The 51,939-nt window shown below is 47.3% G+C and overlaps 1 protein-coding gene and 1 pseudogene across 1 annotated transcript; one reads left to right on the forward strand and one right to left on the reverse strand.

Moving 5' to 3' along the window:
* Positions 1-18,992: 18,992 nt before the first annotated feature.
* Positions 18,993-46,549, reverse strand: Ca5a (carbonic anhydrase 5A). Its single transcript, XM_045142522.1, has 8 exons — positions 46,541-46,549; positions 46,367-46,427; positions 45,981-46,178; positions 30,270-30,388; positions 26,127-26,222; positions 25,956-26,018; positions 20,166-20,321; positions 18,993-19,115 (listed from the first exon to the last, which is right to left on the reverse strand). The coding sequence occupies exons 1-8, from the start codon at positions 46,547-46,549 to the stop codon at positions 18,993-18,995; spliced, it is 825 nt and encodes a 274-aa protein (XP_044998457.1).
* Positions 40,361-40,486, forward strand: LOC123457829 (annotated as a pseudogene).
* Positions 46,550-51,939: the final 5,390 nt, after the last annotated feature.

Genomic DNA, 51,939 nt, shown 5'->3' on the forward strand with positions numbered 1-51,939 from the left:
TAACCTGAGATTCCAGCCACAGTCTCCCCACCCCCTCAGCTGCATGTGGTCTCAAAAGGAAAGTTAACTGAAGGAAGGACTCCATCTATGTAGCCTTCAGGAGGGTGTCACCTATGCTAGAGTGGGACAAAGGTGATGTAACTGTCTTGTCACCCATATTCCTGTACGTAAACCAAATAAACCCGCTGGCTCACCAAGTTGGATTTGCATTATAGGTTACTTGTACCCTATCTGGGGTGTGCAAACATGATTTACATCTCTGCAGAAAAAGTCACACTATGTATAGATAACAACCTGGATATTTCTTTTATTTATTTACTTATTTGACACACACACAGAGGGAAATAGGTGCCAGGGCCTCCAGCCACCATAAACAAACTTTATGTGCATGTACCACTTGTGCATCTGGCTTAGATGGGTAGTGAGGAATCAAACCTGGATCCTTAGGCTTCAAAGGCAAGTGCCTTACCCACTAAGCCATCTTTTCAGCCCTCTCTTTCTTTCTTTCTTTCTTTTTTTTTTTTTTTTTCCTGAGGTAGGGTCTCAGTCTAGCCCAGGCTGATCAGGAATTCACAATGTAGTCTCAGGTTGGCCTCAAACTCACAGTAATCCTCCTACTTCTGCCTCTTGAGTGCTGGGATTAAAGGTGTGCACCACCACACCCAGCTAACATTTCTTTTTTATGTGTGTGTCTATGTGTGTGTAGGTGCACATACCACAGTGCCAGTGTGGAGGTTAGAGAAAAACTTACAACTTTAAGGTATTTCTGCTCTACCTTCTTGAAACACGGTCTCTTGTCACAATAAATCAACTGTCAGATTACACGTAAATGTCTCTAGATGGCCCAAACCTTGGGATTTTCCTGGTTTTGCCTCCCATTCATGTAGATGCATGTGCCACTTTTCATTGGCTTTATGGCTTTATATGGGTGCTGGGGAAATGAATCTGGGGCCAAGAAGCTCTGCAAACAACCCCCCCCTTTTTTTTCTTCTTCTTTTTTTCTTTTGTGGTTTTTCGAGGCCCAGGCTAACCTGGAATTCACTGTGTAGTCTCAGGGTGGCCTTGAACTCATGGTGATTCTTGTACCTCTGCCTGAGATTTAAGGTGTGAGCCACTACAACTTAAAAAACAAAAAACAAAAAACAAAAAACAGGGCTGGAGAGATGGCTTAGCAGTTAAGCGCTTGCCTGTGAAGCCTAAGGATCCCAGTTTGAGGGTCGATTCCCCAGGACCCACGTTAGCCAGATGCACAAGGGGCGCATGCGTCTGGAGTTCGTTTGCAGTGACTGGAGGCCCTGGCGCGCCCATTCTCTCTCTCTCTGTCTGTCTCTCTCAAATAAATAAATAAACAAAAAATAAAAAAAAAAAACAAACAAGTCCTTTTAACCTCTAAACCATCTCCACAACCTAACCTGGACATTTCTATAGTGGGAAATGGGGTTTTCTATCAGAAGACTTAATCCCACTTCTGGGAGGTTTTTCTGAGCAATAAAGGTATATGCTGTAATTGGCACATGCTTCTTTACCATAGTCTGAGAAAATAATACCTGTGATTGGAAATAAGCACTGTCCAGGGGTCTTTCTTTGTAAAAGCCCCCGATCTAGATGGTAGGACAGGGTTTAAGTAACCATTAATGGAGATATCAAGCTGATTGACCACAGGTTAATCTTTGCACAAGCTAGCCCGAGGACATGGACCTTGGGTGGAGTTCCTGCACAGGAATTCATCAGCTTCTCCAAAGATTTCCTAAAATGTCAAACAACTCGTAATGTGAGCTGATGCGAACTCGTGATCTGTCTTGTGCTCAGACCCTGCCTAACTTTGACTGCTTGATACTGAATAAAAGCAGCGAGCATAGTCAGTCAGGAGAGCACTCTTCTGTTTCCCCGCGACCCTCCTTTAAATCCTATTTTACGTGTTTTGTGTTCACTTCGTATCCTCCCAGGCATCGCTGGCCGGTGACGGCACATTAAAATTCTGCCACAGAAGAGGCTGTGCTGAGGACCACCGGGGTGCTATAGCTGAGATGGGTCTGGGAAAGCTGTTGTGGAAGCAGTTTCTGTCACTCAGCAGCTGTGATTTGTCCCCGGATAAACCTTTTCCTAGGCTTCTGGGGTCGGGGGGGTGGAAATGAACTTGAAGAAGTGCAACAGCCCTGCCGGATAACCACAGACTGCTTTGTTGGGTCCAAGTTTCATTCCTTGGAGACAGTGGCCTCTTGTAGGGAGCCACCTGTGGTGGTAGGATGGGCTGGAGCTGGACTCATGGTGGGGGAACCTCACAGTCTTGAGAGCCACTCTTGTGAAGTGGGTGTGTGACCCTAGCAGCCGCTACGACCTCTTGTAGCACAGCCCCCCCACCCCCCCAATCCCCGTCCTCCGGCCTTTGAAGTAGAGACGTTATCTGCCACACACACGAGCTGACATACGGTCTGCCCCAAAGAACTCAGCAAGTCCTGGTCTCCAAGGGCCGAAACAGTATCCAGAAGTATCTGGAAATCTGCTGGGGCTTGCATGAGAAGGTAACACTATTCTGCTCAGGTGTGGGAGGGGTTGTAGGCAGCTGTTGCGTTCTTTGTTAATTCTGTTATTTCTAAGCCCTCTCCAGTGAACCTGGTTTCATTTCACCTTGAAGTCTCAACTAACAAGTCCTCAAACTTGAAAGAAAATGTAAGCAAGGAGCAGGTGCCTTTCTCTTTACGCTCTCAGCCCAGGTCTGCGATTCCTCCTGTAGAGAGCAGGGCTCTGCGCTGGGAAGCCAAGCCGTCTTATAGCACGTCTAGCTTGGAGGGACAAACTTGGATCGTTGGATCCTGGCAAAGAGGCAGTTGGTCCCCTCTCCCGTGACCACTAAGTGTCTCTGTGAACTTTTTATCAGCTCAAGTGGATTCTGCTCCATTACTTTTCTTGTTGCTGCAACTAAATACCTGACAACGGCAGCTTGAGGAAGGGTTTATTGTGGCTCGTAGTTTGAGGTTACAGTTCATTGTCGCGGCAGGGCCACGCGAAGCAGCTGCTCACAATGCGACTATGACCAGGAAGCAGAGAGCAGTGTGTGCTGGTGCTCCGCTCGCTCATTTCCTCCTTTTACTCAGTTTTGTTTTTTTTTTTTTTTTTTTGAGATAGAGTCTCACTCTAGCTCAGGCTGACCTGGAATTCACTATGGAGTCTCAGGGTGGCCTCAAACACATGGCAATCCTCTACCTCTGCCTCCCAAGTACTGGGATTAAAGGCATGCGCCACTATGCCCGTCTCTTTTACTCAAAATGTTTATTTATGTTAAAAATAGGGACTTAAAAATATATTATGGAGAGAGAGAAAGGCAGAGAGAGAGGGAGAGTGGGTGTGCCAGGGCATCCAGCCACTGCAAAGTCCAGATGCATGTAGCTTGTGCATCTGGCTTACATGGGTCCTGGAGAATTGAATGGGGATCCTTTGGCTTTGCAGGCAAGCACTTTAACTGCTAAGTTATCGCTCCAGCCCTTAATTTTTTAAAAAAATTTATTTATTTGCAAGCACGGAGGGGAAAGAGAGAATGAGAATGGGCACTCCAGCCCACCCACCCACCCCCCGCCATTGCAAAGGAACTACAGATGCATGTGCCACCTTGTGGATCTGGCCCTACATGGATCCTAGGGAATTGAATTCAGGCCAGTAAGCTTTGCAGCCAAGTACCTTTAACCATTGAGTCATCTCTTCTGTCTCCATTTTCTTTTCTTTTCCTTTTTTTTTTTTTTCCTGAGGTAGGATCTCACGGTAGCTCTAGCCCAGGCTAACCTGTAACTCTGTAGTCCCAGGCTGGCCTCATGCTCATGGCACTCCTCCTACCTCTGTCCCTCAGGTGCTAGGATTAAAGGTATGCTCCACCACACCTGGAAATTTCTCCTTTTCATATAGCCCAGGACCCCAGTCCATGGAATGATGCCACCTACATTTAGGGTGAGCCTTCCTAGCTCGGTTAACCTAACCTAGAAACTTCCTCAAAGCCATGCCCAAAGGTTTGTTCCATTTGGGCTGCTAAGTCCCATCAAGTTGACAAAATTACCTACCAGGGTCTTGGACCAACATTCCCACCAGAAGGCCCCCGTGAGTATTTTCCTAGAAGCAAGCTTGGGACAGCATGAGCAAAGGGAGCCCTGGGCAGAGGCTCCTTGTTTGCTGGGTTGTGGGCTCCCTGCAGTTTAGCAGCTATGAATGGCACACCTTTGGTTTCTGAGTTATATTCCCAGCCTTGCTTTCTTCTGCGACCCACCAAAACTTCTGAATTCTCCCTGAGTGGTGCAGAGGACCCCAGCCTTAAAAGGGCACCCCGACAGTGTGACCATGTCACCTGAGGCCTCAGTGTCTACATCTGTAATACAGACTAGGAACAGTCCTTCTTAGGATTTATATATATATATATATATATATATATATATATATATATATATATATATACACATACATATATATATATATATATATTTTTTTTTTTTTGAGGTAGGGTCTCACTCTAGCCCAGGCTGACCTGGAATTCACTATGTAGTCTCAGGGTGTCCTCGAACTCACAGTGATCCTCCTACCTCTGCCTCCCAAGTGCTTGGATTAAAGGCGTGCGCCACCATGCCCGGCCTTCTTAGGATTTTGCAGCTTCAAGGAATCATCTAAACAGAGCACCTAGGGTCACCCTCCCTAAGTCTATCAGCCTGCAGTTACCTCTCTGTCCACTCTGAGGCAGCTGCCATGAAGGACAAGATGACAGACAGATGGAAGTGGGCGGTTCCCTGCTTTCTGCTTGACATGAGTCTTCTTGCTGCTTGAATATCACCTTTCCATCATCACTCAGCAGAACACAATAACACTGTCTTTCGAGACCTCTACTCTCCTTTTGGACACTTTTTCATTTTTCCAAGGAAATAATCAATCTGGTAAAAGCTGAGCTGGGGCTGGAGAGATGGCTTAGCAGTTAAGCCCTTGCCTGTGAAGCCTAAGGACCCTGGTTCGAGTCTCGCTTCCCCAGGACCCACGTTAGCCAGATGCACAAGGGGGCGCACGCATCTGGAGTTCATTTGCAGTGGCTGGAAGCCCTGGCGCGCCAATACTCTCTATTTCTCTCTATCTGCCTCTTTCTCTGTCGCTGTCAAATAAATAAATAAAAATTTAAAATAAAATAAAAGAAGCTGAACTGCAGTTTGGGTATTGACCAAACCCCCAGGAATGACTTTGCCAGCAAACTCTGGAGCTGGGAGGGGCTGGTGTCCTGGGAAACACAGAGAAAGCAATGAGCAGAGGGCCCAGGCAGCAGCCACTGAAAACACTGTAGCTGTTGTCCCAAGAGGGACTTGAGGGGCTTGGTCAAGCATGGTCTCCTCCACATGGCTCCGAGTCCATCAGCAGCATGTGCCGGGGAAGGGGAGGAGGAGGCCAGTGGGGGCAGTTTGCCAGGAACAGGCCAGAGTTCTCACACTATGCCTTCTTACAAAAACAAGAAAATAACATAAAAGCAAAAGGAGGAAGCCTTGAACTTTAAAAGTTGGGCCGGTAATTCTGAAGACAATGGAGTGTGTGGTCTCTGCACAAAGACAGTCCCACTCCACCACCCTTGGCCACTGCTTGGGGTGCCGCTAAAGCCTACTTTTGTTTGTTTTTACTTGGTCCTGTTCTTTGAGGGCTGATGTCAATGTCTTTTCCTCTGTTTGTGCCTTTGTACGGATGTGTCCAGGTTTAGTCCTCTTCCTGGGAGTATGTCAATCAGTATCTTGCAGTTACCAGGTGTGGTGGTGCATGCCTTTAATCCCAGCACTTGGGAGGCAGAGGTAGGAGGATTGCCATGAGTTCAAGGCCACCCTGAGACTACATAGTGAATTCCAGGTCAGTCTGGGCTAGAGTGAGACCTATCTTGAAAAACCAAACCAATCAACAAACAAACAAGAAACTCAGAGTAAAAAAAAAAAAAAATTAATTTTGTGTGTGTGTGTGTGTGAATGTATATGTGTGTATGTATGTTTGTATGTATGAACACATGCACACATGTATGTGCAGGCACACATGTGCTTGTGGGGGCCAGAGGACAACCTCAGGTGTTATCCTCAGGAATGCTGTCCATGTCTTTTCTTTCTTGTTCTTTTCTTCTTTTTTTTTGGTTTTTAGAGGTAGGGTCTCACTCCAGTCCAGGCTGACCTGGAATTCACTATGGAGTCTCAGAGTGGCCTAGAACTCATAACAATCCTACTACCTCTACCTCCCATGTGCTGGGATTAAAGGTGTGTGCCACCACACCCAGCTTAATAAATTATTTAAAAATGAAAAGAAAAAAAATAGCTAACCAGGGCTAGAGGGATGGCTTAGCGGTTAAGGTGTTTGCCTGCAAAGCCAAAGGACCCAGGTTCAATTCCCCAGGACCCACGTTAGCCAGATGCACAAGGTGGAGCTTGCGTCTGGAGTTTGTTTGCAGTGGCTGGAGGCCCTGGCACACCTGTTCTCAATCTCTCTGTCTCCCTCTTTCTCTCTGTCAAATAAATACATAAATAATTTAAAACAGCTAACCAAATTCCAGCATTCAGAGGTAGAGGCAGAGGTAGGTGGATTGCCATAAGTTCAAAGCCACCCTGAGACTACATAGTGAATTTCAGGTCAGCCTGAGCTAGAGGGTAACCCTACCTTGAAACACCAAAGCTAACCAAAAAACCTTTTTTTTTTTTTTTTACAAATGATCATAAATGTTGGTGGGGATGTGGAAAAAGAGGAACCCTTCTACACTGCTGGTGGGAATGCAATCTGGTCCAGCCATTGTGGAAAACAGTGTGGAGGTCCCTAAAACAGCTAAAGATTGATCTACCATATGACCCAGCTATAGCACTCCTAGGCATATATCCAAAGGACTCATCTCATTTCCTTAGAAGTACGTGCTCAACCATGTTTATTGCTGCTCAATTTCTAATAGCTGGGAAATGGAACCAGCCTAGATGTCCCTCAACTGATGAGTGGATAATGAAGATGTGGCACATTTATACAATGGAGTTCTACTCAGCAGTAAAGAAAAATGAAGTTATGAAATTTGCAGAAAAATGGATGGATCTGGAAAGGATTATACTAAGTGAGGTAACCCAGGCCCAGAAAGCCAAGCACCACATGTTCTCTCTCATATGTGGATCCTAGCTACAGATGATTGGGCTTCTGCGTGAGAAGGAAAATACTTAGTAGCAGAGGCCAGTAAGTTAAAAAGGAGACATAAAGGGAAGAGAAAGGAAGGGAGGAAGATACTTAATAGGTTGATATTGTATATATGTAAGTACAATGATTGTAATGGGGAGGTAATATGATGGAGAATGTAATTTCAAAGGAGAAAGTGTGGGGGTGGGGAGGGAGGGAATTACCATGGGACTTTTTTTATAAACATGGAAAATGTTAATAAAAATTAAAAAAAAAAATTTAAAAACCCGTTTTTTTTGGTTTTCCAAGGTAGGTTGTCCCTCTAGTCCAGGCTGACCTGGATCTTACACTGTAGTCCCAGGCTGGCCTCAAACTCACCGCAATTCTCCTACCTCTGCCTCCCGAGTGCTGGGAGTAAAGGCGTGTGCCACCGCACCTGGCCATTTTTTTTCAAGAAACAAAAGCATGTGTGCACTCAAAGGAAGGTCCCTAGATCAGTGAGAGAAACGAGGAGGTGAAGTCATGGCAGGCTCTTCTTGGGATTCTTGTTGGATGTGACATCATGTCCCCTGTCCTTGGGAACCTGCTCTTTGTTTTCTCTGCCTCCAAGTTCCCATGAGAATGAGCAGCCCACGGAGAACTGACAAGTGGCTGCTCTCTGCCCAACCTTCTCCCCACACAGTGAGGGAGAGCCTGCTGCCCACCGCGCCCGGATCCCAGCGGGTGCTCCGCTCAGATAGAGCTTCCTGCAGGGTGCAGCGCAGGTTGGCTTAGATGTAGGTGTCTCTGCCTTTTCCTGTGTCCTAACTGCACAAGTCAGAGAGGGCACAAGCAGCACCCCCTAGCAGTCCTCCCAGCCTCTCAGGTGAACCCCGGCCAGCTCCACAGGCTTTGGGGTGAGGGCTGCCTTTCCCATGTGATCCTGACCTGCAGCGGCCTGAGTATACTGGACGAGCTCGGTCTGGAGCCGGGCATGGGAGCAGGGTACGTGGCTGATGATGATGATCCCTCAACTGCTGCCTCTGAATTAATTGATTGTTCAGTGAGGGGAGGCAGGCAGAGCCTGTGTCTTCCCAGCCAGATCGCTTTGCTCCTGCATGTTACTTCCAGTTCTTCAGGTCAACTGCTTGGCCAGCACAACTGATGACCATGATCTGCTTGGCAGAGACACTTTTGATGGTTGGCGTGTGTGTGTGTGTGTGTGTAAATTTATATGTGTGGGGGCACACAAGTGGAGCACAGAGGGTGATGTATATCTTCCTCAATTGCTCTCTACCTTATTTTTTCTTTCTTTTTTTTTAAAATTTTTCTGTTTACGGGCTGGAGAGATGGCTTAGCGGTTAAGCGCTTGCCTGTGAAGCCTAAGGACCCTGGTTCGAGGCTCGGTTCCCCAGGTCCCACGTTAGCCAGATGCACAAGGGGGCACACGCGTCTGGAGTTCGTTTGCAGAGGCTGGAAGCCCTGGCGCGCCCATTCTCTCTCTCTCCCTCTATCTGTCTTTCTCTCTGTGTCTGTCGCTCTCAAATAAATAAATAAAAAATTTTAAAATAAAAAAAAATTTTTTTTGTTTATTTTTATTTATTTGAAAGTGACAAACAGAGAGAGAGAGAGACAGAATGGGCACGCCAGGGCCTCCAGCCACTGCAAACGAACTCCAGATGCGAGCACCCCCTTGTGCATCTGGCTAATGTGGGTCCTGGAGAATCGAGCCTTGAACCGAGGTCCTTAGGCTTCACAAGCAAGCGCTTAACCGCTAAGCCATCTCTCCAGCCCTACCTTATTTTTTTAAAATATTTTTATTGCCGAGTGTGGTGGCGCACACCGTTAATCCTAGTACTCGGGAGGCAGAGGTAGGAGGATCGCTGTGAGTTCAAGGCCACCCTGAGACTACATAGTGAGTTCTAGGTCAATCTGGACCAGAGTGAGACCCTTCCTCAAAAAAAATTTTTTTTAAAGCCGGGCGTGGTGGCACACGCCTTTAATCCCAGCACTCGGAGGCAGAGGTAGGAGGATTGCCGTGAGTTCAAGGCCACCCTGAGACTACAGTGTTAATTCCAGGTCAGCCTGGGCCAGAGTGAGACCCTACCTCAAAAAAACCAAAAAAAAAAATTTTTTTTTTTTAAATTTATTTGCAAGGAGAGAGAGAATGGGCATGCCAGGACCTTTAACTGCTGCGAAAGAACTCCAAGTGAATACTGCGCTTTGTGCATCTGGCTTTACATGGGGACTGGGGGATGAGCTGTCTCTCCAGCCCATCCATCTTATTTTTGTTGTTGTTGTTGTTGAAAAAGGGTCTTTCACTAAAGCTGGAGCTCACTGATTTTGCTAGATTAGCTAGTCAGAAAACCTCAGAGATCCTCCTGCCTCTGCCTCCGCCATGCTTGGATTACCACCACACTGTATGTCCTAGGGATCCAAAACCAGGCTCTCCTACTTGTACTGTAAGCACTTTACCCACTGAGCTCTGAAGGACACATTTTTAAAGCTAATTTGATTTTTTTGACTTTGATTTTATTTTTATTATTATTTTTTATTTATTTATTAGAGAGAGAGAGAGAGAGAGAGAATGGGTGCTCCAGGGCCTCCAGCCACTGAAAATGAACTCTAGACACACGTACCATCTTGTACATCTGACTTATGTGGGTCCTGGGGAATTGGACTTAGGTCCTTTGGCTTTGCAGGCAAGTCCCTTAACCAGTAAGCCACCTCTCCAGTCCATTTGCATTTATTTTATTTTTAATTTTTATTTACTTGTTAGAGAAGGAGAGAGAGAAGGAAAGAATGGGCACGCCAGTGCATCTGGCCACTGCAAATGAACTCCAGATGCATACACCATCATGTGCATCTGGCTTATGTGGATTCTGGAGAATCGAACTTGGGTCCATAGGCTCCGTAGGCAAGCGCCTTAACCATTAAGCCATTCCTCCAGTTCCTGCTGCTGTCAGGTTCACATTGCTGGTAGAAATCACTCAACCAAGAGCAGCTTATGGGAAAAAGAGGCTTATTTTGGCTTACATGCTTGAGAGAAAGCTCCTTAATGGCAGGGAAAATGATAGCATGAGCAGAGGGTGGACATCACCCCCCCAGGCCACATAAGTGGACAACAGGAACAAGAGAGTGTGCCAAACACTGGCATGGGGAAACTGGCTGTAACATCCGTAAGCCTGCTCCCAACAATACACTGCCTTCAGAAGGTGTTAATTCTCAAATCTCTATCAGCTGGGAACCTAGCATTCAGAACACCTAAGTTTATGGGGGACACCTGAATCACAAACCACCACAGCCTCCATCTGCATTTTTTAAAATTATAATACACTCCCATTACGTTCTCTTGTCTTCCCTTCTCATCTCACTTTCACTGAGCCCCTCTTATTCCCAACTCATCCCTCTTCCTCTTTGATGTCTTTCTCTCTTATTTTTTTGTACAATTTTATTTTAAAGATTTTTTTAAAAATTATTTATTTATTTATTTATTTGAGAGCGACAGACACAGAGAGAAAGACAGATAGATGGAGAGAGAGAGAATGGGCGAGCCAGGGCTTCCAGCCTCTGCAAACGAACTCCAGATGCGTGCGCCCCCTTGTGCATCTGGTTAATGTGGGACCTGGGGAACCGAGCCTCGAACCGGGGTCCTTAGGCTTCACAGGCAAGCGCTTAACCACTAAGCCATCTCTCCAGCCCTGTTTGTTTGTTTTTTCATGGCAGAGTCTCCCTATAGCCCAGGCTGACCTGGAATTCACTATATTTTCTCAGGGTGGTCTAGAACTCACGGCAACCCTTCTACCTCTGTATTTTAAACACTTTGTTGTGTTGGGGATGCAGCTCAGTGGTAGAGCACTTGCTCAGCATATGTGACACTCTGACTTGGTTCTATGCCCAGCAATGAAAAAAAAATGCCTCAATGATTTTATTGAGAATGAATCACATACCATGGGCCTGTGTGAAGGGTTGACTAGACTTCCCTGTGACACTGGCTTCGAGGTACATGTCATGGTGCAGCTGAGGAAAGGTCAAGAGAGACCTGTGTGTGTCAGGTCCACTGCTGAGGGAACTATGGAATGCTCTGTCTTTCTGCAACCTCTGTACCCCTGTCAGTGTGTTCTGACAGGTCCAACCTCCTGACTATTCCAGTAAGCCACAGGGGCACTGGAGGTGACACCCATGTGACTCTGTGCCCTGCCTCTGGTCTCAGATGGACAGCAAGGTGACTTCTGTAAGTGGAGGAGTTACACACAGAGACGTGTCACATCACTGTTGAGTGTTTTCTTATATGTGGGTCAACTCCTTTAAGTAACACCCTGGTGGGAATGGATGACATAGCATACCTCCCAACATGGTGGCCACAGGCTGCACCCCACTATTTAAATCTCGGATAACGCAAGTCAAGTAAATTGTCCATTCCTTATTTGTTTTTGTTGTTGTTTTTGTTTTTGTTTTGGTTTGGTTTGGTTTAGTTTGGTTTTATGAGGCAAGGTCTCGCTCTAGTTTGGGCTGGCCTGGAATTAACTATGTAGTATCGGGGTGGCCTCGAACTCACGGCAGTCCTCCTACCTCTGCCTCCCGAGTGCTGGGATTAAAGGCCTGTGCCACCATGCCTGACCCCATTCCTTATCTGTGTTAAACACATTTTGAGAACGTGGGGCTACATCTACTGAGTTTGCTGCATGTGCAGTGCAGGTCTAGAACATTCTATCACCACTATGCATGCTACTGGGCAATGCTGCTCTAGAGTGTTTTCAAAATGCCCCGCCCCCCAGGTGACCCCTTGTGCAGTCCCCGGCTGCCTCAACCTGTCTCCCAGAGTGGATGAACATCAAGGTTGCTGCAGCTGCCATTGGCTGGATACACATCTACACCAAGGAGCGCTGGAGAATGGCCCAAGTTGTCCACCTGCCCGTCTGGAGATGTCATCTGACATGTGGAGAGACTTCTGCCTCATTTTGGATTATTCAGGGGCTCAGTGTATCATGACAGGCTCCTTCTTTTGTAAGAGGGGGGCAGATGGGTCACAACCATAGGGAGAGAGCCTGGGAGACACTGGGCTGTAGGTTTTGAACATGAAGTCCAGGGTCTGATCTGGAAAGTAGCTGGCACGTCTAGCAGCTGCCAATGAACAGAAAATAACTCTCCCTCGAGCCTTCCAGAATCACACTAACACCTCAACCTCAGTGCAGTGAGCAGTTTTGACTTCGGACTTCCAGAACTGTAAGAGAGTACATTTGTTCTGATTTGTTTGTTTGTTTTCAAGGCAGAGTCTCAGTGTAGCCCAGGGTGACCTGGCACTTTCTGTGTGGTCCCAGGCTGGCCTCTAACTCACACTAATGCTCCTGCCTCAGTCTCCCAAGTGCTGGTATTAAAGGCATGTGCCACCCATGCCCAGCAAGAAATTTCTTGGTTTTTCTTTTTTTAGTTTGTTTTGTTTTGTTTTTCAAGGTAGGGTCTCACTCTAGCTCAGGCTGACCTGGAATTCACTCTGTAGTCTCAGGGTGGCCTTGAACTCATGGCATTCCTCCTACCTCTGCCTCCCGGGTGCTGGGATTAAAGGCGTGCACCACCACGCCTGGCTGGTTTTTCTTTTTCAAGGTAGGGTCTTATTCTAGCCCAGGCAGACCTGGAATTCACTATGTAGACTCAGGGTGGCCTCGAACTCAGTGATCCTCCCACCTCTTCTTCCTGAGTGCTGTGAGATATGTATATGTATATATCTTGTTTGGTTTATTGAGGTAGGGTCTTATGCTAGTCCAGGCTAACCTAGAATTCACTATGTTGTTTCAGGCTGGCCTCATACTCACAGTGATCCTCCTACCTCTGCCTCAAGGAGAAAGAGAGAGAGAGAAAGAATATGCCAGGGCCTCTTGCCACTACAAAGTCCAGATACATCTACTACTTTGGGCATGTGGCTTTATGTGAGTCTTGGGAAATCAACCCTAAACTGTCAGGATTTACAAGCAAGCACCTTTTACTGCTGAGCCATCTTCTTTGACTTTAATGAAGAATATTAAGTGATATAAAGATAGCGAACTAGAGGAGGCACTTAAAGTATAAAATCCAAGAATTTATAAGTGTAGAAAGAAAAGGCCATCTTCAGAAAAGGCTGGAGCTGTGAGTGTCGAAGTACAGAATACAATGGAAAACTCTGGAGCTGACTTTGATACGGCTCTTACTGCTAAGAGGCAAAGATGGAAGGCCATACTAAAGCTTCTCTCAGACAACTTTGCGGAAAGGACAAGAGCAAATGCCCAGGCTTCACCGTGAGTATTCTCAGGAATTGACTTTCAGCAATGGGATTCAGAGATGCAGAAATTTAGGGAGAAACAAGAAAACCTAACTAATCTTTTCAACAACAAAAAGGTTTTATTTATTTATTTTTAAATTAAATTAAATTTATTTGAGAGTGAGAGAGGGAGGGAGGGAGAGAAAGAGACAGAGAATGGGCACACCAGGGCCTTCATCCAGTGCAAAAGAACTCCAGACATATGTGTAACCTTGTGCATCTGGCTTACATGAGTCCTGGGGAATCAAACCTGGGTCCTTTGACTTTGTAGGCAAATGCCTTAACTGTTAAGCCATACCTCCAGCGCCCCCCCAAAAAAGTTGTTTTTTTAAATAAGAATGTAGAATTATTCAGAGCCAGAGATAGAAAATAATTGTATGGGTGCATAAACGGTTCTTAAAGAGCTTGGGGGACTTTGAAAAGAGGAGTGGTAACCTACTTACTGGTACCCAAAGAGAATGTAAAGAAAATGACTGTGTTACAGAAAAATTATGACAGAAACTCAGGACAAAGAGATGGAAAATATGGAAATTGACTGTAAGTGATATGATCCCAGTGTCAACTAAGAACTATGTCTTTTATTTTGTTTTGTCTTTCTAGGTAGGGTATCACTCAAACTCATGGTGATCCTCCTCTGTGCCGCCACGCCCGGCTTGAAGTATGTTTTAAATAAATTCTAGCTTAAATTGTAACATCTTAGTCATAACTGGTTTAAGTGCATGGCCCCTCTTCTTGTTACAGTCCAAATAAAATCCAACAAGTGTTGTGAGTAGCAGCTATTCTTTTTCGAAGTAAGGTCTCACTCTAGCCGAGGTTGACCTGGAATTCATTATGGAGTCTCAGGATGGCCTCGAACTCATGGTGATCCTCCTACCTCTGCCTCCCGAGCGCTGGGATTAAAGGTGTGCACCACCACGCATTTCATCTTACATATTCTTACATATCAAGCTCTCTCTCAGTTATTTTGTCTATAATTATAATGTACTTTTCTAACACTGTAATTGACTTTTACCCATAAAGATGATTGAAAAAATATTCTCGGGTCTCAACTAAAGTTAATAAGGTCTCATCCCCTCCGATCATGTCTGTACCCTTTGATGCTCCGCCAATCAGCCCCGGCTTCCATGAACTCAGGTTGTACCAAGGCACACTAAGTGACCAGGAAATGAGAGTGGCCTTTGGGTTGTGACATCCAAGTTTCTTGCTGCACCTAGATTGGCTGCTGTTATGGCCACGGGATGGGCGCTGGCCAGGAAGCATGTCAGAAAGCCAAGCTGGCTCTCTGTAGCCGCTCCAGAACACTGCCTTGCCCGGCTGCGGCTTGTTGACATGATAGGAAACTTGGAGAGGGGACAGGAACGTGAGCTGCTGCCAAAGTAAACCCGAGGATGACTCCGGCTCTCTTTGATTTGAGATGCTATTTGTGGACCAGAATATGAATGGGTTCTTGATCTTCCCGATGAAATGCAATGTACCTGGGCAGACCCACTAGCACTTCCTCGTGTTTCTGTGCTGTGTATCTGACAGAGAAGTGATGTTCAGTGACAACACGATAAGAGTGTTTGTAGAACCATGTCTCAACCCAAGGTAAACAGTGCTATAAAAGTAAAAATTACCATATTGATGGATTCCCCCGCAACTAATCAAAACAGAAAGCAACCCAGGTTGGCTGAGGTGAAAGAACACCTTTCGGTTTATAGAACTGAGCAGGTAGAGAAGCAGGTAGTCCTGACCAAGAGCGCAAGTGACGCAGAGCCTGGCATTTCCCTCGGCTTCAAGATGCTGTGTGTTTCTCACAAGTTCTTCCCCCTGGTAGAAAGGGCAGGCCGAGGGGTTCAGAGGAGCGCTCTTCCTTCATGACACGAACATTTAGATTGCCTGTTCTACACTCTTGAGACACAGCCTAGGTCCCCCTGGGGCCAAAGTGTCTTTGTACAAAAAGCTCACATTCTAGGAGGCTGACCATGAACCATGTTCAGGGGCAGGAAACGCATAGAACATTCTGGGCAGGGAAGTCATGGGAAGAAACTGAGGTTGGGGGGGAGGTTGGAGAGATAGCTTAGTGGTTAAGGCACTTGCTTGCAAAACCTGACAACCTGGGTTTGATTCCCCAGTATTGATTCCCAGTTCCACATGCACACAGACCAGATTGCACAAAGTGGCATATGCATCTGGAGTTTGCAGTAGCTAGAGTCTCTCTCTTTCTCTCTCTCCCTCCCCATGCAAATAAATAAAGAAAAGAAAAAATTTAAAAAGAAACTGCAGGGGATAAGATCAGACTGTGACAGTGTGTGAGGTCTCTCTAAATGGCCATTGGTCAGAGACAAGGGAGGGGCACAAGACACACGGGCATCTGAGGGCAGAGAATCCCAGACAGAGGCAGGAAGCGGCAGGACCCAGCCACTGGGGCGGGCGAGGCAGCAGAAGGGGACATTTTGTAGGGAAATCATCGCAGAGGCCCCCAAGGCCCCAAAGTCAGAGCCGGGCCAGTGTGGAGGAGAGAGGCAGGGCTCCCCGTAAAGACACTTCTTGCCTCCCTGGCTTACAATAGGACAGCCCTGTGTGGGGAAGTCAGAAAAGCAATCAAGGGGCCTGATAGCCAACTGGGTGACTTGCTTGCCACTGTAGTAGGGCTCAGGTTCAAGACATGCCACAGTGGAGTGTTCTAGTACCATGTGGCATGCCACTTCTCCTGCCCTTTCAAGGCTCTCTCACTTCTTACCTCACCCCTTCCCCAATTCCAGGGTTTCACAGTTGGAAACTGCGGTTGACAGAGTGATGTATCCCAAAGGCACTCGAACCATAGTCCTTTTGACCCTGTGGACATATGACCTGGCTATAGGGATTCCTTGATTGGATCAGGGTGTTGCAATTGGGAGATGATCTTGAATTTTTTTATGGATTCCACATAATCAGGAGTGGCCTTTCTCAAGGAAGGGCAGGTGCTGGTGAATGCCGCCCCAAAATGGGAGAAACCAAGGACTGCAGAAGGCTCTGGGCAAAGGAAGGGAAGGGATTCTTCAGCTGGGCATGGTCATGTATCCCTGTCATGCCAGAAGTCAGGAGGTGAAGACAGGAGGACAGCAAGTTCCAGGCCACTCTTGGGCTACATAGCAAGACCCTGTTTCAAACAAGGAAGAAAAGGAAGGCAATAAGGGAGGGAGAGGAGGAAAGGTAAAAGAATATGGCCAAGTTCCAGGTCAGCCTGGAGCTATGTAGTAAGACCCTGTTTCAAACAAGAAGAAAGGGAGAGAGAGAGAGAGAGAGAGAGAGAGAGAGAGAGAGAGAGGAAGGAAGGAAGGAAGAAGGGAAGAAAGAAAGAGAGAAAGAAAGAAGGGGTGCAGCATGGTTGCACACACCTTTGATCCCAGCACTTGGGAGACAGAGGTAGGAGAATCGCTGTGAGTTTGAGACCAACCTGAGAGAATAGAGAAAGTTCCAGATCAGCCTAGGCTAGAGCAAGACCCTATCTTGAAGAAAAAAGAAAGGAAGGAAGGAAGAAAATCAAGAGAGCCAGGCGTGGTGGTGCACGTCTTTAATCCCAGCACTCTCAGGAGGCAGAGGTAGGAGGATGGCTGTGAGTTCGAGGCCACTCTGAGACTTCATAGTGAATTCCAGGTCAGCTTGGGCTAGAATGAGACCCTACCTCAAAAAACCAAAAAAGAAAGAAAGAAAAAGAGAGAGAGAGAAGGGAGGGGAGGGGAGAGAGTAAGGGAAGGAAGGAGAGAGAAAGAGAGAAAGGAAGAAAACAGAAAAGAAAGAAAAATGGTCCTCCCCAGTGCTTCCAAAGGAAGTGTGCCCTGCTCACACCTTAATTTCAGACTTCCAGATTCCTTAGTTACAAGCTGTTTTCTGCACATAGATATTTTCGGCATACGTTAAGCCACAGAGTCCGCAGGACTGCTTCAGTAGTCCTGGGCTTGGCAGTGAGGAGGAAGATGCTCATCCCAGCCTCTGTGTGTCCCGGGAGCTCTGAATGGCTCCGGCAGTGCACCAACAACGCATCTCTGTGCAAACGGAGCAGAATGGTGCTGCGAGGCTGAACACAACGTGGCCATGGGAGGCTTGCTCAGCCCCCAAAGCAGCCTCGTGGCTGCCTTAGTTCCCTTGAGATGCCTCTGTCTCCCAGGGCTCCATTCCCTATCTTCTTCCATGTCTTTCATGCAATTTCTGTTCCTTGCCATAACAAAAAAGGAAAAATCTGATTGAGGGGCTGGGGAGATAGAGTGGTTAAAAATTCTTGTGTGCTGGGCTGGAGAGATGGCGTAGCGGTTAAGCGCTTGCCTGTGAAGCCTAAGGACCCCGGTTTGAGGCTCGATTCCCCAGGTCCCACGTTAGCCAGATGCACAAGGGGGCGCATGCGTCTGGAGTTCGTTTGCAGAGGCTGGAAGCCCTGGCACATCCATTCTCTCTCTAGCTCTCTATCTGCCTCTTTCTCTCTCTGTCACTCTCAAATAAATCAATAAAAATCTTAAAAAAAAAATACTTGTGTGCAAAGCCTGCTAGTCTGGCTTCAATTCCACATACCCAGAGGCACAAGGTAGTGCATGCATCTGGAGTTCAGTTGCAGTGGCAAGAGAGATGGCTCAGCAGTTAAAAACACTTACTTGTAGAACCTGATGGCCTGGGTTTAATTCCCCAGTACCCACGTAAAGCCAGATGCACTAAGTGTCACATACATGTGGTGTTCGTTTGCAGTGGCAGGAAGTCCTGGCATGTCCACGCTCACTCTTTCTGTCTGCCTCTTTCTCTTTGTCTCTCTCAAACAAATAAATAATTTTTAAAAATCACATTGGAAAAAAAACCACATTGACTAGGCTGGGCATGGTGGCGCATGCCTTTAATCCCAGCACTCAGGAGGCTGAGGTAGGAGGATGGCTGTGAGTTTGAGGTCACCCTGAGACTACAGAGTGAATTCCAGGTCAGCCTGAGCTAGAGGGCTACCCTACCTGGAAAAACAAAAACAAAAACAACAAAAAAAATCAAATTGGGGATGGAGAGATGGCTTAGCGGTTAAACTCTTGCCTGTGAAGCCTAAGGACCCCAGTTCGAGGCTCAGTTCCCCAGGTCCCACGTTAGCCAGATGCACAAGGGGTCTCACGCGTCTGGAGTTCGTTTGCAGAGGCTGGAAGCCCTGGCGCGCCCATTCTCTCTCTCCCTCTATCTGTCCTTCTCTCTGTGTCTGTCACTCTCAAATAAATAAATAAATAAAAATTAAAAAAAAAAATCAAATTGATTGAGATAGTGACCACCTTTTCTCTTTTTGTTTTTATTTTTATTTTTTTTGCATTTTCTTTTTATTTATTTACTTGAGAAAGAGAGGGAATGGGCATTCCAAGGCCTCCAGCCACTGCAAGTGAACTCTAGATGCATACACCACTTTGTGCATCTGGCTTACGTGGGTCCTGGGGAATGAACCTGAGTCCTTTGGCTTTGCAGGCAAGCGCCTTAACTGCTAAGCCCATCTCTCCAGCCCTCCTTCTTCTCTTTTTAACTCAGGCATCACATGTAGCCTGGCTAACAAACACTTCCTTTTCAGTCAGTTCTGCCTGTCTTCTTGGATATCGTCTTGAGATTAGGACCCGATTCAGACTGGGAAGGATGACCGCACCTTCCTGTCCATGAGGTGCTGGAGCGGGCGGTAATTGTTCACCATTGGCTTCTCTTCCTCTCCATGTACAGAGAACAGGAGCCTGCGGAACGCTGACAGCTGAAACAGAGACTGCCCAGAATGAGCCGGTGCAGGTACAGAGAGATCCAGCTGCCTGCCTGTGTCCCTTGGGTCTTTTTATTTTATTTTTCAAAGTAGGGTCTCACTGTAGCCCAGGCTGACCTGGAATTCACTCTGGAGTCCCAGGATGGCCTCAAACTCACGGCGATCCCCCTACCTCTGCCTCCTGAGTGCTGGGACTAAAGGTGTGCGCCACCACGCCCGGATGTCCCTTCTGTCTCCACACTGAGTCAGGGCTGGCCATGTGTGAGCTGCAACATGGTGGAAGGGGTAGGTATTTGCCAAGAACATTAAAAGCACTGTGGCTGCCATTCTATGCTTTAGGTTCACCTACTCAGGGATGGTAGGTAGGGGAGGCATCTGTGTCCATACGATGATTCTAGCAGCCCCATGGGGAGGTCACAGGAGGGGTCTGAGGCCAGCCGACACCAACTTGCCAGCCTTGAGGAAGTCATTTAGGGAAGAAGTCCTCTGGGTATGCCCCTAGGATTTTTTTGTTTGTTTTTGTTTTTTGGCTGACAGGTTTTCCTACTAACCCCCACTGAGCTCTTGCAATGGACAAGCACTCGTGAACCAGTTTCTAGTTGCTTCTGGTGTTTGTCACAGAGAGTGATGGACATGCTGGGACCCCCAAGCCATGCATATCAGGGCGTGCAATGATGCCACTGTTTTCCCACCTGCTCCACTAATATCCAACCAGTGGCTGTGCTGTTCCTGTCCATCTCAGTGACTCCTATTCAGCAATAAAAGGTCTAGATGCACTAAAAAGTAACAGCCACCAGGCGTGGTGGCGCACGCCTTTAAGCCCAGCACTCAGGAAACAGGTAGAAGGATCACCATGAGTTTGAGGCCACCCTGAGACTACATAGTGATTCGAGGCCAGACTGGGCTGGATCGAGACACTCCCTGGGGGAGGGCGTGGTAAAGAAGAGGGAAAGAATGGCAGCCAGGATGCCTTGCTGGGACATCTTGGTGAACAAACCCTTAGAGAAATGCTCCCCCAGCACTATGACTCAGCCAACAGCTCACCTGGTTTGGGGCCACCTCAATGGGTGTCTTCTGGATGATCCAGGTGACAGACTCGGCCAGCGGTGGGGTGGTGAGGGAACCCCCGTAGGTCCAGTAATCCCGGCAGGTGGGCAGTAGACAGGAGGGATCAAAGGGGCCCATGGGGGCCTTCGCATCCTGGGAGTGACAATGACAGCCAGTCAGGACTCAGTTGAGAAGGAGCCAAGCACCTGTCCATCAACCTCGGCACCAATGGCCGGAGGAACACAGTGAAAAACAGGCTACATGGCCACCATTGGCACATGCACAAGCTATGACTGCTATACAAAGTGGAAACACCCACTTAACACTTAACATTTTTATTATACAGTTACACATTTTATATACTTTACCTAGAAAAGCACTACACTGTGTTTTTGTTGTTATTTACATGTTTTAAAAAATATTTTATTGGGATGGAGGTATTGCTTAGTGGTTAAGGCGTTTGCCTGCAAAGCCAAGGGACCCAGGTCCAATTCCCCAGGACCCACGTTAGCCAGATGCACAAGAGGACGCATGTGTCTGGATTTTGTTTGCAGTGGCTGGAAGCCCTGGCACACCCATTCTCTTAAAATATTTTTAAGATATTTCATTTATTTATTAGAGAGAGAGAGAGAGAGAGAGAATGGTATGCCAGGGCCTGCAACCACTGCAAACGAAGTCCAGAATCATGCCACCTTGTGCATCTGGCTTATGTGGGTACTGGGGAATCGAACCTGGGTTCTAAGGCTTTGCAGGCAAGCACCTTAACTGCTAAGCCATTTCTCCAGCCTTGTTTACTTGTTTGTTTGCTTGTGGAAGGGTCTCACTGTAGCCTCGGCTGATGTGGAATTCATTCTGTAGCCCAGGCTCACCTTGAACTCAAGGTGATTCTCCTGTCTCAGCCTTCTGAGTGCTGGTTGTGAGCCATTGTACTCCCTGGGCCCCCCTTCCTTCTTAAGGCTGAGTCATTGCTTTTCTGGATCCCGTGTTAGTTGTTCTCTCTCATGGGTGGGCACTTGAACTGCTGACCCCTCCTGGCAATAGTGAATAGTGACAATAGAATGCGGGCGGGCTCACTGCTGTCTGAGGGCCTGCTTTTAGTTCTCCAGGTACACACCAGTGCTGACCTGGAATTTATTATGTATTTCAGGGTGGACTCGAACTTACAGCAATCCTCATACCTCTGCCTCCCGAGTGCTGGGATTAAAGATGTGTGCCACCACACTTGGCTTCTTTCTTTCTTTCTTTCTTTCTTTTTTTGGTTTTTCGAGGTATGGTCTCACTCTGGTCCAGGCTGACCTGGAATTAACTCTGTCATCTCAGGGTGGCCTTGAACTCATGGCAATCCTCCTACCTCTGCCTCCCGAGTGCTGGGATTAAAGGTGTGCACCACCACGCCCATCTCTTTCTTTCTTTTAAGGCAAAGAGTTTTTATTTATTTATTTGAGAAAGAGAGAGGCAGAGAGAGAGAGAATGGGCACACCATGGCTTCCAACCGCTGCAAATGAACTCCAGACACATGCATCACTTTGTGTATCTGGCTAACTTGGGTCCTGGGGAATTGAACCTGGGTCCTTTGGCTTTGTAGGCAAGCACCTTAACCACCAAGCCATCTTTTCAGTTCTTCTTTCATTAAAAAATATTTATTTATGCAAGCAGAGAGAGACAGACAAACAGAGAATGGGAATGCCAGGACCTCCAGCCACTGCAAACAAACTCCAGATGCATGTGCTATTTATGCATCTGTCCTTTTAAAAAAAAATTTGTTTATTTTTATTTATTTATTTGAAAGTGACAGGCAGAGAAAGAAGCAGATATATATATAGAGAGAATGGGTGTGCCCCCTTATGCATCTGGCTAACGTGGGTCCTGGGGAATTGAGCCTTGAACCGGGGTTCTTAGGCTTCACAGGCAAGTGCTAACTGCTAAGCCATCTCTCCAGCCCACAATCTGTCTTTATGTGGGTACTAAAGGACCGAACCTAGGTCATTAGGCTTTGCAGGTAAGCATCTTAACCACTGAGCAACCTCTCCAGCCCCCTTCTTGCATTTTTTAAACTTGTGTGTATATGTGTAATGTGGTATGTGTGTATAGTGTGGAATGTGTGTGGTATTTGCACATGTATGTTACCTAAATTATTATTTTTTTATTCTTTATTTATTTGAGCAAGAGAAAGGCAGATAAAGAGAGAGGGAGAGAATGGGTGCACCATGGCCTCTAGCCACTGCAAATGAGCTCCAGATGTATGTACCACCATGTGCATCTGGCTTATGTGGGTACTGGGTACTGGAGAGTTGAACCTGGGTCCTTAAGCTTTGCAGGAAAGCATCTTAGCCACTAAGTCATCTCTCCATCCCTATTTTTAAATTTCTTTTGAAAAATACATTTATTTATTTGCAAGCAGAGAGAGAGGAGAGAGACAGAGAGAATGTAAATGAGCTCCAGATGTATGCACCACCTTGTGCATTTGGTTTTACATGGGTACTGGGGAATTGAACCCAGGTTGTTAGGCTTTGCAGGCAAACCTTAACCACTGAGCAATCTCCCCAGCTTGTGTGTATGTGTGTATGTGTGTGTGTGTGTGTGTGTGTGTGCGCGCACACGCGCGCGCTTAGGTATGCCAGTGTCTACTGCTGCTGCAAACAAATGCCTGTCTAGCTTTACATGGGTGACTGGGGAATTGACTGAACCCAGGGTCAATAGGCTTTGCAAGCAAGTGCCTTTAAAGTTACTTTATTTATTTATTTATTTATTTTGGTTTTTCGAGGTAGGGTCTCACTCTGGCTCAGGCTGACCTGGAATTCACTATGTAGTCTCAGGGTGGCCTCAAACTCACGGCGATCCTCCTATCTCTGCCTCCCGAGTGCTGGGATTAAAGGCGTGTGCCACCACGCCTGGCTATTTATTTATTTGAGAGTGACAGAGAAAGAGTGTGTGAGAATAGTGCATCAGGGCCTCCAGCCACTGCAAATGAACTCCAGATGCGTGTGCCGCCTTATGCATCTGGCTTACGTGGGTACTGGGGAATTGAGCCTTGAACCGGGGTCTTTAGGCTTTACAGGCAAGCGCTTACCTGCTAAGCCATTTCTCTAGCCTGCAAATGCCTTTAATCGCTGAGCCATCACCCCAGGCTTTATGTGGATAATGGGGTCCTTAAGCTTTGCAGGCAATGGCCTTAACTGTTGAGATATCTCTCCAGCTTCTGTTTTATTTTCTTTTAATATTTTTATTTTTAAGAGATAAGCACAGAGTATGCATGTACCAGGGTCTCTTGCCATTGTAAATGAACTCCAGGCTCACATATCACCTTCTGCATCTGGCTCTACATGGGTACTGGGGAATCGAACCAGGCTTGTCAGTATTTGAAAGCAAGTGACTTTAAGTACTAAGCCATCTCTCCAGCCTTTTAAATTTTTTTCAATTTATTTTACTTATTTGAGAGAGAGAGAGAGAGAATGGGCACGTCAGGGTCTTTAGCTGCTGCAAACGAACTCCAAAAGCATGCACCACATTGTGCATCTGGCTTATGTGGATCCTGGAGAATCGAACCTGGATTCTTTGGTTTTGCAGGCTAGCACCTTAACTGCTAAGCCATCCCTCCTTAGGCAGGGTCTCGCTGTAGCCCAGGCTGACCTGGAATTAAGTATGTACTCTCAGGGTGGCCTCGAACTCACGGTGATCCTCCTACCTCTACCTCCCGAGTGCAGGGATTAGAGGCGTGCGCCACCACATGTGTGCCCAGTGCCCACATCTGATTATCTATTGGAGTCTGGTTACTTTCAGGGGAGAAGCCTGAGGACCATATAACAGCACTGCCATCAGAGCTAAGTGTCCCAACCCCACAGCTGCCAGAGATGGGCTCTAGAGCCTTCAGGGAAAGAAAATAGACCCCTGTGTCAACAGCATTTCACAGCCAGCTCTTTTCTTTCCCACCCTGCGGGACGCAGAAGCTGGCTGGGGAAACATCCCCGCCTCCCACCCCCAGCTTTGTTCTGGCTGGGAACCAACTCTCACAAGGAAGTGGACGAAGTGGGTGCCCAGCACCTTGGCCTTGAGGTGTTCCTGAGCCTGTGGACACAGCAGCAGGGAGGAACCTGTCTCCATCAACATCAAGGGGAGGGGAGGAGCACATCAAACGCCCCGTGAGCCGAGAGGAAGGGCCGGGCACACTTTCCTGCAAGGCTGCTGCTCCCACCATTGTTCAGACAGGTGGAAGCCTCCCTCGGTCCCCATGCTGGACGGCCACCTTGCCTCCTTCTGCCTCCCAGTTCTTTGGTGTGGCACTGAATAAATAAACCCATCGCCTTGGAATTTCCACTTCTCATCAAAGTCAAGAAGTGACATCATTAACCCGTTGCCATCCTGAGCCATGCTACTGCATCAGGGCGCATGGAGCGCCCCGTGACCCACAGGGTAACACAGGCCTTGCTGCTGGCCAGAAGGCCATGGGGGTGGCTCCTCCCCGTTCTCTGGGCTCCAAGCTCAACTGGCAGGTCCCACTAACCAACTGAACCGTCTGATCTTTATCAATATGGGATGTCTTGCCTGAGTTGAGGGAGGAGCAAATCTATTTAAAAAAAAAAACACAAATTAAGTGAATATCAAACTCAGTGGCAGGCATACGAGTCCAAACTCTTTTGGATGCTACCTGGGCGGGTGGGCTAGAGGAACCCCTCTAAGTACAACACCCTCATCTTACTGAGGAGAATGAGGGCCAAGAAGAAACAAACAGCAGTAATGTTGTCAGTCTTTCTTTTCCTTTCCTTTCTTTTCTTCTCCTCTCTCTCTCCCCGACAGGGCCTCATATATAGCCCAGGCTGGCCGACAGCTCCTCACTGTGTAGCTAAGGATGACTATGAACATCTGATCATTACATCCCCTTTCCCAGGTGCTTGGATTACAGGCCGGAGCCACTGCCTGGATTCTGGCCTCATTCAAGTTACGTAAGCATTCTACCAATGGAGCTACATTCCCAGTCCCCTTTCTTGTTCTTGGTTGTTTTTGTTTTGTTTGTTTGTTTCAAGGTAGCGTCTCACTCTGGCCCAGGCTGATTTGGAACTCACTGTGTAGTCCCAGGCTGGCTCGAACTCACAGTGATCCTCTCCTATATCTGCCTCTGCCTCTGTGTGCCGGGATGAAAGGTGTGCACCACCACACGCAACTTTTTTTTGTTTGTTTGTTTTTTGAGGTAGGGTCTCATTCTAGCTCGGGCTGACCTGGAATTCACTACGTAGTCTCAGGGTGGCCTTGAACTCATGGCGATCCTCCTACCTCTGCCTCCCGAGTGCAGGGATTAAAGGCGTGCACCACCACACCAGCTGGTTTGTTTGTTTTTGAAATAAGGTCTCGCTTGTTAGGCCAGGCTAGACTCACTATGTCGTCCAAGCTGGTTTTGAACCTGAAGCAATCCTCCTGCCTTCCTATGTGTTGGGATTATAGGCATATACTCCCACAATCATTCCTGAGAGAGCCAGTGCTTGAAGGTGAAGGGTTCAGGACACCCCGGAACTGGCTCTTGACTTCTGTTTCTAAGAACCTGGAGCCTCACACCTCTGCAAAGTTCTTCTCCTAACTGCTTTGTTCTCCTTCCAACCAAGCTATTACTCTAATAATCTGTTTTCAAGGTAGGGTCCCACTTTAGCTCAGGCTGACCTGGAATTCACTATGGAGTCTCAGGGTGGCCTCGAACTCATGGTGATCCTCCTACCTCTGCCTCTGGAGTGCTGAGATTTATAAAGGCGTGTGCCACCACACCTGGCCCACTGCTTTGCTGCTTTTACTGTCCCTTACCTTATGCTTTATTTTCGGCAAGATGTCCACCAGTGTCTGCAGAGCCTCGTGATGGGCCCCAAGCTGCACAGCACAGATACCAGTGTTAGCTTGGGGCGGGGGGCACACCTTGGTTCTTCACCACTGCACATGGCTATCCTCCACAGGAGCGCCAGGCCCAGCTGGCATTACCTTGAGAAACACACCTATCACGGCCAGGCCATTCTCCCCCACCACAGCTTCCTTGTAATTTGTGTATTTCATGGAATTCCAGTGAACCAAATGAAGCTGAAACACAACAGAAAGAAAAATTGAAAATGTGTCACGATGTAGCAAGAAATGGGAGTCACTCTGCTCTATGTCTGGTACAACCGTGTGTCATGGCATGTCATAATGTCAATACACCCTTGGTGGCACTCAGGAGCTCCCATGCCACAGGTGATAAGAGACTCACATCCCTGGAAGAACAGCAAGGATGAAGGGACGAAGGGAGAGGATTGCTTTGAGTTCATGGGACAGAAATGGGTAGTTGAGTTATTTGCCACTGATGAGTCATCTTGAATGAGGATCTCACCAGCAAATAATTTCCTTCCTTCCTTTCATTCTTTCCTTTTTTTTCCTTTTTCTTTTTCTTTCTTTCTTTTTTTGTTTTGTTTGTTTTTTGAGGTAGGATCTCACTCTACCTCAGGCTGATCTAGAATTCACTATGTAGTCTCAGGGTGGCCTCAAACTCACAGTGCTCCTCCTACCTTTGCCTCCTGAGTGCCGGGATTAAAGGGTGGGCTATCATGCCTGGCTTTTTAAAAATTTATTTTTAAACTTCATTTTTATTTATCTGAGAGAGAGAGAATGGGTGTGCCAGGGCCTCCAGCCACTGCAAATGAACTACGAACTCCAGACGCATGCGCCCCCTTGTGCATCTGGCTTACGTGGGCCCTGGGAATTGAACCAAAGTCCTTTGGCTTTGCTGGCAAATGCCTTAACCACTAAGCTAGCTCTCCAGCCCAAAAAATTTTATTTTTTATTGTATTTATTCATTTGCAAGGAGAGAGAGAGAGAGAGAGAGAGAGAGAGAGAGAAAGAGGGAGGGGAAAGAATGGGCAAGGCAAGGCCTCCAGCTGCTGCAAATGAGCTTTATTTACATGTGCCATTTTGTGCTTTATGTGGGTATTGGAGAATCGCACCCAGATTGTTGGGCTTTGGAGGCAGGTTTCTTAACTACTTAGCAATTTCTTCTCCAGGTCCCCTTTTTGGTGTGTATGTATAGCATGTGTGGTGTGTATGTGTGTGTGTGTGTTTGTACACGAAGATTCATGTGCCCCATCAGTACATCTGGAAGACAGAGGAGAATGTCTCTCATCACTCATTTGTGTATTTCCCTGAGTCAGGATCTCTCCCTCAGCCTGGAGCTGCTGTTGATCAGTGAGCCCCCAGTGATTTTCTGGTCTCTGACCCCTCCCTGTGGGCTGGGGTTACAGACATGTATGGCTACACCTACCTTTTTCTTTTTCTTTTTGGTTTTTCAAGGTAGGCTCTCATTCTAGTTCAGGCTGACCTGGAATTCACTATGTAGTCTCAGGCTGGCCTCAAACTCTCGGTGATCCTTCTACCTCTGACTCCCGAGTGCTGGGATTAAAGGCATGAACCGCCATACCCATCCATACCTACTTTTTTCATGTGGGTTCTGGGGATTTGGACTTGGGTTCTTCAGCCTGAGAGACCCTCAAACTTAATCAGCAAGCTCTCTTAACCACAAAACCAACCCAACCAGTGGATAATTAATTTCTTAGTGTAAGCACATTCTTAATTAAGGCTGCCTCTATTTGGGAATCTGACACTTGGCCTTGATCTTCACCTTGTCTTTATTTTACATTCCTCCTTTGGTTTCTGGATGTGGGTTCAAGGGCTTTTGTTCTGATTTGGCAGAGTTGTTCAGACGATCATCCCTGGAGTCAACCAACTACAGATTGAAATAGTTGGACAAAAAAGTCTTGTCTGAGCCGGGTGTGGTGGCATACGCCTTTAATCCCAGCACTCAGAGGCAGAAATAGGAGGATCGCCATGAGTTTGAGGCCACCCTGAGACTACATAGGTAATTCCAGGTCAGCCTGGTCCTGAGTGAGACCCTAACTTGAAAAACAAAACAAACAAACAAAAAAAACCCAACTCAAACAAGTCTTGTCTGTACTGAACATGTGGAGACTTGGCATTATTCTCTTGGTGATACAAATGGCCATGATTCATAGAGGACTCAGACTGTATTAGCGACCTAGGGGCCGTGGGCTGGGGAGAGGTTAAAGGTACTTGTTGCAAAGCCTGCCAATTCCAGGCTCAGTTCCCCAGCCACCCACATAAAGCCAGATGCAAAAGGTAACACAGGGCTGAGGAGATGGCTAAGTGATTAAGGCACTTGCCTGCAAAGCCTAACGACCTGGGTTCAATTCCCCAGTACCCATGTAAATGCAGATGCACAAAGTGGCGCATGCATCTGGAGTTCATTTACAGTGGCTGGAGGACCTAGTGTGTCCATTCTTTCTCTCTCTCTCCTCTATATCTCTCTCTGCATGAGGCCACTAGTCCTTAGGCATGTGAGCACACAGCTGCATGCTTCTAGTTAATGATGTCTCAGAACCTCAGTCCCTTCTTCCATCAGTGGATAATAAATAAAAACAATAATAAGGGGCTGGAGAGATGGTTTAGCGGTTAAGGCACTTGCCTGTAAAACCTAAGGACTCAGGTTCAATTCTCCAGGTCTCACGTAAGCCAGATGCACATGGTGGCAAATGCATCTGGAGTTCATTTGCAGTGGCTAGAGGCCCTGGTGCACCCATTCTCTCTCTCTCTCTCTCTGTCTCGGCCTCTTTCTCTCTGTAATAAAATAAATAAAAATAAAAGAGGGTGAAGCTGGGCGGGGTGGCACATGCCTTTAATCCCAGCACTTGTGAGGCAGAGGTAGGAGGATTGCCATGAGTTCGAGGCCACCCTGAGACTACATAGTGAATTCCAGGTCAGCCTAGGCTAGAGCAAGACATTACCTCAAAAATAAAAGATAAATAAAAGAGGGTGAAACCACACAGATACAACTGGAAATACACAGACTTGGGAGGGCAGATGGGAGGAAGGACAAGTGAAGACGTGAAAACGGGGGTGCGTGAAGGGGGGACGGCAGAGGAGGAAGTGGATGTGACCAGGTGGATATGGCAGAATTGCCACTCCAGGGCCAAGGTGGTGAGGACATGCACAGTTCTTTCCATTTTCTTGTATGCTGGAAAATTTTCAGAATAAAAGGTACAGGTCCCTAGGCCCTGTGCATCACCCATCACAACTGCACAGCCAGCTCCTAGTATTTCTTTGCTCATTTTTCTTGGTGATTCCACTGTAGGGTGTTGAAAATATAAGAAGATGATCTCTTGGCTTAGCGGTTAAGGCACTTGCCCACGAAGCCTAAGGACCCAGGTTTGATTCTCTAGGTCCCACGTAATCCAGATGCACATGGTGGCGCATGCTTCTGGAGTTCGTATGCAGTGGCTGGAGGCCCTGGTGCACCCATTCTCACTTTCTCTCTCTCTCTTCCTCTCTGTTTCTAATAAATAAATAAAGATAAATCTAAAAAAAAAAAAAAGAAGATGATGATCTGATGGGGGGGGGCTGGCTCAGTAGGAGCTCCCATTCCTAGCCCCACAGAGAAGGAGGGGAAGAGAAGAAGGGGAGGAAGAAGAAAAGAGGAGGTAGAAAAGGAGGAGGAAAGGGAGGAAGAAGAGGGAAAGGAGGAGGGAAAGAAGAAAAGGAAGCTGCGTGCGGTGGTGCACAACTTTAATCCCAGCACTTGAGGGCTGACATAGGATTAGTGTGAGTTTGAGGCCAGCCTGGAACTACAGAGTTCCAGGTCACCTTGGGCTACAGTGAGACTTTACCCAGAGAGAAGAAGAGGAGGAAGAAGGGGAGAAAGAGGAGAAGGTGGAGGGGAGATCGTACTGTAAAGCATTTCAGGGTCTAGCTTGACATGAGGCCATAACCCTGAGTGCTGTGAGCCACAGCTGCATGCTGCTAGTTATTGACCTCTCAGAACCTCTTGTCTCTCTTCTGTCAGCAGAGCACCAAGAGCTTAGGACAGGGATGTGATCAAGTGGTCCAGGTGGCACTAACTATTCTACTTTGAGCATGGGAAACCCTAGTTCCCCCCCAAATTCTTCACACTTGGGCACTGGTGGTGGGGGGGGGGATGAGGACGGGTCACCCTGTGGTAGCTCAGGATACTGGCAGGAGCTGGTCATCCTGTGGTAGATCTGGACACTGAGGGCTGGTCACTTTGTGATTGATCTGGCATCTACGGACCTCTGCTGGGTAAACATGATCATCCACCGCGTGCTCCGATCCCCACTCGTTCGCTGCTCCCCAGTGGAAGTGGAACTGCTTTAGTCTGTAGTGGTTTTCCAATGGCCCGTCACTGATCCCTAGAAATCAGAGCAGAGACGCTGGTTATTTGGAGTACTGGTTGGCCTGTGCTGCTCCTTTGACACTGTCAGGTATTTTTGTTTGTTTGTTTGTTTTTCAAGGTAGGGTCTCCCCCTAACCCAGGCGGACCATGTAGTCTCAGACTGGCCAGGAACTCACAGAGATCCTCCTACCTTGCCCTCCTGAGAGCCAGGATTAAAGATGTGCACCACCACCGCTCTGACCCTATCTACACGGGGTTTGCGCAATGCCATTACCAAGTGATTGACGCACCACCAAAATGATAAGCTGATGGGCAGCTCTGTGAAAGGTGGAACCCTGTCTGTTCTGGTCACCTTCTTTCTCGTTGATTAGCCCAGCACCAGCCACGCTAGGTTTGCACTAAATGCTGGAATGAAGGCCAGGCCTTGGTCACACCACTAGGTGGCGGAGTAAGGGCCTGAACGCCCTGCACATGGCAATACAAAAAGGCATCTTTCTGAGGTGCACGCTAATCCTGTGGTGGTTTCCAAAATTTTCTTTGCTTAAAAAAATATGGGCTGGGGAAATGACTAAGTGGTTAAGGCAGGAGGAACGAAGTTTGGATCTCCAGCCCCATGTAAATGCGAGGCATTTATGCCTGTAACCCCAGCATTTGGGTGGCAAAGGAAGGTGGATCCCTGAGGCTAGACTACTTAAATTGATAAACTCTGGCTTCAGAAAGACACCTTGTTTCAAGAGATTGATAAAGGGAGACACCTAACATTGACCCCCAGCCTCCACACACACAAATGCCCTTGCACACAGACACGGACGCCATTCACAAATACACACCACAATCTCTCTCTCTCTCTCTCTCTCTCTCTCTCTCTCTTTTTGGTTTTTCAAGGCAGGGTCTTGCTCTAGCCAGGTTGACCTGAAACTATCTCCAGGATAATCTGGGACTAAAGGCATGTGCCACCTCACCCAGTTTATATATTTTTTGAATTAAAACAAAAAAGCAAGCCAGGCGTGGTGGCGCACGCCTTTAATCCCAGCACTCGGGAGGCAGAGGGAGGAGGATCACCATGAGTTCAAGGCCACCCTGAGACTACAGAGTTAATTCCAGGTCAGCCTGGACCAGAGTGAGACCCTCCCTCGAAAAACCAAAAACCAAACAAACAAAAAAAAAAAGCAATGTAAAGGGCTGGAGAGACGGTTTAGAGGTTAAAGGCGCTTGTTTGCTTGCTTGAAAAAGAAGCCACAGATCTTAACAACAAAAGAATTTAAATGGCACATGCTGCCCTTCCTACCAGTCCCAGTCTCTATACAGCTGTGTTCAATCCAGACCTACAGCTGGGCCAGGCTTCACTGAGTGCCTCTGTGATGGTTAATGTCCACTGGCCCCTGGACAGAACCCAGGGCCACTGGTGAGGGATTTTCTAGATTAGGTCAGCCTCCAGGCATGTCTGTGAGGAATTATGTTAATTAGGTCAATTGAGGTGGGAAGGTCCACCTTAACTGTGGGCAGCACCACTCTGGGCCAGGGCTGTATAAAATGGTTGTATAAAAAGGACAGCTGGGGGCTGGAGAGATGGCTTAGCGGTTAAGCGCTTGCCTGTGAAGCCTAAGGACCCCGGTTCGAGGCTCGGTTCCCCAGGTCCCACGTTCGCCAGATGCACAAGGGGGCACACGCGTCTGGAGTTCGTTTGCAGAGGCTGGAAGCCCTGGCGCGCCCATTCTTTCTCTCTCCCTCTATCTGTCGTTCTCTCTGTGTCTGTCGCTCTCAAATAAAAAAATTAAAAAAAAAAAAAAAAAGGACAGCTGGGTGTGGTGGCGCATACCTTTAATCCCAGCACTCCCGAGGCAGAGGTAGGAGTGGAAAATGGAATGTGAAAGGAATGGGACGACCCCTCTGTGCAATGCAGGTGTTTACTGTTACCTAAGGAATGCCATGACCTCCCTGTATCTCTTTGTTTCCAAATAACTCTGTGATTATATAGCATAGAATGTTTGTTGCCTCAATTCCGCCTATGTGACCTATGTGACTTTTTGTAACATGAACCCCTTGTTTAGCAGTATGTAATTTTGTGGTTTAACTCCCAATCCTGTTTTGACTATAAACATTATGTGGTTATTTCCAATAATAGTTGACACTCGGAACAGACCAGGGCTGCGTCTTGAGATCCCAAGCTCTGGGATGCAGACTTGGTGCACCAGCTTTCCTCTTTTTCTTTCTTTTTACTCATATTCCATGAGTGATGGTCTTACTCATGCGACACACCAGACCCCATAACAGGAGGGTTGTCGTGAGTTGAGGCCACTCTGAGACTCTAGAGACTAGATAGTAAATCCAGGTCAGCCTGAGCTAGAGTGAAACCCTACCTCAAAATAAAATAAAATAAAATAAAATAAAATAAAATAAAATAAAATAAAATAAAATAAAATAAAATAAAATAAATAAAATAAAATAAATAAAATAAAATAAATAAAATAAAATAAAATAAATAAAATAAAATAAAATAAAATAAAATAAAATAAAATAAAATAAAAAAATAGAGAGAGCTAAGCAGGGCACCTTTAATCCTGACACTCAGGAGGCAGAGGTAGGAGGCTTATCATGAGTTTAAGGCCAGCCTGAGACTCCATAGTGAATTTCAGGTCAGCCTGGGAAAGAGGGAGACCCTAATTTGAAAATCAACAACAAACAACCAAACAAGGGAGCTGGCTGAGTCATGGCAGTCATTGCTCTGCTTTGCTTGTCACTGTTGAACTCAACGTGGCCACCTCCTGGTGCACTCCCTGCCAGGATGGATTGTAATCTGAACTGTAAAATGAGTAAACCCTTCCTCAAACTGATTCTGTTTTTGGCTTTTTGTGTGTGTGTGGTTTTTCAAGATCTGGAATTCACTATGTAATCTCAGGCTAGCCTCGAACTCAAGACATTCCTCCTACCTCTGCCTCCTGAGAGCTGGGATTAAAGGCGTGTGCCACCGTGCCTGGCTCTTAAACTGATTTTGTCTGGTTATTTTGTCCCAGAAACAAGAAAGGAAATAATACAGCTTCTTTATTATTTTTATCTTTTTTATACAGATTATTTTTATTTATTTATTTATTAGAGACAGAGAGATAGAGAGTGAGAATGGGCACACCAGGACCTCTAGCTACTGCAAACGAACTCCAGACTCATGTGCCACCTTGTGCATCTGGTTTACAAGGGTCCTGGAGAACCAAACCTGGCTCCTAAGGCTTCACAGGTATGCGCCTTAATCTCTAAGCCCTCTCTCCAGCCCTATTTTTATTTATTTCTTCCCCCATTCCTTGCATCCCTCCTTTCTTTCTTTTGTGTGTACTATATGTGGTGCATGCACATGTGTGTGCAGATGCATGTGCCCTGTGCACACGTATGCAGAGGCAAGAGGACCATGTTGGGTATCCTCCTCAATTGCTCACCCACATGGTTTCTTGATTTGGAGTCTCTCATGGAAACCAGAGTTGCCATTTTTAGTTAAGACTGGCTGGCCAGCAAGCCCCAGAAATGCTCCTGTCTCTGCTCCCCACAGGTCTGGGATTCAGGTATGTGTGGCTATGCTCAGCTGTTTATGTGGGTGCGAGGAATTGAACTCAGGAGGTCTCAGGCTCCCATGCATGTGTGGCAAGTTCTCTTACCCACTGAGCCATATCCTCAGACCCTGAATTTCCTTCTTTCTTTCTTTTTGTTTTTTTTTGAGGTAGGGTCTCGCTCTAGCCTGGGCTAACCTGGAATTCACTATGTAGTCTCAGGGTGGCCTTGAACTCACAGTGATCCTTCTACCTCTGCCTCTCAAGTGCTGGGATTAAAGGTGTACGTCACCATACCCAGCTTGATTTTTTTCTTTAAATATTTTTTACTATTTACTTGAAGGAGAGAGACATAGAGAGAGAAAGAGAAGGTACGGGCATACCAAGGCCTCTAGCCACTGAGAATGAACTCCAGACACATGCACCACCTTGTGCCTCTGGCTTTACATTGGTACTGGGGAATCAAGTCTGGGCAATCAGGCTTTGCAAGCAAGTGACTTTAATGGCTGAGCCATCTCTTTAGACCCTGAATTTTCTTATTATTATTATTTTGTTTTTGTTTCTTTCTAGGTAGAGTCTCGCTGTAGTCCAGGTTGACCTGGAATTCACTATGTAGTTTCAGGGTGGCCTTGAACTCACGTCAACCCTCCTACCTCTGCCTGAGTGCTGGGACTAAAGATGTGTGCCACCACACCCAGCTATTATTATTTTTAAATTTTTATTCATTTATTTGAGAGAGAAAGAGGTAGAAAGAGGGAGAGAGAGAATGGGTGTGCCAGGGCATACAGCCACTGCAAACGAACTTCAGACGCATGTGCCACCTTGGGCATCTGGCTTATGTGGGTCCTGGGGAAACAAACCTGGGTCCTTTGAATCTGCAGGCAAGCGCCTTAACCACGAAGTCATCTCTTCAGCCCTATTATTTGTTTTTCAAGGTAGGGTCTCACTCTAGCCCAGGCTGACATGGAATTCACTATGTAGTTTCAGACTGGCCTTGAACTCAATGTTCCTCCTACTTCTGCCTCCAGAGTGCTAGAGTGAAAGTCATGTGTCACCACACCTGGCTCCTGAATTTATTTATTTATTTTTGTTTTTCTGAGGTAGGGTTTCACGCTAGCCCAGGCACTGTGTAGTACCAGGTTAGCCTTGAACTAACAGTGATCTTCCTACCTTTGCCTCTTGAATGCACCTGAAGTAATTAACTAATTTTTTGTTTATTTGAGGTAGGGTTTCACTCTAGCCCAGGCTGACCTGGAATTCACTATGTAAGTTCAGAGTGACCTTGAACTCACTGAGATCTTCCTACCTTTGCCTCCCAAGCATCGGTATTAAAGGCCTGTGCCACTGCTCCTGGCCTGAATTATTATTATTTTTAAACATTTACTTGTGTATTTGTTGGGGAGAGAGAGAGAGAGAGAAAGAGAGCGAGAGAAAGAGAGCGAGAGAAAGAATGGGTGCACCAGAGTCTCCAGCCACTGCAAACAAACTCCAGACACATGTGTCACCTTGTGCATCTGGCTTACGTGTACTGGGGAATCAAACCTGGGTCCTTATAATCTCTCTGCCTTCTTTCCAGCCAAATGAATTTATTTATTTATTTATTTTTTAAAATATTTTTTGTCCATTATTTATTTATTTATTTGAGATTGACAGACACAGGGAGAAAGGCAGGTAGAGGGAGAGAGAGAGGATGGGCGCACCAGGGCTTCAAGCCACTGCAAACGAACTCCAGATGCGTGCACCCCCTTGTGCATCTGGCTAACGTGGGACCTGGGGAACCAAGCCTCGAACTGGGGTCCTTAGGCTTCACAGGCAAGCGCTTAACCGCTAAGCCATCTCTCCAGCCCAATGAATTTATTTTTAATATACAGAAACACTCCTCTTCTGAATGAGTGCAAGAAAACATTGGAAATGCCAAAGTCAAGGGCTAGTTGGCCATGGCACACTGGGTGGGAAGAAGCAGGTTTGCGTAAGGGAGAACAGAGGCAGAGGAAAGCTTCCCACTGGGAGAGGCCGGTAATACAACAGCCTCGCTCAGCTGGGGCGGGTCCTCTCTCCGTGGGCTGAAGCCATGCAGCCACAGAGGTCTCTGCAGTGTGCCCTCTGAGAGCTGGACTGGGGTGGAGGTCTCCCTGTCTCAGGCTCTTATAACTTGGGCTGGAGCACAGCGGCCCCTGGTGGTGAATCCAGGAAGACAGCTCAGGATGCTGGCTGGAGATTGCTGATTCCGGGTGCTTGGAGGCCTCCTTTGAGCCCAGTTTGTGTGCTCTCCTGGAGGAAAAAGGATGCGATCAAAGCACAGCTCTTTCATCCCGGCATGTGCGCCCGCACGCACAGGCGCCTTTTCAAGTTGGAACAGAAGATTCTCACTGTGACAATGTTTCCAAAATTAGACCTGACGCAGAGACAGCTGCCAGCAAAATGGCAAGTGTGTTTATTTAAAGACTGGAAAAGCATCCTTTGTGGCTCAGTCTGTCATCAGGACTGGGTCGGGGGGGCAGGCTGGAGCCCTTCTTCCAAAGGCATGAACCTGGCCTAGGTCTTTTATCCCTCCCAGTCTCATTTTCCCTATTCCATGGGGTGCCAGTAAGGACTGAGACATAGTGGAGGCACAACGTTTGCAGAGCACCTGGTATGTAGGAAGCCTTTGAAGGAAAGGGGACATTAATCATTGACAAGTGTGTTCGGGGTAACACAGTTGGGAGCAGAAGTGTCGTAGGTCAGGACTCTTTGTGGGAGCACTCTGCATCCTGGTCTCCCGCTCATACAGTTGTCTGTGGCGAAAACTCAGCACACACCATGAAGCAACTGACTGACAGGCTAGCAATTATTGAGCACCTGCTGCATGCTGGGCCCTGTGCAGGGACCTGTGTGTTCCCTGAGGAGTGGGCCCTGCAGAACAGATACTGAGAGCTCAATCTGAGATGAGAAGATAGCTTTAGGAGTTAAGGAACCTGCCCCAGCTGGCCCCCGCACCAGCCTACTGGATACTCCACCGCATCAGTTTTACTAGCAGGGTTCAAAGCCAAACACTTCTGTTTTTCTTGGTAGTGAGTTAAGGACCCAAGTAAAAGTTACAGACTCAGATGGAATCATTTCTAATTGACTTTTCATAGTGATAATACAGTATTGAATTAAAAAGAAGCAAGCATGGGCTGGAGAGACAGCTTAGCATCTTTGGCCTACAAAGCCAAAGGACCCAGGTTCGATTCCCCAGGACCCAACCAAGCCAGATACACAAGATGAGTCTGGAGTTATAGTTTGCAGTAGCCACAGGCCCTGGTATGCCCATTCTCTCTCTCTCTCTCCATCTGACTCTTTATCTCTCAAATAAATAAATAAAATTAAATATATATTTAAAGGGGCAAGCCCAAGTCTCAAGAATGGAGACGTTTTTGCCATCTACCGAGAGACTGCCATCAGCGGGCTTTGACTGCCAGCACCCAGTGTTCTCTGTGAGCAGGTGCATCTGAGATAATGTGATTGCATCAGCCGGTGCCAGAGCCTCCAAGTAAAATAACAAGTGACATTTAAGGTCAACCTCACACTACACTACGCTGGCTGACCTTCCCTTTGCAATAATAATAGCCTATTTGTAGTTAAGGGCCTTTCCCAGGACCAGCAGGCTTTTGGCAGGCACTGCTGTTTTAAGACTTAAAATTAGCATAAGAGAAGTTTGGGGTATTCTCCCTTGGTCAGAACTGTAAATAACCAGACCTCGAGATACTAGCCTGTTCCAGCATCTCCCTGGAATTTAACTAGTTGCCAAGCTGTGATGTCCAAGGGCAACAGACTGCAGTATTCCCTGAACTGAGAAGGCCATCATAATCCTCTTTTAAGGAGATGACAAACCACAGCTGGTAGCTGACATGTGATCAGAGCCCCAAACCCCCACAGAAGTCTGGGGGAAGGGAGCCTCATTTGTGCCTCAAAACCCAGGCCCACCTGAACTCAGCTTCACACAGCATGACTTTGCCCAGCGGGTTTGCTTCTGTCTGCATCTCACATGGGACCTTTATGGAAAGATGTGATGCCTGTCCTATGGGAACAAGGCAAAGACCAGACGCTGGGTCGCATACAAAGTGCTTCCTGAGCAAGGTCCCTGGTGCCAGGAGCAGCCCTGGGAGTCACACCAGCTCACTGTTCTGATGCTCAGGGTTTATGACTGCTATCGAAAACGTCACCGTCATCCATAAATGTGTCATCACCTGAAACAGCCACCATACCTCCTAAGATAAGTCCTGCATGTAAAGACGTTGACACACAGGCACATCTTAAGAAAGCATTCACTGGGCCAGGCGTGATGGCGCACGCCTTTAATCCCAGCACTCGGGAAGCAGATGTAGGAGGATCACCATGAGTTCGAGGCCACCCTGAGACTACATAGTGAATTCCAGGTCAGCCTGGGCCAGAGTGAGACCCTACCTTGGAAAAAGAAAGAAAGACAGAGAAAAAGAAAGGAAGGAAGGAAGGAAGAAAGAAAGCATCCATCAGGAGTCTGAGGCTGGAGGACCTTTGGTTTGAGGCCAGCCTGGGCTACATAGGGAAACCCTGACTCAAAAGATGAAGAAGGAGGAGGAGGAAGAAGAAGAGGGCTCGGTGGATCAAGTGCTTGTTGCACTAGTGTGGGTACCTGAGTTCAGATCCCCAGAACCCACATGAAAGCTGGATGCTTTAGCACTGACCATCCTAACACTCCTGCAAGGAGAAGAGAGAGACAGAATCACAGAATCATAAGGGCAAGCTAGCCTGGTGAGCTCAGCAGTGAACAATGAGGCTGTCTCAAAGAAGATTGGAGGCAGGGACTGACACCCAAGGTTGTCCTATAACCTCCACATGCAAGCCACAGCATGCATGCGTGAGCACATGCATGTACACACACTCTGAAGACGGAGGAAGAGAATAAAAGCAGGAAGGAAGGAAGGGGAATGGAAGGGAAGGAAATCTCCCAGTCCCCAAAACCCTATCTGGCCTGGACTCTACTACCAATTGGCCCACTGTGGATAAGAAATGTGGACCAAGGGCTTAGCCTGGCTATGAGGGTTATGTTAGGCAAACATGGGTGCTATGGGGTTAGGGGACCTAAACTAGGGGCACTGCCGGTGGAGCCATGTCTCAAAATGAGCCCTGAAAGAGTGGGTTCATGGGTCTGGAGAGATGGGTCAATGGTTATGGTGCTTTCCTGCAAAGCCTAACTACCAGGATGTGATTCCCCAGTACCTATGTAAAGCCAGATGCATCTGGAATTTGTTTGCAGCAGCTGGAGGTCCTGGCTCACCCATTCTCTCTTTCTCTTTCCTTGAAATATATATATAACATATTATATAATAATATATTTAATAATTAATAATGATCTATGTAATATATATGTATGTATGAATATATATACATATATACATATATATATATATATATACACACACACACACATACATACACATACCTGTAACCTCAGCACTGAGGGGAGCAATGACAGGGTGATGGGGCTTGCTGGTCAGCCACGAGCTGTAGGTTTGCAGAGAGACTGTCTCAAGGAAATCAAGCAAAAGAGCAAACGGGGACACCCGACATCCTCCCTGACCTCTGCACACGTGTACGTGTGGTGTGTACACACACCACACGCTCATACACACGCACACACAGGAGGTTCTAATCACCTAATCCCCCAACCCCAGCTTCCTTCTGCAAGGCAGTGTCACCCCTGTGTGCTGTGTGGACTGTTGGAGGGACAAAGGACTAGTCAAAATAGCGAGGTCCCTGGCGCCCAAGAGCTCATGAGGTCATAGGCCACATCATGACACTTCAGTCAACACCAGGCCATATGTATGGGGGTGGCCCCACAAGACGATGTGGCCCTCTAAGGTTGTGTCAGTACACTGATGTTCCCACAGTGAAATCACCTGAAAGCACTTTTCTCAGAATGTGCCCCCTCATTGACTGACACACGGATCCCCAACTTAGTAAAAGAGGCTCGGGTTAAAAGTGTCAGGGGCATATTTTTGCACCCCAGACATGGGGTGGTCTTTGGATGTTGTCCATGGTGCACCAATATTCCCTTGTGACCACTTTCCTCTTCCCACCATATGGCATCTTGGAACTACCACCAGTCCATGCCCCAGTGGTGAGGCTCAGGGGGCCCTGGAGCCTCTTCTTGAATGCAGACGGCCTGTGCAGGCGTCTCACCTAGCTGGCACCTTGACAGGCTCCCTCAGAGCTTGTATCAGTCAAGGCTAGAGAGATTGCTCAGTGGTTAGAGGTCCTTGGTAGCAAAGCCTAATGACCCGGGTTCCATTCCCCAGGACCCATGTAAAGCCAGATGCACAAAGTGGCGCATGTGTCAGGAGTGCATTTGCAGTGGTAAGAGTCTCTGGTTTGCCCATTTCCTCTCTCTCATTCTCATTCTATCCCTCTCTCTCCTTGCCAATAAATAAATAAAAATATATTTTTTTAAAAGCAGCTGCGTCATATCCAGTGCCTAATTGGAGACACTGGCCCAGAAGGCTGCCATAGAGACACTGTGACTTATGGGCCCTGTTCCCCTTGCTTGAGCTCAGGGATAAATTTGGTCACAGAAGCCAAGCCCCTAGACTTCAGGGCTAAGGTAGGGTGGGGCAATGTGTAGCAATTGACCTCCCTAGCTAATTGCCTTCATCTACTCCATCTCAAAGGCAAACTCAACTTTCACCAAACCCAAGTGTTACATCTGGCTGCTGACCTGCGCATCGTGTCCAACTTGACACCTGGTGAGGAGGCTTGCTGTGCTAAACCCTTTGCGCTCCTTGAATGGCTCAACCTTCCCCTTGAAGCCTTCACCCAGCTGAGGCAGGACTGTCTGCCTAGGGTTCTATACGCCTTCCAGATGGGAGCCACTGCTTCAATCAGGGAAGCAGAGCAGGCCTCACAGTACTCATTTGTGTGGTAGAGTTTTTTGTTTGGTTGTTGTTGTTGTTATTTTGAGTAGGGTTTCAGTCTAGCCCAGACTGACCTGGAATCCACTATGTTTTTTGTTTGTTTGTTTTTTGTTTTTCGAGGTAGGGTCTCACACCCGGCTCAGACCATATTTTTTTAAGTAAAAAAAACAACTTGCCAGGAGTGATGTTGCATGCCTTTAATCCCAGCACTGGGGAGGCAGAGGTAGGGGAATTGTGGTGAGTTCAAGGCCACCCTGAGACTCCATAGTGAATTCCAGGTCAGCCTGGGCTAGAGTGAGACCCTACCTTGAAAAACCAAAAAAAAAAAAGGTCTGGAGACATGTCTCAGTGGTTAAATGTATGTACTTGCTTACATGTAAAACCAGATGCACAAAGTGGAATGTTTGCAGATGCAAGAGGACCTGGTACACCCATTCTGTATCATCTATCTCTCCCTGCTTGCAAATTAAAAAAAAATTTTTTTTCAAAAAAAGCTGGGCTTGGTGGCACATGCCTTTAATCCCAGCAGGAGGTAGAGATAGGAAGGCCAGGTAGGGTCTATGTGAGTTAGAGGCCAGCCTGAGACTATATAGTGAATTCCAGGTCAGCATGGGCTAGAGCTAGATCCTACCTCAAAAAAACAAAAAAATTAAAAATTAAAAAAAAAAAACAAAAAACAGGGCTGAAGAGATTGTCCAGAAGTTAAGGTGCTTGCCTATAAAGCCTAATGACCCAGACTCAATTCCCCAGTACCCATATAAATCCAGACACACAAGGTTGCACATGTATCTGAGTTCATTTGTACAGGCTAGAGAACCTGATGTACCCATTTATTTTCTCTCCTTGCAAATAGATAACATGTAAATTTTAAGTAGGCTGGGGCCTGGAGAGATGGCTTAGTGGGTAAGGTGCTTGCCTGAAAAGTGAAAGGACCTAGGTTCAATTCCCCAGGACCCATGTAAGCCAAATGCACAAGGTGACACATGCATCTAGAGTTTGTTTGCAGTGGCTGGAGGCCCTGGTGCATCCATTCTCTCTCCCCCCACCCTCTCTGCCTCTTTTCTCTCTAAAAATTTCAAAAGTGGAAAAAAAGAACTTATGGGCTGGAGAGATGGCTTAGCAGTTGATTCAAGTTCGATTCCCCTGTACTCATGTAAGCCAGATGCACAAAGAGGCACATGTATCTGGAGTTCATTTGCAGTGGCTGGAGGCCCTGGTGTGCCCATTCTCTCTATCTGCCTCCTTCTGTCTCTCTCTCTTGCTCTCTCCAATAAACAAATAAGTAGACTTTTTTTTTTTTTTTTTAAGAAAAAGAACTTTTATCAGTCAGGAGATGTTGCAGGAGCCAGAAAATGTTGAAGGAGCCCTTGCTGCTTCCTGCCTGGTCCCCAGATTGCCTATCTAGGAAGGAAACCCAAATTTTCTGGGTGCTCCTTTTGGCTTATCCCACCAGAGGATCTTTCTCTGACCTGCAACCAACCCCTGGCTGATAGGTGTGAGATCTGTAAAGCTTGTATGTGTGAGTGTGCATGCACACATATGCAGGTACGAGTATGCATATACATGTGGGGGGGGGCAGAGATTGACGTTGGGTGTCTTTCTCAATGGCTCTCCACCTTATTTTTTTAAATATATATTTTTTAATTTTTATTTATTTATTTGAGAATGACAGAGAGAGAGAGAGAGAGAATGGGTGCGCCAGGGCTTCCAGCCACTACAAATGAACTCCAGATGTGTGTGCCCCCGTGTGCATCTGGCTAATGTGGGTCCTGGGGAATCGAGCCTCAAACCAGGGTCCTTAGGCTTCACAGGCAAGCGCTTAACTGCTAAGCCATCTCTCCAGCCCATCTCTCCACCTTATTTTTAAATTTATCTTTAGTTTTGTATTTCTATTTATTTGTGTGTGGGGGGCAGGGAGAATGGGTGCTCTAGAGCCACTTGCCCATACAAATGAACTCCAGATGCATACACCACTTTGAGCATCTGGCTTTACGTGGCTACTGGGAAATCAAACCCAGGCTGTCAGGCTTTACAAGCATGCACTTTAACTGCTGAGCCATCTCTCCATTCCTGTCTACCTTATTATTACTATTATTATTTTGGTTTTTTGAGGTAGGTTCTCACTCTAGCCCAGGCTGACCTGGAATTCACTATGGAGTCTTAGGGTGGCCTCGAACTCATGACAATCCTCCTGCCTCTGCCTCCCAAGTGCTGGGATTAAAGGCATGTGCCACTACACCCGGCTTCTACCTTATTTTTTTTGAGACAGGATCTTTCACTGAAACCAGAGCTCACTGTTTCAGCTATACTAGTTAGCCAACAAGTCCCAGGAATCCTCCTGTCTCTGCTTTCCCAGTACTGGGATTACAGCCACCACACATGGCTTTATCATGGGTTCTGAGGACTGAATTTAGATCTTCATGCTGATGGAGCAAATGTCTTACAGACTGAGCCATCTCCCTAGTCCCAAAGTCTGTGAACTTTAAATTCACACATCTGCAAGCCACTCACCCTCTCCAAGGGATAGATGTTTGTTGAGCTCCTGCTGTGAGCACAGGGAGCTAATTCTGAGATAGTCAGTGGTACCCCTTGGACTTGGCTCTGGGGGATCAAGTCCCTTTGGGGTGTCTTGGCATTGGGGATAAGTGTCAATTGTCATTTAGGGGATCAGAGGCCATGGTGTACTGTGAAGCTCTTTATAGAGTTTTCAGAGTCTGAGCGTCATCTCTGGCAGCCCCAACAAGCCTCTCATCTTCAATACACCAATCAAAGGACAAATAACGATGAAAATCAGAGAAAGGAGATTGAGTCAATGTGGCCATATTAGGAAGAAGAATATAAATAAAGTGGTCCAGTGTCTCCCCCACCCCCAATCCATCTCTAGGATCCTGACATGAGGCTTGGGATTGAGGAGGGAGCAAGACCAATGCATATCTAAGCAGTCCTGCTCAAGGTGTGGTTACACCCATCACCTCCCAGCATCGTCTCTGCTGTGTCCTACAAGATGGCAGAACTGTGAAATCTCTTCCCATGAGACAAGTCCCTCCCTTGCTGGTACCAGGCTTCAGCATTTCCCTTGAAAGTTGTGATGGTTTGAATCAGATGCCCCTCACCATAAACTCATTTTCTTTTTTCTGAGGTAGGGTCTCACTCTAGCCCAAGTTGACCTGGAATTCACTATGCAGTCTCAGGGTGGCCTTGAACTCATGGTAATCCTCCTACCTCTGCCTCTCCAGTGCTGGGATTAAAGGGCCTTTCCCCTTCTTGAACCGATTGAGCGGGTCTCACAAGTTCTTGAGTTCTCTAGAGTCAGAGCAAAGCCCAAGTTGGTTGCGCCCTGGGCCTGGCCAGCGGGGGCTCCCAGCTTTTCGGTGCTCCCCCTGGTGGACGCACTGCGAGGCGCACCCAGGCCCCGCCTCACTAGACTGGTTTCCTTGGAAGGAACTGCAGTGTGGGAACTGCCCCGTAAGGAACGCGAAATTCTCCCACAGGGTGCCCGAGGCCCTCTTCCCGCTCCTCCTTCTTGCCCTGGGGGCGGCTGGTGTGGAGCTCCAGTAAGCAGTGTGGGAGACTGGGGTCAGAGAGGTGAGCCAACTTCTCATGTCCCCGGGGCTGGTCAGGAGAGAATGGGGGATGCCCGTCCTGCCCTTGCTGGCCCTGGGGCAGGCCGGCGCAGTGGGCATATGGTTTCCATGGTGAGCTGGCTCATGCGAGCCTCCACGGCACCATGCCTTTGGGGGTGGCTGCTGCTCCCTTGGTAGTGCTCATTCCTCCCCTCTCTCCATGGCCTCTGGGCTGGCCTGGTCCTTGCATCTTCGGAGCGGTCCTGGGAGGGCTCCCTGCGCCTCCTGCTGCTGGCATTTGGCCGGCGCTTTCTGCACTGCGCTGGCAAAGCTGGGAACCAAGTCCTCCCCAGGCCCTACCTGTCTTGCTCAGGAGGCATTTCCTTTCTTTCTACCCAGTGTTTCTTTTTAATTTATGGGAGTCATTCCTCTCTCCTTTTCTTTCTGGAAACCTTTTTTTTTTTTTTTTTTTTTTTTTGGTCCTCCCCGTCTCCCAGCTGTGATTTCCATCTCTGTTCCCGTTTTCCAACTGATGTCAACGACGAGGGCAGAGCATGTGGAAAGAGGTAGACGTGAGCCAGGAGAGGGAAGCCGCAGGCCGAGCGCTGGCTCGGGGTCTGTGGAAGCGAGCGGGAAGGATGGAAAGGGAAACATCACGGATAAAGTAAAACCAGATTGGCCTGGGTGGACGGGAGCCACGGGGTTTATCCGGCTAATTTATATGGCGGGAGAGAGAGACACCCAGATAATTCTTTTGGTGTGCGGTGGGGTGGGGCGCATCCTTTTGATCCAGATGAGGAAAGTGGTGACCCAGGCCAAGGGTGGGGTCAGGCCGAGGTCGGAGGCAGAAGGCGTGCTGCCTGCAGACGGCACAAGACCTTGGCCTTGGCGCAATCGAGTCAGGGGTGGACTGAGGTCAGCAGGCAAGGTCCCAGCGGTCTGGCTCTCTAGCCCCATTCCCACTCCTGAGCGCCTCACTGTCCTGTAGGAGGGCGCCTTCCTCCACTCCTGTCCACATCTGGCTCCAGGGCAGGGTCATTCTTGGGGTTGACCGGAAGTTGGTTCGAGCCACTGCTTAACGAGCACTAGGACACTGAGCATCTTCCAGGACTCTTGCCAGAATAGCCGGGAAGGGTGCTTTCTCGTTTAGGGAGAGAGAGCTGGCCTGAGGTTCTTTGTCACCACTGGGAGGTCCATCGAGGAAGCCAGTTCTGAGAAGAGCATTGGGATCCTCGGGAATGCCAGTAGTCTGTCACCCCCACCCCGCTGTGTCCTGAACTTTCCAGGATTCAAGCAAACAAGTTCAATTGTCTTTGCCTAAGTTAGTCTGAATTTCCCACGTGCAGGCAAGAAGCCTTAATACAGTGAACTGCTCACTGAGAGAGTAAAATGGAACCACAGGCCAGGTGTCACGGGCATGCCTGTATTCCCTGCTAAACAGCCACACAACACAGGAACATGGAAGGAGAGAGAGAACTAAAGGTTCTACATCCTTCATAAATAGAACCACCAGCGGGAGACTAGGTATTCAAATGCATGAGCTTGTGGGGCCATTTCAGATCCAAACCCTAAAAGCCTTGACCTCAGCCCAGGCTCACCTGACTCCTCGGTGGCATCGTCAAACTCCACCTGGAAGAAGTAGCCAGTGTTCCAGATGTACCTGCAGGAGGTGGCATCATAGGACACTCTGAGCGGCACCAGCCGTGGGTCATGGACACTGTCCCTCTGCCGGATGTTGATGGGGGACTGTCGGGTGCCGCCTGGTACAGAGATGGGGCCAGTCCAGAGAGGGTGCCCTGAGGACAAAGAGGGGACACCAACTGAGTCACTGGCCAGTAGGAAAGAGACTCTGCAAGACCAATTTCTGGGAAATCAACCCAGCGGGGAGCCCTGGACCTTCCAACCTCCCAGCTGCTTAACTTCTATGCACGTGTGTGTGTGTGGGGGCGGGGGGCTTTGGTTCATGGCCCTGGCCTGTGCCTACGGCAACTGGACTTCAGTATGGACATTGTCCAGAGCATGGCCACAGAAAGCCGAGGAGGGAGCTGAGAGGGAGGAGGTGGGTGGAAGGCGGGCAAAGCTCTTGTGTCCTGGGGAGGGTGTGAACACTCTCCAGGCACCCAGTTCCCACGTGGTGACGTCACCGTGACGAGGGCACCTTGACCATGCTGCGGCCTCCTGTGAGGAGGGAGGGAGCATCAGCAGCAGGGAGATGAAACGGAACCAGGGCTGTTGTTCCCCTACTCTCCGGGCTCACCTCAAAACACTTTCAGGGTGATATATCTTTCATATATCACTGTGTCCCTATGTGGCCCAGGCTGGCCTCAATCTCAGGCTCCTTCTGCTTCAGCCTCCCAAGTGATGGGATGACCGGCATTTACTAGAATACCTGGGTAGGAGTGTGATTTTAAGGGTATACAAATGCATAGTGCTGCAGGAAACTATAGATAAGAATAAGAAGCGGGCTGGAGAGATGGCTTAGCGGTTAAGCGCTTGCCTGTGAAGCCTAAGGACCCTGGTTTGAGGCTCGGTTCCCCAGGTCCCATGTTAGCCAGATGCACAAGGGGGCGCACGCGTCTGGAGTTCGTTTGCAGAGGCTGGAAGCCCTGGCGCGCCCATTCTCTCTCTCTCCCTCTATCTGTCTTTCTCTCTGTGTCTGTCACTCTCAAAGAAATAAATTTAAAAAAAAGAATAAGAAGCTAGTTGTAACCACACACCCCTACTTTGTTTATTTTTTGTTTGTTGTGATTCTTTTTATTTTTGAGGTAGGGTCTCACTCTGGTCCAGGCTGACCTGGAATTAACTAGGTAGTCTTGGGTGACTTCAAACTCAGAGCAATCCTCCTACCTCTGCTTCCCAAGAGCTGGGATTAAAGGCGTACACCACCCCGCCCTACTGTTTTGATTTTTGACACAGGCCCTTACTAAGTAGCTCAGGTTGGACTTGAATTCACCATCCTCTTGCCTCAGCCTCCCAAAAGTACTGGGACTATAAGAATGTACCACCACACTTGACTTAATTTTCTTGTCTTTCCTCTTCTCTTTTATTTTATTTTATTTTTCAAGGTAAGGTCTCGCTCTAGCCCAGACTTACCTGGGATTCACTACGTAGTCTCAGGCTAGCCTTGAACTCACAGTGATCCTCCTAGCTCAGCCTCCTGAGCGCTGAGATTAAAGGCATGTGCCACCACACCTGGCTGGCTTAATTTTTTAAATCAATTATTGTTTTGTTTTTGTTTTTGTTTTTTGAGGTAGGGTGTCACTCTAGCCCAGGCTGACCTGGAATTCACTATGGAGTATCAGGGTGGCCTCGAACTCATGGCAATCCTCCTACCTCTGCCTCCCGAGTGCTGGTAAATCAATTCTTTAGTGATATTTATTTATATATTTAGTGATATTTCTTTCAACTTTTTTTGTAATTTTTTTTTGCGCATGTGCATGCATGTTCATATGCATGTGGACACACACATGGGTATGAGTGCATGGATACATGTACAAGCGTGGAGGCCAGAGGGTGATGTCAGGATCTTCCTCAGTTACTCTCCACCTTATGTAAATTTTTAAAAAATTATTTATTTGCAAGGAGAGATAGAGAGAGGGAATGGGTTGCCAGGGCCTCCTGTCACTGAAAATGAACTCCAGGCAAATACACCACTTTGTGGGCTTTATGTAGGTTCTGAGGAATTGAACCCAGGCCAGCAGGCTTTGTGAGCAAGTGCCTTTAACTACTGAGCCATCGCTCCAGCCTCAAAGTTGAATTTAATATTTTATTTACTTATTTGAGAGAAAGAGAGGGAAAGAGGGAGAGAGAGAGAGGGAGAAAGAGAAAAAGAGTAGGCACGAGAGAGCCTCTAGCCACTGCAAAGAAACTCCAGATGCATGTGCCACTTGTGCATCTGGCTTTATGTGGGTACCAGGGAATCAAACCTGAGTTCTTTGGCTTTGCAGACAAACTTCTTAACCACTAAGCAATTTCTCCAGTCCTCCACCTTATTTTTTCAAAATACTTCTAATTTTTATTTATTTATTTATTTATTTTGGTTTTTCGAGGTAAGCTCTCACTGTAGCCCAGGCTGACCTGGAATTCACTATGGAGTCTCAGGGTGGCCTCGAACTCACCGCAATCCTCCTACCTCTGCCTCCCAAGTGCTGGGACTAAATGTGTGCGCCACCATGCCTGGCTTAATTTTTTTTTTTTTTAATTTTTGGTTTTCCAAAGTAGGGTCTCGCTCTAGCCCAGGCTGACCTGGGACTCACTATGGAGTCTCAGGGTGGTCTAGAACTCACCACAATCCTCCTACCTCTGCCTCCCAAGTGCTGGTATTAAAGGTGTGCGCCAACTCATCTGGCTTATTATTTACTTTTATTTATTTACTTGCAAGCAGAGAGAGAAAGGGAAAGAGAGAGAAAAGGTGCACCAGGGCTGCCAACCACTGCAAACAAACTTCAGCTGTGCCACTGTGTGTATCTGGCTCTATATGGGTACTGGGGAATTGAATCCTGGCCTTTAGGGTTTGCAAACAAGCACCTAATCCACGTGCCATCTCTCCAGCCCTCCATGTTATGTTTCAGACAAGGTCTCTCACTGAGGCTGGAGCTCACTGATTTGGGCTAGTCAAGTTAGCCAGCAAGTCCCAGGGGTCTTCCGGTCTCCACCTCCCCACTGCTGGGATTATAGATGGGTGTACACCATGTGTGCTATTCTATGTGGATGTTGGGATTCAGACTCAGGTCTTCATGCTTGCACAGCAAACGCTCTACCCACAGAGCACCTCTCCTGGCCCAACTGTTACCTTTTTTTTTAAAGGTAGGGTTTCACTCTAACCAGGCTGATCTGGCACTCCCTACTGTAGCCCAGGCTGGTCTCAAACTCATAACAATCCTCCTACCTCAGCCTCTCATATGCCAGGATTATAGATATGAGCCACCATGCCTGGCAACGTTTTTGCAATTCTAAGCAAAGCTGTTTGGAAGATTTGATTACTTCTCTGTACACATGTCTTTCTTATAAACTCCTAACCACAGAACTGCTGGATCAAATGGTATGTTCAGCAAAATTCTCAAAAACAAGGAATAAAGATTTATAGCCCTGTTGGGATTTCCCATTTCTAATGTCTAACAGAGAACATATTTCTGCACTTAGTTTGCCAATGAACTTGACAAATATTAGTAGATACTATTTCTAAGTAAGCCATCAGGAGTCAGTAGAGTGTACACATTTTTTATTTGTAGTTTTTAGGCAGGATCTCACTCTAGCACAGGCTGGCCTGGAACTTACTCTGTAGCCCTGGCTGTCCTTGAACTCACAGTGATCCTCCTACCTCTGCCTCCTGAGAGCTGGAATTAAAAGTGTGTGCCACTACACCCAGCTTCTATAAAATATTAAAGATTATTTATTTGAGGGAGAAAGAGAGGCAGATAGAAAGATGGAATGGGTACACCAGGGCCTCTAGCCACTGAAAATGAACTTCAGACACATGTGCCACCTTGTGTGTCTGGCTTATATAAGTACTGGGGAATTGAACCTGGGTCCTTAGGCTTTGCAGGCAAGTGCCTTAGTTGCTAAACCATCTCTTCAGCCCCTACCCTATAATTTTTTTAAAGTTCTATTTTTTATTTTTATTTATAAATTTGAGAGAGAGAAAGAGAGAAATAGACAGAGAGAGAGAGAGAGAGAGAGAGAGAGAGAATGGGTGCCCCAAGGCCTCTAGCCACTGTAAACAAACTCCAGATGCATGTGCCCCTTTGTGCATCTGGCTTATGTGGGTCCTGGGGAATCAAACCTGGGTCCTTTGGCTTTGCAGGCAAGCGTCTTAACCATTAAGCCATCTCTCCCACACCCTATAAAACATTTTTAAGTGATATGTAAAAATGAATAACAAAATGTTTCTTCTAAGATGATGTCTATTTTTAGTATTAAGTTCTTTCTGGGAGCCAGGCATGGTGGCTCATGCCTTTAATCGCAGCACTTAGGAGGCAAAGATAGGAGGATTGTTGTGAGTTCAAAGCCATCCTGAGACTACATAAATTCCAGGTCAGCCTGAGCTCTAGTGAGATCCTATCTCAAACCCCACCCCCAAAAAGGAGAAGAAGAAAAAGAAGCAGCAGCAGCAGCAGCAGTCCTTTCTGGAGCTGGAGAGACGGCTTAGCGGTTAAAGCACTTGCCTGTGAAGCCTAAGGACTCAGGCTCAATTCCCCAATACCCATGTAAGCCAGATGCACGTCTGGAGTTTGTTTGCAGTGGCTGGAGGTCCTGGTGCACCCATTCTCTCTCTTCCTTTCTCTCTCTCTCTCTCTCTCCCTCCCTTGTCTTTCTCTACTTGTAAATAAATAAATGAATTTAAAATTTTTATTTTATTTATTTATTTATTTGACAGAGAAAAAGGGAGAGAGAGAATAGGCATGGGTCCTGGGGAATCGAATCTGGGTCCTTTGGCTTTGCAGGCAAATGCCTTAACTGCTAAGCCATCCCTCCAGCCCAGTAAATGATTTTTTTTTTTTTCTTTTTTCGAGGTAGAGTCTCACTCTGGTCCAGGCTGACCTGGAATTAACTCTGTCATCTCAGGATGGCCTTGAACTCACTGCAGTCCTCCTACCTCTGCCTCCCGAGTGCTGGGATTAAAGGCATGTGCCACCGTGCCTGGCCAATAAATGATTTTTTTAAAGTTTTTTTCTTTATTTAAGAGACAGACAGAGCAGCGGTAGAGCACATGCCTAGCATGCTCAAGGCCCTCGGTTTGATCCCCAGTACTGAAAAAAAAAAAGTTATTGAAGTGGATCCGTCAGTATTCTGTTCTAATACTTGGAGTCTGACCTTCATGTTTATATATTATATGTCCTTTGTTTCCACTGTACAATGGTAAATCCAGGAAATGTTTTCTTTTTTAATGAAAACAATTTTTTATTTGTAAAATGTTTGTAATAATGTAAAAGTGGATCTTATACATGTCCAATAAAAAGTAATATCTCAAAAAAAAAAAAAAGAGAGAGACAGAGAGAGAATGGGTGTTCCAGGGTCTCCAGCTGTTGCAAATGAACTCCAAATGCATGAGCCACCTCGTGCACCTGGATTATGTGGGTCCTGAGTAATCAAACATGGGGTCCTTTGGCTTTGTAGGCAAACACCTTAACAGCTAAGCTATTCCTCCAGCCCAATAAGTGACTTTTTATTGGCCTTTATATATAAAACACGGGGGCAGCACAGGTGCCTCCTGAGTGCTGGGATTAAAGTCATGCACCATCACACCTGGCAAATTTTCTTTTTTCTTTTTTTGAGGCAAGGGCTCACTCTAGCCCAGTGGTGGTTTGAATGTAAAATATCCCCCATGCACTCATGTGTTTGAATACTTAATCCCCCAGTTGGTGGCACTGTTTGGGAAGGTGGTGGAACCTTTAGGAGGAGCCTTACTGGAAGAAGTGTATCACTAAGAATAGGCCTTGAAGTTTTATAGTCCAACCACACTGGGTGTTCCCACACTCTGGACTTCTCCCCTGCTGATACAAAAATGTGATTCTGGGCTGGTGAAATGGCTTAGCTGTAAAGGCGTTTGCCTGTGAA

Source organism: Jaculus jaculus, chromosome 1 (assembly GCF_020740685.1).
Source record: "Jaculus jaculus isolate mJacJac1 chromosome 1, mJacJac1.mat.Y.cur, whole genome shotgun sequence".
NCBI classification, from domain to species: Eukaryota; Metazoa; Chordata; class Mammalia; order Rodentia; family Dipodidae; genus Jaculus; species Jaculus jaculus.

Coding starts and splice junctions, on each gene's coding strand:
- Ca5a (XM_045142522.1), bottom strand. Junction 46,179..46,366: donor CATACTGAAGTCCAGTTGCC/GTAGGCACAGGC, acceptor CTTTGTCCTCAG/GGCACCCTCTCTGGACTGGC. Junction 19,116..20,165: donor TTGAGGTGGCCCCAAACCAG/GTGAGCTGTTGG, acceptor TCTCTGTTTCAG/CTGTCAGCGTTCCGCAGGCT.